General features: G+C 38.7%; 1 protein-coding gene and 2 pseudogenes across 1 annotated transcript; 1 reads left to right on the forward strand and 2 right to left on the reverse strand.

Moving 5' to 3' along the window:
• Window positions 1-18,543: 18,543 nt before the first annotated feature.
• On the reverse strand, window positions 18,544-19,634 carry LOC111911748 (WD repeat-containing protein WDS homolog; annotated as a pseudogene).
• Window positions 19,635-19,777: 143 nt separating this feature from the next.
• Window positions 19,778-20,648, reverse strand: LOC111911749 (protein GIGANTEA-like; annotated as a pseudogene).
• Window positions 20,649-23,705: 3,057 nt separating this feature from the next.
• LOC111911750 (palmitoyl-monogalactosyldiacylglycerol delta-7 desaturase, chloroplastic-like) lies at window positions 23,706-47,787 on the forward strand. Its single transcript, XM_023907495.1, has 5 exons — window positions 23,706-23,859; window positions 23,931-24,094; window positions 47,046-47,186; window positions 47,383-47,489; window positions 47,574-47,787. The coding sequence occupies exons 1-5, from the start codon at window positions 23,706-23,708 to the stop codon at window positions 47,785-47,787; spliced, it is 780 nt and encodes a 259-aa protein (XP_023763263.1).
• Window positions 47,788-72,089: the final 24,302 nt, after the last annotated feature.

Below are 72,089 nucleotides of genomic sequence, written 5' to 3' on the forward strand. Positions count from 1 at the left end.
GTAAGCTACGGGGCCGACTCTTGCAAGAATCTCGAAAGGCCCTATGTACCTCGGATTAAGCTTCCCACGCTTGCCGAAGCGTATCAAGCCCTTCCAGGGTGAGACTTTGAGGAGGACTCGGTCTCCCACCTGAAATTCCAAAGGTTTCCTTCGTTTATCAGCGTAGCTCTTCTGTCGGTCTCTGGAGGCTTTCAATCGTTCACGGATCTGAATGATTTTCTCTGTTGTTTCCCGAATGATCTCCGGACCGGTGAGAGTACTGTCAGAAGTTTGCCCCCTGGCTAATTGGGTATCACCCACCTCAGCCCAGCACAGAGGGGATCTGCACTTACGGCCGTAGAGAGCTTCAAATGGAGCAGCCTTGATGCTCGTGTGATAACTGTTATTATAGGAAAACTTGACAAGGGGTAAATGAGTATCCCATGCCTTCCCAAAGTCAATCACGCAGGCTCGCAACATATCTTCTAGAGTTTGGATGGTCCTCTCACTCTGTCCGTCGGTCTGAGGATGGTAGGCTGTGCTCATGTCCAGCCTCGTTCCTAGGGAATGTTGTAGTGATTGCCAAAATCTTGAGGTGAACCTACTATCTCTATCGGAGATAATGGACATAGGTACACCATGTAGCCGTACGATTTCCCTAATGTATGTTCTCGTAAGCTTCTCCATCTTGTCGGTTTCTTTGATAGGTAGGAAGTGTGCAGACTTGGTCAATCTATCAACGATGACCCATATGGTGTCAAGTCCACCCGTTGACTTGGGCAACTTGGTTATGAAATCCATAGTGATCCGCTCCCACTTCCATTCCGGGATCTCTGGTTGCTGCAATAAACCAGAGGGCTTCTGGTACTCGACCTTAACCTTTGCGCAAGTAAGGCATTTACTTACGAAGGTAGCAATCTCTGCTTTCATATTAGGCCACCAGTATAGCTTCTTAAGATCCAGATACATCTTATCTGAACCTGGGTGGACGGAATACCGAGTGTTGTGCGCCTCGGTCATGACCAAGTCTCGGAAGCCACCATGTTTCGGTGTCCAGATCCGGTTCATGAAATATAAAGCTCCGTCACCCTTGGCTTCTAAATTCTTGTCCATTCCTCTAAGGGATTCACTTGACACATTTTCAGATTTCATGGCCTCAAGTTGAGCCGCCTGAATTTGCTTAGTCAGGTGTGAATGGATGGTTATCGATAATGACTTGACTTTGCGACCAGAATATTCCTTCCGACTTAGGGCGTCTGCTACTACGTTGGCTTTACCCGGATGATAACGAATATCGTATTCGTAATCACTGAGTAGCTCGACCCATCGTCGTTGTCTCATGTTGAGCTCCTTCTGATCGAAAATGTGTTGTAAACTCTTGTGGTCGGTAAAGATAGTGCTCTTCGTTCCATACAAGTAATGTCTCCAGATCTTCAGAGCAAACACTACTGCTCCTAGTTCAAGATCGTGGGTCGTGTAGTTAACCTCGTGTGTCTTCAATTGTCTTGAGGCGTAGGCGATGACCTTACCTCGCTGCATCAGAACACATCCGAGTCCTTGGTTTGATGCATCGCAATAAACTACGAAGTCTTCTATTCCTTCGGGAAGGGATAGTATTGGTGCGGTGCACAAGGCTCGTTTGAGCGTTTGGAACGCTCTTTCTTGTTTCTCTTCCCAGTCAAAGGCCACACCTTTCTGGGTTAGGGTTGTAAGAGGCTTCGCTATTCGTGAGGAGTTCTGAATGAACCTGCGGTAGTAGCCAGCGAGACCTAGAAATTGACGAATTTCTGTAGGAGTCTTCGGTGCTGACCAGTTCTCAATGGCCTTAATTTTGGATGGGTCCACGTGGATTCCCTCTTCGCTTACCACGTGTCCTAAGAATTCGACTCTTCGGATCCAAAATTCACATTTCGAGAACTTCGCATAAAGTTTCTCTTTTCGTAATGTCCCTAGAACTTGTCGCAGATGATCGCCATGTTCTTTCTTACTTCGGGAGTAGATTAGGATGTCGTCAATGAAAACGATGACGAACTGATCCAAGTAGGGTCGGCATACTCTATTCATCAGATCCATGAATACTGCGGGTGCATTGGTCAATCCGAATGGCATCACCACGAACTCGTAATGTCCGTAACGAGTTCGGAAGGCGGTCTTCGGCACATCCTCCTCTAGCACTCGTAACTGGTGATATCCGGATCTCAGATCAATCTTAGAAAAATAGTTCGCCCCTTGCAGTTGGTCGAATAGATCATCTAAGCGTGGCAGAGGGTAACGATTCTTGACCGTCAGTTTGTTGAGTTCTCTGTAGTCAATACACATACGGAAGGATCCGTCCTTCTTCTTAACAAACAAGACCGGTGCTCCCCAAGGTGAGAAACTTGGCCTTATAAAGCCCTTGCTGAGCAGTTCGTTAATTTGACCAGAGAGTTCTTGCATCTCGGCTGGTGCTAAACGGTAGGGCGACTTGGCTACTGGGGTAGCTCCTGGGACTAAGTCGATTTTGAACTCGACTTGTCGTTGCGGAGGTAATCCGGGTAGTTCTTCTGGGAAAATGTCAGGGAAGTCGCTCACTACTGGGAGGTTCTTTAGTTCTTTCGTTTCTAGGTTCGTGTCGACGACGTGAGCAAGGAATGCGTGGTATTCCTTACGCAGGTATTTCTGTGCTTGAATACTTGATATGATGCGAAGACTTGCACCGGGTTTGTCGCCATCGACTATAAGAGTTTCGTTAGACGGAAGGTTTAGACGGACTGCTTTCTCGAAGCACATGATGTCGGCACGATGAAGGCTTAACCAGTCCATGCCAATGATGACGTCGAAACTTTTTATTGAGACTGGCATGAGGTCGATTGGAAATGAATGGTTGTCTAGGGTTAGGGTACAACCTAAGTATATGCTACTCGTATTTTCAGTTTTTCCATTAGCCATTTCTACTGTAAATAGTTCTTTGAGTGCGTGCGGTGGTTGATTAAGCATGCGAGCAAATTTATGGTTTACGAAGCTTCGCTCCGCTCCACTATCGAATAGAATGCATGCATAGGAGTTATCGAGGAGGAACGTACCGGTTACTACTGTCGGGTCAGCAACTGCTTCCCCGTGGCCTATAGCCAGTACCCTCCCTGCTCCTCCAGCATTCCTCGCTTTGGGGCAGTCCCTCTTAAAGTGGCCTGCTTCGCCACATCCATAGCAGGTTGGGCTCGCGCCAGAGCCAGGGACTTGGTTGATAGGTTGTGCCGGGAACTTACAGAATCGGACGGTGTGTCCTTTCTTGTTGCAGTTAGAGCACTGCAATTCACGGCAGGGGCCGTTGTGGTGGTGGCTGCATTTGTTGCACTTGGGCGAACTTCCAGCATACCGACTAACCGGGGCAGTAGTAGCAGTAGGGGTCACTGCGGCATGAATTGCCACCAGTTGCTGCTTTTTGGCAGCCTGCTGCTTCTTCCTTTCATCCCAGAATTTCCGCTTAGTATCGGCGGTTTTGGAGGGTTCCGGGATGGCTAGGGTGGTTATGGTTGCAGGGGTTTTGACTCCATGGTCAATGAGTCGTTGTGCCAATCGTTTGGCACTGTCGAAGGTAGCGGGGTTTGACGCTAGCACATTCCCCTGATACGGAGGCACTAGTCCCCATATGTACCTCTCGATCTTCTTCCCCTCGGTGGGAACCATATTGGGGCAGAGGGCCACCAGCTCGCTGAATCGGGCAGTATAAGCGACCACATTGGTGCCCTTCATTGACAGGTTCCAGAGTTCCTGTTCCAGTTTCTGGATCTCGCCCCTCGGGCAGTATTCCTCAGTCATGAGGTCTTTCATTGTTTCCCAGCCCATGTCGTTGGCTACGACGAGAGTTAGCGCTTTGACGTGGCCGTTCCACCACGTTAGGGCTTTACCCTCAAAGGTGCATGCGGCATATTTCACCTTGCACGCAGCAGGGCATGAACAAATTTCGAAGACTGATTCAGTCTTCTCGAACCATTGTGAGAGAGCAATGACTCCGCCGGTGCCATAGAAAGGCTTCGGCTTGCAGTTTGTAAAATCCTTGTAAGAGCACTCCCTTGAGCGCACAGGGATTTCGACCGGAATAGATTCCACAGGGGTTCCACCTCTGCTGGCATCAGAAGAGTGATACTGAGCCATGGCAGTTGCCACTGCTGCAGCTACGACAGCATTCAGGGCTACAGTATCGATGACCGGAGGCGGAGGAGGTGGTGGAGGTGCAGGATTATTCCTATTCCTGGGAGACTTGCGAGGAGGCATCCTTCAGCTGAAAATTTAAAAAGATAAGAAAGATGGTAAGAATCAATTTGTAAGCAACGTGAGAGTGACACATGGACTAACTAAACATAGTCCAACAGTTGAAAGGGTGCTTGAAACCACAACAAGCATTATTAGTAGGAAAGCACAAGTGTATAGATTTTTCCCCAGATAGATAGATCTCAAAAATTTACTGGTATTACTGATGTAATAAGTTCAGGGAAAATCGACCTAACAGTAGGTCATACATCATACCATAAAGAAAAGTTTGACAGTCCTTAGATTTCAAATTTGAGTACGGAAGTTAGAAACATTTTACACACAAGCGCTACTTGGAGCACAGATGTTAAAGGCTATCCTTTAATTAAAAGACGGAGCTGTACTAGACATCAACCAACGGCGATGGGAAAATCCCGGGCGAGTACTGCGGTCGGATACTTGACGAAACACCTCTTGAAAGGGTCGATCCTGAGTCCTCTGACAAGCTCGAAGTTCCAATATTTCAGCTCGTGAGGCAGCCAACTGCTACAGCAGGGTTTTATTTGTCCTCCGGGTCCGTTCCATGTCTTCTTCAAGATGGCGGATGCTGACTGTGTTGACACCTGAGTCGGCATCAATCTCTATGACCCGGTCGACGGCTACTCCACCTTGCTCGACAATACGAGCTATTCTGCGGATAATGACAGGCAGAGCTCGGTCAGTAGAGCCACCATCGCTGACGTTGTAAAAGGTTCGGTCTCCAAAGTATGGTAAGGGTTGTCCCTGATCATTACTCCAGCGGTTCAGGTTGCTTGCCCATATGGGTGTAGGACCTGGAAACGCTGGTCGAGGGTTGTTGTTCGGGGCTTGACCTACAATCGGTAGGTTGTTGACTTCAGGCTCGGAGTCGGACCCATCTGAAAAGCCTTCTGCGAGGTGATCATCCAAAGGGATTGGATGATCAACTTCGGGCTCTTCATCGATCCACCCGGCATTGCCTTCATTGGGAAAGTACGGGTCGCCATGATGGATATCTAGCCATCAAGATCTACGCGAGAATAGAGGTATAAGAATATAGTATACGTGTAACTAGTAGCGCAAAATACTCCTATAGTATTTTAAGTTTAAATTCTATTGATCTTCTTGTGGTATTGTTGGTAAGTTTTTAGACTTGTTAACCTATCACAACCATTCTAAGGCATGTGCTAATCACTCCTAGGATCAGCATAGTTGATCAGGCTATGCCATTCCCAGGACTGACCATACATCCCCGAGCTCACTTGTGATATTTAACAATCGTAATACTTTTGTTCTTGTCATTGTGACACTTATTTTAGTATGAATGCAGACTAGTATACTTAGTTAAATATTTTATTATTTTAAGTATAGACTCTTGGTCAGAGTTTAATCCCTAATGGGTTTATAGTTTAGTATATCTTTTATGGGTTGATATACTCAATTCACTATAAACAATGCTTTGATACCAATCTGTCACACCCCAAAACCAAGAACGGCGGAAACGTTCTGGGGCGGAGGACGTCATGTAGGTAATTCACAACACAGTAAATGTAAATAGACAAACAACATCATCCATTGCATTATATAAATTTTTAATACATGCGTGTTCTGTACAATTTTAGACACCAAAAATATAACGTAAATCAAAATAACAAAATGATGAGTCTTAGTACACTCCATCTTCTCAAAAGCTGGCATCGGTACCTGTCTACTGATGACCTGAGAATACAAGTTATTTTGAAAGAGTTTATCAGCATTAAGCTGGTGAGTTCATAAGTATTTTAGTGTCAATGTTCATTGTCAAAAACGTTTGAACTTGTCCCAATGTATAAGTTTGTAAAAATGTAAATAAATGTTTAAAAGTATTTGCAAAAGTTTGAATCTCTCAGAAAATCCTATATTTTCTATAAAAGTAACCTTCTACCAAGGCTTAACTGTTTTGTAAACTCGTCTGTTGTAAAAGTGTGTGATTACCCAAGTATAACTATCATTTGATAAAATATAGTTTGTACATTAATGATTAAGTGAGATTATCACCAAAATATGTAATGGGTAAATCATTGTAGTACTGTAGTTTTGTATAATAAGAACTACTGTTGTACTAATTACTACTACCTTAAACCGGATTTATATTAAGGTATAATGTGATAATTGCACCATACTATCGACTGCTAACAACGACATAAAGAACGGTCGTAATAACGGAATGACGTTTGGCACCCGCAGACCTGCAGGTCCTGCTGTAGCTAGCAGCAAGGTGTAGGATAGTCAATCCAGTATAGATCTATACGCAAACTCAACGCTCTCCCTCCAAGATAATTCTGGCTACAACTCGGGCCATGACATTTAAGGCATGCTCCGATACAGTGGATCACATTTGTTATCGTATTCTTGCATGTGTGATGAAATGTTTCTTGTTCTAGTATAGTTGTATATATTCTCTTCCTAGTATAGACTCATGAATGAACTGACTCATTGATCTAGCAGTTGTAATAGTATGATTCTGTGTTACCCCGATGGTAACTTGTTAACAGTGCGTTTAGTACGTATGATTATGGAAGTACTTTTATGTCTATATATGTATATTTGATATATAATTAATATGGAAACGACCTTCGGATGGTCACCCGAAATCCTATCAGACCACATCCAAATCGAGGAAAAGGAAACAAGGTGGATAGCCTTCCTAAGCCCTTTAAACATTATTTATACGTCTATACATATATGGGCATGCAATTTGTAATATAAAAACATAAATAAGTGTTTATAAGACATTTGAAACATAAGTATATATTTTTTTAAAGAAAGATTGACTTGATGTCAATCTATAAAACAATTTGAAGGCGTAGATTTGATTAAAAACATATTAAGTATAAGGAACATTTGTTTAAATCACAGTTGCAGTGTAAATTCGAAAAGTAAATGGGTTTGGAAAAACATTTAGAAGTAAAACAGTTTGATAGATAGTTTGAATAGTGATAAAATCACTGGTTTCCCTAGTTATTAATCACATGTGATTAGAGCAATCATATGTGATTGAAACAATAACTATAAGTATTTAACTTGCATTCCCCCCCCCCCCCCCTTTGAAAGCATATAAACGCATTTAGAATATTTAACAGGTTGATTAAGGGGTATGAAACTCACTTGATTGATTGAAGAAAGCGAGATGGAAAACCGGGCAGAGTTTCGTCTCAGAAAACGGATTTTTCTCGGGATTCTCGGGAATCTCGGGAGTAAAGTCGACCCTCGGGACTTGAGCAAAAAGACCAGAGCTTCGGGTTTTAACGGGCACGGAAAACGAGACAAAGTTGTGAGAGAGAGGAGAGAAATGAGCAACATTTTCGGAAAGCCTCGCATCCTATTTATAGGAAGGCTGAACCGCCTCCGAACGCGGGGCGTACGCTCGTACGCAGCGCGTACGCGTACGTCATGCATGACCGAAGCCTCGACTGCCTCGGTTCGGATGGGACGGGTTGCTGGGTACGCGGGTCGGATGGGACGGCGGGTCGGACGGGACAGCGGGTCGGACGGGTCGGAGCTTCGGACGGGTCGGACGAGTTAGATTCTTCGGATAGCGCGACGTGGACGATCCGAGACCCTCGATCTCATTACGCGGGGCGTACGAAGGTACGCAGGGCGTACTTCGGTCCAATCCGATGTCCAATCCGATGACTCCCCTTCGGATATTACCGGGAATTTATAATTAAATTTATATTTATTATAAATAAACTTCAAAAATTCATATCTCCCTCATACGAACTCCGTTTTTGATGTTCTTTATATCCTCGCGAAGGTGAGACCATGATCTACGACTTTCGTTTAGATTCCGTTGGCTAATTCCGAAATTATTTTTATTATTTATTTATTAAAATGACGTGATTAAGGAATTTCTTCAAAATTTCATAATTTCCTCATCCGAAGTCAGATTTGGACGTTCTTTTTATGTACGCAAACCTTGATATGATTCCTACTACTTTATTTAATCCGAACAAGATTTTAGGAAGGTTACATTTTGACCTAAAGTTGATCGGTTTTACATTACATTGACTCAAAATATCGGGTTGTCACACAGTGCGTCAGTTTCGAGGAGGCGCTGTACGTTGGTGGAATACTTTGGGGAAGACTTTAAGCCCCAACAAACCCCTGGAACTGACATGGGCAGAATTTCTGGTACAATTCAAACGAAAGTACTGCTCAGCTCAAAACCTGCTCGAGCTAGAGAACCAGTTTCTAACCCTAAAGAAGGGGAGCATGTCAATCGATGAATACACGAACAACTTCACAGAAAAGATGGAATTTTCCTTGCGTCTTGTTCCGGATGAGCTGACGAAAATTGATAAGTACGCAAAGGAATTACCATGGGAGTACGCGGTGCCAGTGCGTCAGGCACCTACTTTGGAGGCAGCTATCTGGGCTGCCAAGTCTGTGGAGGATATGATTAAGGGAAGAGCTGCCAGCAAGGTCGAGGTTGGCGAGAAAAGGAAATTTGACGGATCCTCAAGTACCGGTAAGAAGGGTAGATTCTCGAAGTCTGGTTCGAGAGGAGGAGGATCAAAAGCGAAGTGGTGTGACAAGTGCAAGAAAAAGCACTCTGGGAAATGTGACGGAGGGGTCACTTGTTACAAATGCGGAAAGCCTGGGCACTATGCCAATGAATGCACGTTCACTAAGAAGGTTTGTTATGAGTGCAACGAGGAGGGGCACATTTCAAGGGATTGCCTGAAGAAGAAGGAGACGGGAAGACCCAACATACCACTGAAGCCGAAGGCGAGAGCCTTCTAGATGACGCTCGAGGCTGCAAAGGAGGCAGCAGACGTCGCTTCAGGTACCTTTCTTGTAAATGGTTTGCCTGCAAATATACTATTTGATTCCGGAGCCAACTACTCATTTGTGTTGCATAAATTTGGTGGGAAATTAGCATTGCCTGTAGAAAAACTAGATAATACCCTGATTGTAGAAGTTGCCAGTGGCAAATTCGTACCTGTTAGTAATCGTATTAGGAACATCGTCATTGACCTAAACGGAAAAAAATTCCACGAAGAGCTATTACCCATTGAGTTAAAAGGTTTCGAAATCGTTTTGGGTATGGATTGGCTTAGTGCCAACGATGCTGAGATTCAATGCCGAAAGAAGATAGTAAAGGTAAACCCACCCGGAAAAGAATCATTTATGGTGTACGGGGACAAACGCAGAGTGAATTCTGGAATCATCTCCCTGATGAAAGCCAGGAAATGTTTGTCAAAGGGATGTGCATCATACTTGGCATTCGTAATCGATGCCAAGAAGGAGAAGAAAGAGGTGCAGAATATACCGGTTGTGTGTGATTACTCGGAAGTCTTTCCCGAAGATCTTCCCAGATTACCACCTGATAGACAAGTGGAGTTTCGTATAGACTTGTTACCAGGAACGACACCGATAGCAAAAGCACCTTACCGATTAGCACCGACAGAGATGAAGGAGCTCATGACGCAACTTCAGGAGCTGTTGGACAACGGTTTTATTCGACCTAGTTCATCACCCTGGGGAGCTCCGGTGTTATTCGTGAAGAAGGACGGAAGTATGAGAATGTGTATAGACTACCGAGAGCTGAATAAGGCAACGGTGAAGAACAAGTATCCATTGCCGAGGATTGATGACCTATTTGATCAGCTGCAAGGTTCGAGCTACTTCTCAAAGATCGATCTTAGGTCAGGATATCATCAGCTAAAGGTGAGAAAGCAGGATATTGAGAAGACTGCATTCAGAACGAGATATGGACATTATGAGTTCTTGGTTATGTCATTTGGGCTAACCAATTCTCCTGCAGCATTCATGGATTTGATGAATAGGGTTTGTAAACCATTCCTCGATAAATCTGTGATAGTGTTCATCGACGACATTCTCATCTACTCGAAAAGCCAAGAGGAGCATGGCAAGCATCTACGGGAAGTATTAGAAGTGTTGAAGAAGGAGAAGCTTTTTGCAAAGTTCTCCAAATGCGACTTTTGGATACGGGAAGTCCAATTCTTGGGTCATGTTGTTAACCAGGAGGGAATAATGGTTGACCCCGCAAAGATCGAGGCTGTAATGAAGTGGGAACGTCCAAAGAGTCCCACGGAGATTCGAAGCTTTCTAGGATTAGCCGGATATTATCGACGATTTATCCAAGGCTTTTCTTCGATAGCTGCTCCATTAACAGCTTTGACTCATAAAGGAGCTACGTATACGTGGAGTGAGAAACACGATGAGGCATTCGAGAAGCTAAAGAAGAAGTTATGTGAAGCACCAATACTTTCTCTACCCGACGGAGTCGAAGATTTCGCGGTTTATAGTGACGCTTCTGGAGTCGGGTTGGGTTGTGTTCTGACCCAAAGAGAAAAGGTGATATCATACGCATCTCGACAATTGAAAGAGCACGAAAAGAACTACCCCACTCATGATCTGGAGTTGGCAGCGGTAGTTTTTGCCATAAAGATATGGAGGCATTACCTCTACGGCACGAAGTGCAAGCTCTTCACTGATCATAAGAGTCTCCAGTATCTCTTTAATCAGAAGGAGTTGAACATGAGGCAACGACGCTGGCTAGAACTTCTCAAGGACTACGACTGTGAGATACTTTACCACCTAGGTAAAGCAAATATTGTTGCTGATGCTCTCAGTCGGAAAGTCAATCTTGAAAGGAAAAGGCCAAGAGCGTTAAGAATTGAAGTCGTCTCGACGATTGTGGAAAGTATCAGGAAAGCTCAAGAAGAAGCTTTAGAGAAAAATGACCGAAAGGAAGAACGTTTGGGAAGAACGTTAGTGTTCGGTACAAACAGTCGAGGACTGAAGGTATTCCAAGATCGAATCTGGGTACCTAAGACGGGAGGAATAAGAGATCTTCTGATGGAAGAAGCACATAAGACCATGTACTCAATTCATCCCGGTAGCACTAAAATGTATAGGGACCTAAAACCCTACTACTGGTGGCCGACGATGAAGCTCGATGTTGCGAAGTATGTGGCCGAGTGCGTAACATGTGCGAGGGTTAAGGCACAACATCAGAAACCGTATGGGAGTTTAGAACCTTTACCTATACCCATGGGTAAATGGGAAGACATCACCATGGATTTTGTGACTAAACTGCCCAGGACGAAGAGCGGTCACGACATGATTTGGGTAGTCGTGGATCGTTTCACCAAGAGTGCACACTTCATAACAGCCAACGAGAAGTGGTCTATGGATAAGCTCGCAAATGCTTACGTGAAGGAAATTGTAAGACTTCACGGTGTTCCTCTTACGATTGTATCAGATCGTGATAGTCGTTTCACGTCAAGGTTTTGGAGGAGTCTACAAGAGGAGTTGGGTACAAAGTTATGTTTGAGTACTGCTTACCATCCGCAAACCGATGGCCAGAGCGAAAGAACGATTCAGACACTGGAAGATATGCTGAGAGCATGTACCCTCGAGTTCCAAGGGAATTGGGACGAGCACTTACCTCTGGTAGAATTCTCCTACAACAATAGTTTTCACTCGAGCATCAAGATGGCACCTTACCAAGCCTTGTATGGACTGAAGTGTTGTACGCCGTCTTGTTGGCTTGAAGCCGGAGAGAAGCAGTTTATGGGCCCCGAAATAGTCCATGAGACTACTGAGAAGTTGAACGTGATTAGGGAAAGAATGTCAGCAGCTCAGGATCGTCAGAAGAGCTATGCTGACAAGAAAAGACGACCGATAATCTTCGATGTTGGGGATTCCGTTTTGCTTAAAGTCTCACCGTGGAAGGGACTTATACGATTTGGAAAACGAGGAAAGTTGAGTCCAAGGTTTATTGGATCGTTCAAAGTTCTTTAGAAGATTGGGAACCAAGCTTACAAGCTGGAATTGCCCGAAGAACTCAATGGTATTCATAACACTTTCCATGTGTGTTATTTGAGGAAATTCACGGGAGATGTTCCCGACATAATTCCAATCTTAGAGTTAAGGATGGATGAGAATAAAAGGCTGATCGAAGAGCCTGAGTCAATTGTTGACCGTAAGACTAAGAAGTTACGACGCAAGATGGTCGACTTAGTGCTAGTCCGATGGAAACATTCGAATGGGCCGAATCTCACTTGGGAAACAGAGGATGACATGATGAGTCGCTATCCACATCTGTTTGCTGATGCATGATTCCGGGACGGAATCATCCTAAGGGGGAGAGAATTGTAACGCCCGGGTTTCAGGGCTAAGCATTTTTGTCAATGTAATAGTCTAGGTCAACTCTTGTAACTCTTTTTGAAGTAATAAAGATGAAATATTTGAGTACTATGTGAATTATGTGTGTTTACGTGTTTATTATTTAATTATAAATGTATAATTAATAGAGAATAAAAATAAGCGTCAAAATTAAAGTATGAGATAATCCCGATATCTCTTCATAAAGTTGTAGAATATGTCTCAAGGTTTCCGTACATATAAGGAACGCCGAAATCCGAGTTATAACGAAGAAGTTATGACCCGTCGAAGTTTCGCGACAAAACCGGCACGATACCGGGAAGCGTGAATAGTGAATTTATGATAGAGAAAGATTTAGCCTTAGCGATCTAAATGAAAGTCGTAGAATATGATAAACTAAGAACATCGATAAAAAGAACGCCCAAATCTGACTTCGTATGAAGAAGTTATGATTTTTCGAAGTTTCGGAATAGCAGTGTACACCCCGAAATTCGAATATTAGATCGAGCGGTTTTTAGCTGACACGACCTGAACGAGAATCGAAGATCTCGTTAAGAATAGTGTAACGAGAAAAAGATGGGTGAAAACGGATGTCAGATGAAGAAGTTATGAGGATTTAACGGACCAATCGTGTCCCGGCCAGTTAATAATATAAAATTTAAAATCGAGCCAAAATTAGCCGACGAAGTCTAAACGAAAGTCGTAGAGTACGTTCCCACCTTCACGTGGATATAAAGAACGTCAAAATCGGAATTCGTATGAGAAAGGTACGAATTCTTAAAGTTGAAGTATGAAAATGCGAAGTCTGGTGCAAGACTGGTGACGTGGCGCGTTGTGGGCCGTCCGATGAAGGTCTCAGATCTCGCTTCGGATCATGCCACGAAGCCTCGCCCTACGCCCCGCGTACGAGATCCGGAACACCGCGCGTAACCTCGGTCTGATCCATCCGACGAGTTGAAGACAGCTGGGTCCGAGCTGGAGTTCTTATCCGAGGAGTACGCCCAACGTACCCTCGGTACGCCCCGCGTAAGGTCCGAACTTTGGCCTATAAAAGCCAGCGAAGGCTGCCGACTTTCTTGCACATTTTTCACTTCTCTCTCTAATTACTTTCTCTCTCTAAGGTCCCAAACCACTCCTAAGCCCTAGGTAAAACCCTTAGCACCCTAGGGAAGCCCCGAGGCTCCCGGAGTCCCGAGAAAAAGGAGTTTTTCGGTTTCGAAACGCCGCTCCAATTAAGTCCCGGTTCTCGATAAAATTCGCTGTAAGTGTGCTACGCTTACGCAAATTTTAATATAGCTTTCAAATAATTATAGGAATGTTATTAGGTCCTTAAAATTATTATTTTGGATATTATTATGAGTATTATTAACGCTTAATAATACTCGGACTAATTAATTTGTCGCGGTTATCGTTAAACTAAACTCTAGTGGTATCGATACTAGGTTTTATCGAAGGAATATCGTTTTGAGAGTATCAAAGCGCTGTCCGAGTGCTGAGTCAGCACCTAATCAAGTGAGTGCATAGTTACTTCCAGCTTAAACATAGATATGAAGTATTTTATAAATTAAGTGCTATGTGTGCATATTATCTGATTACTTGCTATCTATGTTGGATGAACGTTGTTATACATGTTTTCAATGATTTAAACTGTATATGTATTTTATATCTACGAAAATGTTGGGGTAAAACATGGGTAGATGTAATAGGTGATGTGTGATAAAATAATGAGAGGCCTCGATGTTGATGTTGTTATTTCTGTCATCTAGCGGAGTATGGATGACGACCACGGACTCTTCTAGACAGTCCAGTGGAACACTAGCAGGCTCGCAACCTGTAGGTGTTTGTGAACGATGTGTTCACCGGTGTACTCCATCCCCCACATGGTTGCCTTTAGGACATTTATTGCTGAGGAATCCCCTTAGCAGTAGTGTCTGTCCCGATGATGATCCTTAGGCTAGGTCCCTTATGATAGGTGTTTAGGGACGTAAAGTGAGGATAACGGGAACGGGTAATCGGGTTATTGTTGATTGATGAAATTAATAAACTTATTTATTGTGGGTTGAAAACCCTATGTGCTCACCAGGCTCCCAAGCCTGACCCACTCAGTTTTATGTATTACAGGTAGTGGCGCATGAGCATAGGTGTGATGTTTTGGACGAGGGATTACGGATATAGGCCTGTAGATATGAAATAATGTAGTAAGGCTTATATTGTACTATTTATGCTTTTGATCTGTACGAACATGACATCCCGAGTCTTTTAATGAAATACATTTCTATGGAAATGCTTTTGATAAATCTTTATCATATTTTTGTTTTGGGACAAATTCAGCAACACTTTCATTTAAAATGTAACTCTGATTTTTAAACAAAGCATAAACAAACCGGTCTTTTCTGGCCATGATTTTGGGGATGTCACACCAAGCTACACCCTATGTAGGGGGAATTATGCACCACGTAACACTTTGATTGCCAAATTTCCGTTATGCTCTTAATACAGAAAGCTAAGCCCGCAAAATTTCAGATAAGGACCTTTATAATGTCTTAATGGATAGAGTTTCTAACTTTACCGGTTAAGACACTCCAATAAAGCAAAATATAAATCTTATGCACTAAGAAGACCAACAATGCTTTTACGGCTTGCATGACTTCATGAACAAGCACCAAAGCATAACTTTCCAAGTCCAACACGTCCCAAGAGTATTTCGTATAGCTTAAAGGGTGTTGGAGCTCTCTAAACTCCCAAAAGACAAGTTCAGGGGACCAAAAAGTAACAAAATGACCAATAACAAAATCTAAGAAATCAATGAGCAAGTTAGAATCTTTTTACTCAAAATAATCCAGAAATGAAGCAATGTTGTTGGATTTATACTTGAACCCTTCTTCTATACAATTTGCAACCAACTTGTTCTTCATAATTCAACCTTCTAATGGAGAAATACAGAAAACCCTCGATGCTATTTTGTGCCTTCCCCTTATTGATTTTTAGGAAGAGCTATTGTAGAAGAATGGTTTCAGCATCCAAATGCTGTCAACAAGGTAGTGGCATTTGTGATGATCTGTCAGGCAAACAGAGTGCTCCCTGACTACTTTGTCTTCAAGTTCTTCTTTAGATTCAATGGTATAGGTGACAAATACACATTCTGTACTTAACGTGGGGGGTCATATCTTGGTTCCTGATGGCAAGAATCTAGAAAATTGGCAATAGAACTGGTTGTGGGTCAATCAGGATCGGGTTGGTTGCGGGCGATACCGGATGAACAATTTCTTCGACGCCACTACTAAGCTATATCCTCACAACTAGGCCACAACTGATCATTTGAATACCATTCAGGCCGTGCCTGAGGAATACTTAAAGGTTTTGCTTACTGATGGTGGGTAGTTCTGCTTTCTTTTCTAGTATCCTACCTTCTCCATCCTCCCCTTTTTCTAAGAAGAGAAAAAGGGGGGGGGGGGGGTTGTGCTTGAGAATGGTGATTTTTTAATGTATTCTTGGTTTTCTTTCGCTTTTGCAGGTGTTGAGTCCTCTCTTTCTATGGATGAGGTCCTGCAAAAGCGGTATCGGTGGAAGCTGGAGCACTGGGAGGTTAATCTCATTGAAATGCTTCTTCTGCCCTTCCGGCCTGATCGGCTCGCCAGAACTCTTCCTCCAGTGACACTGTCTGTGGAGGGGTCATCAAAAACTATTGGAGAGTGACCCCTAGTTTTTCGACCCATCAAGACGGTTTATCCACCTTCTGTTGCTTGTTCTGGACATAGGTAGTGGAGGACACACTACTAGAAAAACAGCCTTTTAAGACGCTCATTGCGCGTCGTAAAAGGCTCAGACGACGCACAAATGCGCGTCAAGGAAGGCCCTATCATAAAGAGAGACGACGTGCATTTACGACACTCATTTACGACGCACAATTACGACACGCGTTTACGACACGCAATGCGTATCAAAGAAGGCCCTGTCATAAAGGAAGACGACACGCATTTGCGTGTCGTAACCTTACAACGCGTGTGTTAATGACACGCAATGCGTATCAAGAAAGCCCTTGTCAAGAAAGGCCATGTCATAAATGAAGATGACACACATTTTTGCGTATCGTAATTTTATATGTTTAAAAAAAATATTATTTATAGATTTACTAATTTTCAAATTAAATTTGTATTTAATGTCTCATAATAAATAAAATATCATATACAAAAATACAATCCATTGCATAAAATTTAATGTCATACAAATAATCGTTCCATGGAAAGATAAAACAAATCAATAAAAGTTGTAATGGAAATTTACAAACTAATTAGATAAAAGAAATATGAAAAACTTGAAATCCCTAAGATTAATAGTTCTAACAGAAGCTTCACGTGAGATACATATAGTTGGACCAGTAAGCAAAGATGTTCCCGAATCCACAATAGCAGCACAAGAACACGTACACGATACCTATTTTCATGATCAACACATTAGTATTCAGAAAGGCTTCAAGCATCATCAATCTATGTTATAAAATATTAAAATTTAATACACATGTAGTAACATACCTTAAGAAAGAGAAAGAGTAATGATCATTGACAGGCACATGTTCTGATTCTGAATGAGTTGGAGTTGAAGTTTAAGTTGAATTTAGTGCTCGTTTCGTATCTTCCTAAAACAAGTAATAAGTGTAATGAGCAGAAAAAAATAGGGTCGGGATGAAGCAAAATTCATGAGTGAATTAATATAACTTAAAATATAGAAGAGATTATTGAGTTGAAACTGAGAAGACTGGTGATAACACAAGGCTCATATAAGATTAATGGTGAAGGAGACATAAAGATGAGTGTTAGCATCACCACCCAAGTTGCCCATTCCTCCATCATCCTTTGTTTTCCAGAACGTGTTGCATACATAACAACACCCAAAGCCAATCGCATAAAAAACTTTTATTCAGTTGGATTAGATAAACAAACAACCCGATTGTTGTTGATGTTATTTCCTGTCAGCATATCGTAGAGTACTGAGTGTATGTTCACATGATCCAACATTTGTTGTTGATCTCAACATCGATTCAATAGTAGAATCTCTATAGAAAAAATAATATAGAGTTAACAAAATAAAAAAAATACTTTTATAGAACTTAAAAGTTTTTTCTTTACCTGATTATGGAAATAATTAGCTGCAAAATATTGGTGCGTAGAACGTATTCCATTCCATGGGTTAATATTATTAACGTTCACCAAAAAGATTAAAAGTAAATTACCAAAAAGATTGTGTTTACCATGAAGTAAAAGGTTAAAAGTTACTTACCCAGCTGCATATGCGATAAGGAGAATTAATGATTCACCAAAAAGATTGTGTTCACCATGAAGTAATTGACCATCTTTTTGTAGATATGATACCATGTCTGCTATGTCCTGTTATCATAAAATTCAAAATAAAAAAATATAAAATATTATAATCACAAATATTATCAGACAGGGGAGTTGAATTAATGAATTACCTTCATGTGGGGTAAAAGATGGGTGTCAGTAGTTTTGGGTTTTGGCCAACCGTATAAAGGTTGTGCAAATATGTAATCTTGCATGTCTAGAACTACTAGTTGCAGGATCCTGTATAAAAAAAAGGCATGGTAAATAAGTAAATATTTAAAAAAGTATGTCAAATTGGAATTTTTTTAAGAAAAAGTGACAAGTACACCTTCCATTATCGCCATCTAATGATTATAAAAAACCAAAAATGAGCATATTTTCCCCTTTCTGGCCATACTATTGGGTAGCTGCAGGGTAGTCTCCGGATGTGAATTTTGGTGAGTCTTGCATGGTTAAACCATAGTCACTTTTCCCTTCTAACATAGAAGGTCCAGCTCCTTTGCTACTTGTAGCTGGAACCTGAAAAGATGACATTAAAATTTACTGAAGCATAATCTAATTCAACATTCTTAACTAATAATTTGATTCTGAAACATTTTAATTTAGGTTGAATGTTTTGGATTCGAGTTTGTCATATCCATCTAATATAATGAAGAGGTGTGGATTCAATATAGGAGTAGCCCTTCTGGTCATCCACGAACTACTGCATCTAAATCAATTAAGTACGTGAGAAGAGAACAAGAACCAAAATAAGTCAACAACACATTCAGAAAGGAAAAAGATGTTCTGACTTGATAATAATTACAAGTTATGATTACATATCTCATATGAGCCCCTTCAGATGCGTCTTTTGTGAGGGATTTGGTCCCCATATGCGAATGGTTTGATCATCACTAGATGATGCTAGCATTTGATGTCTCCTAGGATTCGAGGTCACATAGTTTACAGTCATTGAATGACCAGAAAGCACCTCAATTGGATCACAACCACTTCAATTCCAAATATACACCTGCTCTCATAATTATAAGAGAATAAACTTAAGGATAATGAGCTGATGAAAGTTAGGGATAGTTAGGTAAATTCACAAGTATTTATATATACATGTGAATTTTCGCTGCCACTGGAAATAAAGGTGCTATTGACCCCACCAAAGCAAGAACGAATGACATATTCATGTTGCCTATGGCCCTTATATCTCAAAGGCTTTTCCCATAACCCTTCAACATCCCACACATGAATCTCTTGGCTATTAAGATTAAAAATCAAATAGTTGATGTCACCAGAAACCGAAAGAGCTGTAATCGGATGTTCTTCAAAGATAACTCTTTCAGCATTTGTAGCCACGTTTAGTATCTGAATATCTTTATCTGAAAAAATAGTAATCAGATATTCACCATTTGGAGTAATAGCAATATCTAACACCTTTGGCATCTATGTTCTTCTCCATGCTTTAATCTCATTGCCTTCACAATCCCACATGCAGATGCCTTTTTTAGGGTCTGAACTCCAACACACGAGTCTCTTTGAGTCTGGAAACCAAGCACACGAGCTAACAAGGAAGTTGTTATCACCAAATGTGTGCTTACATGTACCTGTTTCCACATCCCAAAGCCTAAAGACTTCTGAGTTCCCACATGTCAACACCATTGTGTCATCGAGGCTCCAGATTACAAAAGAAACCGGGTTTTGATAACTGGATAATCTATGTTTCAAACCTAACTTCCCATCTTCTTGTACCTATACCAAAACTTTCAAGAATATGATTTGGAAAAAAAAATCATGCTTTTTCTATGGATTGTAACTTTGTAAGAAGTAAACATAACATGTTACTTGGACATATAAGTAATAAGTTATGCATATAATAAAAGCACCCACCTCCAAAATGATCATTAAATTTAGATTTCCCTAGATATAAGTCAAGATTCAAGAAATTCATGAAAGTTTGATTTCCCTCAAGACATATGTATATATATATGTCTTACCTGAAATGGCAGCTGGAGACACTGAAGCCACCATAGCAGCAACTACTCTCACTATGGTTTCCCAACAGAAGACGGTTTTAAAGAAAAATTGCCTCCAGAATCGCAAGTATACGTCGCGTATGACTCACTACAGAATCAATACTACTCTGGAATCCATTTCCGATTCCGATTCCGATTCCATTCCCGTTCATGGATTTAACTTCGTGACTCGGTTTTTTACCATGTTTAAGATTCGAACGGTTACTTGCTCGTGAAATCAACGGAAAGAGATGAAGCTCGCATACGAGTGCACAAATCGCAGCGAGAACGTAGTAGTCGAACGCAACGTCAGGTCCTTGTTTGTTTGTTCTTTTCCGCGTTGATGATTCCGATTCCGGTTCCGGTTCCGGACCGGAATAGGAATGCTTCTTTCCGACGTGAATTTGTGCTTTGTGACTAACACAGACGGTTAATACAATGAAAAGTAATCGAGAAGATAGCTCGACCATGGCGCTGCATTCAAGAAACAAAGAATGGATCATCGTGCGAAGCTCGGCGACAGCAAGATTTTTGGAGGCAGAGCCGAAAACAAATTGTGTTTTTCTTGTTTGTTGGGATGTTGACTCAGCGGGAAATGTTCTTTGGAGAATTGCTTCGACTGTTGCAACGAATATTTTCATGAGACATGCTTCTGATGGGCTTCCGCGAGGGAGATATTCTAGAACATTAAGGAGAGGTATGTAGACGTTCCATGATAAGATAGGTGGTTGTAGAGGTGTTGCAACGATTATTTCTGGAAGATCGATTATGGAAGAACTTAAAGGAATTAATCTGTATGCAACTTCCTATATTGTGCATATTCTCCATTCAACTTCGGGTCCATGTGCACATAGCATTGAAGCTATCCCTTGGGCTGTGGCTTTAATCGTTGCTTTAGCCACTGGCATTTGTCTATGAAATTATACAAATAGAAATTTAGTGACTATTTTGGAATGCCATATAAGAATTTGATGAAAACATATCCATGACAAAATCAAATCAATATAGATTTTGGGTTGACTAAAATCATTATGAAAACATATCCATGACAAATATTGGCAAGGTACCAGTAAGAAACTGCATGAGAGTCGCCACCTGTATCATTCTTTACGAAATGCTGAAAGAGGAACACCATGTTTTATAGAGTCATCTATATAGCATCTTATATCTTCTTACTGTAACAGTTCATAGCAGTTAATAAACCATGCATGTTTCAATCTCAACCCTGAAAGGAAAAGATATGGTAATTAGTTAAACTAAAATGAAAATAAATGACATATACAATTGATCATAAATGTAGCACAACTTATCCATGTGATGCTACAATAGGTAATTTCCCCTCTACAACCTGCAATAAGGTTTCAAAAGCAAACTTGGTTATGAACAAAAGAAATTTATGACAATTTTAATAGTGAAGATGAAAATATAATGTACCTAGTTCCACCAAAAGTAAAGATTCCCAGTGTTACCATCAACTAGCCCTCTCCATGGTTTGGAGAGAGTAGGATCCTCTGGTGATAGCGTGGACCAACAGAAATTTTAGTTGCAGCAGCAGCCAATTCAGCAAAGCAATTTCAAATATCTGGTAAAAAACATACAAGTTACTATTGCAACAGGCAGAGGAAGCTTAACTTGCAAAATTTTACAAATAACAGCTGAATATGGATGTAAATAACAATATAACCCATGCATTTGAATGAATGAGAACAAACCCAACAACCTTGTTGCTGTTGATTTAACATTCTATCAAGGCTTATGAAACCACTGTAAAACTACATAGAAACGGTGGTTCGTCATTAATATATAAAACCCTAAAAATTCTGTCACTTATGATACATGGCATTAAAAATGAAAGCCTAATTAGTTTTGATAAAGTCAGCAACGCATGCTATGATATGCCTCTTAGGAAACCATAAAAAGCCCCAATTCCAAGCTAATGGTCTATACCATAAGCATAGAGCTAACAAAATGGCTTCCTTGATTTTTGGTTTAAAATGCAATAAAATATTCCTCAAAAGTGTTCACAGCTAAAGCATCGGGATTATTGAGAAAAAATTATCTGCATACGCAACCAAGATAACCATACACGCATGCAATACACAATCGGGAGGCGTTCATTTATAAGCTCATGGGTTCGAGATTTGCAAGCACACTGGAGCATCGGGATCATTGAGAAAAAATTATCAGCATAAAAAGACCCAATTCCAAGCTAATGGTTGATTCAACTTTTCTCTTCTCTTTCTCTCTGCCAAAACATGATCTTGTGTCTGAATCGGATTTTTGGAAATTATTGGAATCTTTGTGGCACCAACAGCTTCATATCCAAGTGAATCATCAATCTGGAGCATCTCGTTTTTAAGTTTTACATCTCCAAAAGATATGGTGAAAGTGTTGGATAAGGGAACAACGAAGTCTCTTGGTGATAGTCGCAGTCTCCTCATGAAACTAGACATCGGAGGTGTCGCGCTCTGTAGGAGAAGAGGGACTCCACCGGCTGGGTGTCACTGGAAAGCATCAGAAAGGAGGGGATCCACCGGCTGGTTGTCGCTGGAAAGCGTTGGATGGCGAGGCGGGGTTGGACGGAGGTCAAAGGTGGGAGGCGTCGGCACCGAGAGAAACGTCGGAGGTGGGAGAAGTTGTCGACGTCGAGAACTGAGAAGAAGAGAAAGGGTTTTGTCGATGTGAGAAAGATAGAAAGGGAAATTAAAGAGAGAACATGCAGTAGAGGAAGGGGGCCGGGGCAGTTTTTTGACAAGAAGCCCTAGCTATTACAAAGAGGAAGGCGGGGCTTTTAAGTTTTTGGGATTATATTTTTCCCTCGGGATAGAACGCGCGCGTGCTATTAAAATTTATAAAGCGACAGTCTTAGACGACACACATTTTATTATAAATGCCCTCCGTCTTTTTTTAGACACTAATTTCATGGCACGTGAAAATGCATGTCAAAAATCCTTTAAATATTAAGAGAGATGACATTATTTTTAGGGCTCTCACAAATGCGCGTCCTCAATCAACGAGTGTCATTGTTTGCGCGTCATTAAAGGATTGTTTTCTAGTAGTGGCAGTAAGGATGGCATTATTTCTAACGTCCGGCGAGCCATGGCTAAGAGGAAAGTCATTCTTGTCATGGGGGAGATCTCTATCGATGTCTTTAACATCGAGATGTGAGTTCAATCGAGGCACAATTTTACTCGTTTGTTGAACTCAATCTCCTCCATGCTAGAGGCAATTGTTGTGATCCCTGATGACGACACAGAACACTCCAAAGGGAGTCAAGGGGCGATTAAGTAGCCCATTGTTCCTGTCCAATCTATTCCATAGTCTTTTTTGATCTTTCTCCACCTAAAGATCTGGGGGGGGGGGGGTAGAGTTGCATCAAACCTCGACCAATGGAGGAGCTCCTGTTGGGGGTGATTTCAGATCTAATGTGGTTGTTCCTTCTTGGATTTGTAGAATGATTCCCACCTATCTGTCCGCACCAATGCTAAAGAGTTTGTTCGCCATGCATTTCTACCTGCTTCCGTTACTGATATGGAGGCCATGGGCAGCCCTGTATTGGCTCATAACATGTCATATGTCACTGCCCAAGCGATGTTTTATCTGGTCGCTGGTGCCCATCGCATCAAACTGCTTAACGAGATGGAAGTTGCCCATATGGGTTGTGGTGCTCGAGAGGTCGAACTGAAACGCCAAATTGATGAGCTCGAGAAGGATGTTCGTGACTTCGAAAAGAGGTGTGTCCTGCTTGCTTTAGAGAAAACTGCTGCTAAAGAAATTCAATCTTCCCTGGAAGTGAAAGTGGACTCCTTGACCCAAGATAACGAGGGACCGATGATTCAAAATGAGAGTTTGGAGTGGGATGTATGTGTTTGCGATAAGCTCCTCGAGGAGGCTCGAGCTGAGGGATAGGTTGTACATCATGACTGGGACTGGCTCTTATAGATGGGAGTTATAGTGCATCATGGATAAGCTAATTGAGCATCTGGAGTTCAACAATGCTGTTAGTCAGATCCGACATGCTGCATTTGTTATTGGTGAGGAGTTCAGCCACAACGAGATGAATGCGGAGTTGGATTCCGGTGCTAATGACTGCAATGCCATTGAATCCCAGTCCAGTCACACTAATACTGTCAATGATACGCTATTTGCTTTCACCACTATGTATCATGCTTCTCTTTGGATTTAGGGCATTTGGATATGGCAGGGATGCAGCAGCTTTGTGCTCTAGAAGATGTTGGCAAAACTCATGACGACATGCTAATTGAAAGGACTGATGGAAGTGGTGGTGACAATGGTAGTGGTGGCGTTGGTATGGTGGTGGGAGGCGATGGTAGAGGCCCTCTTGGCCTTGTTTGTAATAAATTTGCAACTTTTGCTAATATGAATGGTGTTTGCTTATGCCCATTGTTGTTGCTTTTGCTTGCGATCTTTTGGATCTTGTGTGCATGGTTTTTTTTTTCCGAACCTATTTTATCATTTCTTTTCATTATTTAATCGTAGGATTGCAATGTAGTGTTGGGCGATTGCATACGTGAGCACTAAACATTGGTGTAGACCGTTCCGATACATTTGGGTATAAGGTGGCTTGTTCTTAGGCTTATGAATACACTAAGTATTTTAATAAGATGACCATTTGAATATACTGAGTCTTTTAATAAAATGACTAGTCTTAGCCTTGTAAATACACCGAGTTTTTCAATAAGACGACTATTCTTAGCCTTGTAAATGTTGGATTAGTGTCTAAGTCCATAACTATTTTGGTATGTACTTGACCCGATGGTGCATGGTCGTTTTGGGTTGCCTTCACCAAAGCAACTTGATAGGATGAATTATGGAGAGAGAAGATTAATTATGATTTATTAATATATTATGAGAATAATATATTAAAGGAAAAATCATATTGTTTAATTAATATTAGTCAAGAATTAATTGATAATTAATTTTGTGGCTAAAAGTGATTAATTAAACTTAAGGGACTGGAACTGTAATTATAAGATAATTGCATTTGGGCTATGGATTACTTTGGAATAATAGGTTGGACGAATTCTATGGGGAAACCCATTAGAAATCGTCCAAGGGATATTCTAAAATGGTCCATGGGCTGCTTAGGGCTTAAGAAGTCAAATTAGGGTTTCCTAGTTGAAAACCCTAATAGCCTACATGTATATATAGTACCCTTAAGCCCCAAAAACATGGCTAAGAGTTTTAGTAGGGTTTCTAGACGTTTTGGGAGACTCCTCTCTCCTTATTCTTCATCCTCTTGCTCTTGGTGTTTGTAAGCCATTAGAGGAGTGGCACTTGTGACTCTAAGCTTTCTAAAGTCATTACAAGGAGGACTTGAGATTGTTATTGCCACATAACAATCAAAGGTAATTCTCTAAACCCTAATTTTGTTTTATAATATGTTAGATCTAAGATTGTAAGTCTTGGATACATTGCATGTATAATAGAGAAACCTAGATCCAAGCAATAGGGTTTTCATGAGCACATAGGATGTTCTTATGGCCAAAACCCATCAGTGGTATCAGAGCCTGGATTGGTTTCTATTGTATGTGATTCTATGTTGAATTATTAACAAAAAATCGAATTCTGACCTTCTGTTCGAACTGACTCGGCGAGTCACTACATGGACTCGGCGAGTCACTACAGGGACTCGGTGAGTCACTACATGGACTCGGCGAGTCTGCCCTACTCAGCGAGTTCGAATGTGTGACTCGGCGAGTCGGAGCATCAGACAGAGGAAATTTCGGATTTTATTGTTTTTTTGCTTAAGGATAATACGATTTTTAATGTTTCTAAAAGATTATCCTTGCCAAAACAGAAGATAATTACCAATTGATTAGATAATAACTTCCTTATATGATTAAAGATTGATTATTTGTATTAATTGGGTGACTTATCTTGCAACAAATTGAAATTAGGTCAAATATAGATAATGACAAAATTAATTGTTTAATTTCTATTATTTGTTATTTGATCCTTGTGTTGTGAAAAAATTTCATTTGTGCCCATGTAAGTTTTATGGTTTAAATTTGAACTTAAAAGTTTTGTTTTGAAATTTAAATAGTTGAAACCCTAATGTTTTGAAATGTTTCAAAACTTGCCCTCAAGTTTTGGAATTTAAAAGTTGATTAAAAGTTTAATTTAGAAATGTTAAATTCTAAAACCCTAGTATTGTTTTGAAAAATTCAAATCACACCCTTATGGTTTTATTAATTAATTAAAGTGTATAATTATTAAATTTGACCACCTGGTATTTTAAAATTGTAAAATACACCCTATTTCACGAAGTTGGTCTATAAGGGGTGTTTAAGGAAATTGCCTATAAAATGGAGATTCAATGGGTATCCACTCTTACCCACCACACTCTTGACTAGTGGAGGGTCGTTAATCGAATGGGTAGGATAGGACAGAAACTTTCCATTATAAGTATAATGAAGTACAAAAGTAACTAAATTCTTTTACAAATTCCCAATCTTAGTTACTTTAGGCAAAAGCGAATTGATGCAATTCCATGAAATTACACTTTGTGCCCTTGCGAAGACGTTAGTGGAGCGTGTGTGGTTAACTGGCACACTAAATGGTTCTAAGCAAAGGTAGCAAAAGGTGACTCAGTGTTTGTCATAGTTCGGTGAAGCGTGTGTGGTTAACCGACACATCAAATAGATGACTGTAACATGTGGGGGCACCATGTAAGTCTGCATGGTTATTCACACCCTCTTTGTGATCCTTGGTATCCCAGTCACAAACTAGAGGGGCATATCGAGATTTAAACATGCCATTGAAAAGTTCAATGAATCTCAAAAGATCTAGGAATTTTCAATAGATTTAAAACTTAATTTTCTTTTTCATTTTTCATGGTGGAAATTAGTGAATCGTCATTCACTTACCTTCAAATATTGTGCAACTAGATTACGACATCCCTTTTCGAGGTTGTAGAGTATTGTGTTGGGTCCTAGCCTTAATATCTCATTTGGGTGATTTATTAAGGACTCAATCAATCAACTAACTTGAATTAATTTTTCTCCCGTTTTGTAGATGTCAAAGTATGACAACTATGGTATTCCCAAATCCCATGGAACAAGCTTTTACATGAAGATGATATTCCACGATTCGATTGAGGAACACGAGATCATGCTTCACTTCCTCCGCCTCCTCCTATTATTCTCCCTAATCCACAAGTTCAAAATATTGAAAAGTTCAAACTCACTCAAGCTCTTTTGGCAAGTAAACATGAAGAAGGAAAGTCAGTGTGTGCACACATTCTAGAGATGAAGTTACACATTGATAGGTTAAGAATGTTGGGATCTGTTGTCTGTGAAGAGCTGGCTGTTAACTGGGTTCTTCAGTCACTTCCTAACTCATATAGTGAGTTCGTAAGAGAGTACTATATGATGAACCACGACGTAACCCTCATTGATCTCACCTACATGCTTATTGCTGCTGAATCAACAATGCTTTGGCGCACTGGAAAAGCAAAGGTTATTGGTGGATCTGCCTTCCAGACCTCTGTGGATATAGGCAATGAAAGGCATGCCATGATCGAAGGGTTTGATCATAAGATAAATGAAAAGTCTGAAGTAGTTCCATGCACTGTTCCAAAAGAGTCAATTTGCTTTTATTGCCAAGACAAGGGGCATTGGAGACGAAGCTGCCCTATTTACCAAAGAGATCTAAGAGATGGGAGAGTCAAAACGTATGGCTCTGCTTTAGGTAAAATCCAATAACTAACTCTCTTAAGTTCCTATTCTAGATTCTTGATACATGATGTGATAAGATTACAATTGATGTTTTGTAGGATCGAAGAAAGGAAAGGAAACTTAAGGGAAGAAGTAAGCAAAATCTAATCGTGAAGAAATGGATTTCGATCGCATTGCTTGAAGATTGGATTCTTGAGCTACTACTTAGAGTTAGAATAAATTGTTAAGAAGTATGTATTAACATAGTTTTTCAATGAATTGCATTGTAAGGACAAATTTTTCCGCAATAAAATAGATTTTGATTTCATATTTATCCTTGCAATGGCGTGTATGAAAAATTGATGTTTGAATGTTTCTGTTATTAGCAATAATGGATTTGTTTCTTAATTATGTTATTTGTGGAAATGTCAAAAATTTACCAAATAGGGAAAGTTTCTCATCGCCCAAGTTTCAATTGGACAGAAACTTAGAATCATACAACTTGGTTGCATGATGAATGAGAAATTTCATATTTGAAAATTAGACTAATTCGTTGACAAAGTGTCAAGTCAAGGACTAGGAGATCAAGTACACAAAGTTGTGTGTTGATCAAGTCCACCACAAGAGTAACAAAGATATTCGTCATGATTTACTAAGGTTAAGTAAATATGATTATACTTATAAGATTAAGTGTAATTCTGAGTCGATGGCACCCTAGGCGTAAATTGCACCATATGGTTGATGTCAAGATAACAGAACTATCTGAGTTCGAGGGAGGAATAGATCCAGAGAGATACTTTGAGTGGAAAAGGAAAATTGAAATAATGTTCAAGGTCAAGGAGTTAGATGGTGAAAAGTCTTGCAAGTATGTCATCCTGAAGTTGAGTGTAACATCCTGGGTGTTCAGGAATTTTCAAATCCTTCTTTTGTTTTTTAAGTATGTCATTTTGGACCATGGATTATAAAGATGTAGCCCTAAGAAGCCTAAGTGGCAAACCGGTAATTTTAGGAGCTGGAATTTTACACTAGCGTACATGTGAGTATGCTAAGCGTACTAGGGCACACCCTAGTACGTTGGGCATACACATATGTACCCTTGGCGTACTAATGTGTGGGTGAAACCCTAATTTTTAGGGTTTGAGTAGAATTTAAACACCTTTATGGTTCATTTAACCTCATCCTTTCAGCCTCCATGACTTTGAGTCATTCTTAGAAAACCCTAACCCACATAAGAGAGTGTTTTGAGCTTAAAGTGTGTTATTTGTGTGCTTAAAGTAGAAGGGAGTGCATCAATGAGTCCAGTAGAGAAAAACAAGCTTGTGGATCTTGGGTCTTCATCTTCTTGGGAAGCTTCAGAAGGTAAAAAGTTTTAGGTTGTCCTTTCAGACCCTAGGAAGGGTTCTAAGCCATAAAAACAAAGTCCCTTTAGCTAGTTTAGCCCCATGCTTCTTGTCGAAGGTCTTAATAGATTAAGACCATATATTAAGAAATTTTTGAATGTCTAAAGTCCTAAAGTTGGAGACTTTATGATTCTGAGGTGCACTTGGACCATAGATATGAAGTTTGGGCTTAAAAGTTTAAGCCATTAAGCAATTATTGAGGTTTTGGACTCTGCGAGGGTACGCCCCATGTAGAAGGGTGTATGCCACACATACTCGGTCAGCATCCCCATATTTCAGTCAATGTGAGGCTCGCGTATGCCCTGCGTATCTTTGGGGTACACCCAATGTGCGCCATCTGTTGGGCTTCGAGTTTTGGGTAATCTTTTGGTCTTAAATGATTGGGACCTTAATGAGCTATCTGAGTAGGTGTGTTTATGGATACTTAGAGAAATGGAACTTAGGATAAGCCCCATTGAGGAGTTTGGGCCTAATTTAGAAAATTAGGCCAATTAGGGGCCTTGAGTAATTTTGGGCCTTTTGGATCACGGATTGGGCTTGGGTCTTGGCCCAATCAAGTAAAGGGTAGAGTGGACATTTACCCTAAGCATGTACTATTAGTCAAGGACATTAATCCACTTATTAATTATATGTTTATTTTGTTGTGATATTTCGCAATTTTCTTGAGCCAGCAGCAAGAGATTTTCTGTGTGATATGGTAGTGTGAGGTGAGTTTTCCTCATAGTACTTGTGGGTCAAAGGCACCAATGTTGGCCCAGTGGATTGATATCCTGTTATGCACGCTATTGCACAGTTATGCTTAGTGATCTGTTATACCGACATCGATCCTAATATATAGGATAATATTATGCTTAATGATTTGTTAGATCAATATCTTGGTATATAGGATAATGTTATGCGTAGTGATCTATTTGATCTATTTGACTAGCTGTAGACTATTTTATGATTATTTATTATATGTGCATATGTTTGGTCGTTAGGTGAGGCTTCATTGCTTTGTGCATAAGCTAACAGGCCAGGGCATACAAACCTGATCGTTGAATAGGCCCGAGAGTATTCTACCCCAGGGATGATTGGACACATACTATGTTGGCATTCCAACCCGATGGTTGAGGGGCCTGGGGTATTCCAACCAGATGGTTGACTAGGCCCGTAGTATGTTAGCATTCCAACCCGATGGTTATGGGGCCTGGGCTATTCCATCCTCAGGATGATTGGACCCAGAGTATGCTGTTTTATATATGTGTTACTGTGTGCGTCTTTGTATTTTGGGGAGTTCACTAACCTTTGGGCATACAGTTTTGGATTCTATTTCAGGTACCTCAGGGGATCGCCGGAAGGAGTAGGTGTGATCGCTCCTCTTATTGTGTTTTATGATTTTGGGAAAAATCTTACGATATAAATGTTTTGAAAACTACAATGTAAACAATTATGCTTTTTGGTTGGTTTGAAAAAGTTTATATTTTTTTGCTTTTTTATGGATGTTACAAGTTGGTATCAGAGCCTTGGTTTGACTGGATTGGAAGAACACTCGTGTGAATCCAGTCTCAAACTAAGGAAAAAGACTTTTAGAATGATTTTTCAAATGGTTTCCAAAAAATAAGGAGGATGCGAGGTGTACAATCAATCAGAGCCAGTAAGTGTTCCCAAATTATTACAAAAGTTATTTGAGATTATGTTATGATATGATTAGAACATCATGCTGGTGATAGGATAGGGATCGTTAGGAATCGTATGATTGAGTTGTCTGATATTTGATGCCTTATCTTAGGTAGAGCACCCCATTGTGTAACAACCCGAAATTTCATTTCATTGCTTGTACCCCTTTTCACGACTCGTTTCGATCGTCCAATCGCCGTTTCCGATTTCGTTTCCGAATTCCGTCAATTAATTAAGTCATTAATGTAGATTTTATTTTATGACTTAATGAGTGTCCTAATACCCTTAGAACTCATTCTAACACCTCGTATTAGTGATCGGAATATTTCTAGAATCAACCATATCGGGTAACGGCAACTTAATCGGGTGCGACCAAAAGCCCCGTTTAACGTCGGTATCTGGTAGAATTCCACCTTGTCCCAAACTTAGGACCTACTTAAACATGTTCAAGCTATCATTTGAAGCTTTTTTTCTCTCTCTCTCTCTCTACTCTCTCTCTAACCTCTCTCCTAAATCCAAGTTTAAGGGTCCAAATCTCAAGTTTAAGGCTTCTAATCTCCAAGGTACCTTCCCTAGCTTGTTTGGTAACCTCTTTAGCCTTCAAATTCGAGTTTAATCTATGGAATAGGACCATTATCATGTGTTTACGGCCCTAGAACTATCCTAGGCCGTAAACTCATATAAATGAGGTTTTGGTGCAACAAAACCCTTCCAAACCACAATTAGACTTTAGATATGGCTAAATAACTTCATGGAATGGACTTAGAACAATTTGGACGTGAATTTTGACGGATTATAATGAGTTTACGGCCTAGGAGGGTGCCTAGGATGTAAACACTAAATTAAATGGGTTTTAAGCCCTTAAACCCTTCCTAGACTCAAACAAGGCTTAGATATGGATTATAGAGTGAAGATATTGGCCTTAGAACATTTCAAACATAATTTTTGGGGAGTAAAAAGGAGTTTACGGCCAAGGTTCATGCTTGGGCCGTAAACCCCTCAAAAAATGGAGAGTAAACTCATTTTAACATGTCCAAATGCCTTCAAACTTAACCAATAGCCTTGTGGTAAATCCTAGAACCATCTAAAAATAGTTTGGAAGTCTTAAACACATCAAAATGCAACACATGAGAGTTTACGGCCATAGATCATGCCCTTAGGCCGTAAACTCCCAAATATGGGTTAAAAGATGCCATTAAATCATAACAAGGCTAGGAAATATCATTAGAATCACATGTGATTGATTAAAGGACCAAAACATTAAGGATTCTATGTATGGGGGAGTTTACGGCCGTAAACTCCATGTTTACAGCCGTAAACTCCAATAAATGGTCCCTATGTGTGTTATAATCCATTCCAAAGTCAAAACCCAAACCTAGAAATTATCCCCTAAGTGTTTCAAGCCAATTTGCACCATAAACCACCCCACCATGAGTTTACGGCCGTAAACTCATGGGGAATGGGTGTTTTAAACCAAAAACTCTTGTATGAGTTTATTCATGGGGAGTAAACTCAAGTTCCAAGTCCCTAGTGCCATTACACGTCCTTAAACGCCACCCGGGTCCCTCCAAACACTTGTAATGGGGTGTTTCCGCGACTACAAGTATTTGTCCCTAACAAATAATTAATCTAAGTCCTAATTAGATACAAATGTGTATCTTTACATTATACTTAGGAACCTCGTGCATTTGCAAGCCCTAGACCAACGTTTAGCATCCAAAATCGTCACGTTTCTTGTCTGGTGAGTTCATACCCCTACGCTTTTTCAACTATTTTCACTGTTTTCAGGGGGGAATACAAGCAAAAGTACAAGGAAATCTTGTACTCCAACTTATCATCTTCTGTTCAATTGATTTCATTCTGTATGTTCTAATATAAATAATTGTGTTTATTAAATAGTTCGAATTACGAAGTTAGCTTTCAAACTAATCATAGATTTCTTGATAAAATGTTACAATCTAAACTATGTTTCATAATCTACGAATAATTCATACTAATCATCAAACAGAAAGAATAACGAAACTATAACTAGGAACAGAACGGATAACGAAACTATAACTAGGAACAGAACGAATACGAATACGAATACGAATAGTAATAGGAGTAGGATTAGGGAAACGAATACGACTACGAATATGAATACGAATACGAATACGAATACGAATACGATTAGTAATAGGAGTAGGATTAGGGAAACGAATACGAATACGAATACGAATACGAATACGATTAGTAATAGGAGTAGGATTAGGGAAACGAATACGACTACGAATACGAATACGAACATGAATAAGTATAAGAATATGTTAAGAATAAGAACACGAATACGAAGATATGTATCTAAGTATACTTCAAGATAACACCATTAGGATATCAGAATACCTAGTTAATACAATAAGTATGAATGGAAATCAATCAGTATATCGAATTCAATAACTAAAATTACTTTTAGGAAAGTATGGGACTTTCCTGGGGAAACGTTAGATAACTAGAAAGGTGTAACAAACTAGATAACTATATGTCATTCACAATTAGTAATAGACAATCAGGAAAGTATGGGACTTTTCTGGGATCATAGTTAAACATAACCAAAACCGTGTAACCTAACAATCAACCAACCATTTCTTTTAAGAAAATATGGGATTTTCTTGGATAACAAACTTTTTGGTAAATCAAAGGAAACTCAAACATTTTCACAAAACAAACATCTTATGAACTCACCAGCTTTATGCTGATTTTCAAACTGCTTGTATTCTTAGGTCAACATTAGACAGGTACCTAGCGATCCTTTTGGAGAAGACGGAGCGTACATAAGACTCGTCTCTATTTTATTCATATATACTATGTATTATGAATGTACAACTTTACTTTTGAACAAATGTAAACTTTAATATGTAATGTAATGGTTGTTTACTTTACTTACTATGTGCATTGGATTTGATACTTAACTTGGAGTCAACCCCGGAAACGTTTCCGCCTTTGGTTTTCGAGGTGTGACACGTTGGTTGTTTTGTGACTCTTTCGTGTGTGAAGTAGCTATTAAATGAATGCGTTAAGTCACATCTTGAATGGGTTAAGTGGTCTTAGGGTGGGCGATTTGGTCCTATTGCGCAACTCTTGTTTGAGTCCAATTATTGTGGGATTGAATCTTTTAGCCTAATGTTTTTAAGTCATGTAGTATGTGATAGTGTTCATACAATAGTTATCTAGCACCAATGGAAGGTTATGTGGCAGTTGGTGGTAGGATGAGTTATGTGGGGTCAACTGGCCAGTTGAGATACATGTAAGTTTCCTCTAGGAAGTGCGGATAGAGAGTATGAGTATGCTAGAGTGAAGTATATTTTTTGGGTTGTTGTGATGATCCTCTGGGACAACTATGGGTAGGTATGGAAGGTAGCATGGGCCCGTACTATTTAAAGCACAAGACCGGTACGCATAAAGGAAAAGTCACAACCCCTAGGGCTTGGTTGGGAGTTGGTTCCCATGATATGTTATGCATAGTATCCGATATCTCCCTGGTGTATTTTCAAAATGGTGACTATAAGATGAGTTGAGATTAGATCCGAATTGGGATCATGAACCGCTAGGTAGATTGAATCAGATGAGTTGGACGCCAGGAGTAGAGAGATTCTCCATGATGAAGTTGTGGCCATCGTCCAGGATCAGATACCAGAGTTATTTGGGTCTATAAAGACCACGAGGATGGAGTTATTTGATGACAGATACACAACCATTGCTGCCACTACTGCTATTGTAGCCTCCACAGCTTTGGTAGTTGTAGGTGTTGGACCGGGTTGGGTTTTTCAGTATCATGGCTTCGACAATGCGAAGCCCTCGACTTTCGATGGGGGTGCAGGAGCCGATCATTGCAATGAGGTGGTTATCTGATGTGGAGGGGTGTTTCTTCACTTGTATGTGCCCTGCCGACCAGAAGGTCAAGTGTGCTCTGAACCTTCTAAGGACTCGAGCGAAGGATTGGTGGAGGCTTGCTACTGGTTCATTGTCTAAGGAGCAAAGAGCTTCCATGGCTTGGGAGCAGCTCTCTGAGATATTCCGCTCCTGTTATGTGCCGCTGGTGGAGCGTGAAAGACTGGTTTAGGAGTACTTGGATTTGAGGCAGGGTTCAGAGATGGTGACAGAGAACACCAAGATGTTCACCTAGAGGGCTATGTTTTCCCTGAGTTTGCTACATATAAGCAGACTCAGATGACCCGTTACTTGAGCATGCTCAAGACGGAGATCAGACAGTTTGTTTCCACCCAGCACTATGGTACCTTGTTGGAGATGCAGGAGCCCGCGAGGCGGCATCATTTTGAGATCAATTTACAGACGAGGGAGAAGAGACCAGCCCTGGTGCAATCGCAACTTGCATCGAAGCAGTTTCAGGCCACCGATTCGAGGTCGGGGAGTCAGATGGGCCAGATTTGTAGGGAGTACGGTAAGGTTCATGATGGAGTTTTTCGATCTTCTTCGGGATGCCACAAATGTGGAAAGCAGGGCCATATTATGAGGGACTGTCGACAACAAACCCCAACTTTTGGAATCAAACTTTGCTACCATTGTGATTAGGTGGGCCATATAAAGGCCTAATGTCCCTTGCTTGTTGCCAAGACGGTACAGGTTCCAGCACTGGCTACCATGAGGATAACTGAAGAAAGTCAGTGCAGGGAGGATCCCCTGAGGGCTCGAGGTCGTGCTTTCCAGCTTACTGTCGAGGAGGCCTGAGCCGCTCCAGATGTTGTGACTGGTATGTTTTTATCCATTATTCTTCTGATTATGTTTTATGTTATGCTTATCTGTGTAACTCTATTAGGTACATTCCTTGTGAACTCTTTGCCTTCTCTAGTTGGTTTGACTCGGGTGCAAGTCGGTCTTTTGTGTCTCGATTATTTAGTAGGGAGTTTCATATCCCCATTAGGGAGTTATAGTGTCCGTTGTGAGTCTATATCGCCAATGAATACGGAGTTTCAGCATCTTTAATATATCAAGGTTGTGTGCTATAGATCTTCGGGGTGTCTTATCTGGTCGACTTGATTCCTATTCTCATGAGGGGTGTTTATGAGATAATAGGCATGGATAGGCTAAGTGGCTTCAGTATTATGATCTATTGAGAGGGCCAGCATGTGGTAGTTCGAACCCTAAGTGGGTGGGGGGGGGACTGGTTATCTATGGAGTGGGCACCAGGATGGGTTTTTGGATTTGTTCTGCAGCCAGGGCTCGACAATATATTCAACATGGGTGCGTAGGCTATTTGGCTTGCGTCGTACATACGTGGGTTGTGTCGTACATACGTGGGTTGTGGCATTGTTGTCTTGGCACATAAACAGGAAATGCATCGCTTAACTCCAAAAGGATGTAGTTTTGGAATTATTTGATCTTAGGACAGTTGATGAGTGTGAATTTTATCTCTTGGGCATGATGACAAAATCACCTTTCACTTGATCATGTGAAAGAGGTGAAGGTTTATTGTACCTACACCAAACAGATGTGTGTTGCCCATTTAGATCCACCACAAAGGATACTAATCAATATTACGTGACATTTATAGATAATTATATCAGATATTGTTATATCTACTTAATCAAACATAAATCAAAAACTTTTGAAAAGTTCAAAGAGTTTAAGCACGAAGGTAAGAATCAATTAGGCAGGAAGATAAAGATTCTCATATCTGACAGAGGTGGTGAGTATCTTAGTATCGAGTTCTACGACTATCTCAAGGAATGTGGAATCTTTTCACAAATGAATCCTTCCAGAACACTATAATCTAATGGTGTGGATGAGATGTGTAATCAAACCTTGCTAGATATGGTTCTTTCCATAATGAGTCGAGGTGCTCTTCCTATTCATTTTTTTGGGTATGCCTTAGAGATAGTCACCCATATTGTGAATCGTGTTCCAACGAAGAAGGTTGAGAAAATAACTTAAGAGATATGTATAGGGAAGGCTCCCTAGCTCACATATATCAAGGTTTGGGGTTGTGAAGCACACTTAAGACGAGGGACGCATGAAATACTTGAACCCAGAGTGGAGAAGTATTTTTTCATTGGCTATCCACAAAAATCCTTTAGATACTTGTTCTATAGACTTAGTGAGAACGTGGGCTTCATAGCTTGAATAAGAGTCTTTCGCGAGGGAGATCTCATATTTAAAGAGAACAGTGGGATGCTATTGATCTTGAATAAATTCAAGAGTCATCTAATCAAGGAACCTCAAACAACACTAGCACTCAACATAAAAAAGAAATTCTAGTTGAGCCAGTTGACAACTCAGTACCCCTTTGCCGTTCCAGATAGGTTAGCATGCCACCAGTGTTCGATGGTTTCCATATTACATCAGATGGTGACATGTTTATCAGTGAAAGAACTCTGGTGAATTTGGATGAGACAACTAACTACAAGGAATAAATAAGAGGCGTTAAATCTAATAAATGGAAGGAGGCAATGGACAGTGAGATTCAGTCCATGTACATTAACATGGTGTGGAACTTGGTTGATCATTTACTTGGTCGATAGACAGTCGAGAGTAAGTGGATCTTTGAGAAGAACACCAACATAGATGACAAGGTACACACCTAAAATGCTAGACTGCTTTTAAAAGGCTTTACTAAAATCCAAAGGATTGACTATGACGAGACCTTTTGACCAGTAGCTATGATAAAGTCTATCATAATTATGCAAGTTATAGCTGCATTTCGTGATTATGAAATGTGGCAGATGGATGTTAAAACCACTTTCCTTAATGGAAAATTATCTGAGGATGACTGCATGAGTTACCTAGAGGGTTTTCTACATGCCAAGTTTCTTGATATGGTGTGTAAGCTTGAGAAATCCATTTATGTATTGAAACAAGCATCTCGCCGTTGGAATCTTTGATTCCATAAGAATGTCAAAGAGTTTGGGTTCTCGATAAGTGAAGATGATTTCTGTGTATATGCCAAAGCTAGTGGGGGTGTAGTAACTTCCCTACTCTTGTATGTTGATGACACACTCCTTATAGGAAACGACAATCTGACTTTCTAAAAAGTTAAGTCTTGGCTTAGGAAATCTTTTGCTATGAAGAATCATCTTATTGCTATAGAAAGAATCGGCTTATTGCTATATTCTAGGAATAAGTATTCATTGATATAGAAAGAATCGTCTTATTGCCCTAAGAAAAAGACATTAAAATACTGAAGCATTTTCGTATGGAATTCAAATAAAGGGAATTGCCTATTCATAGTAATATCAAATTGAGTAAGACTTAAAGTCCAAGTACTGATGAAGAGATAGCTGACATGAGTCGAGACCCATATGCTTTGGTATTAGGATCGATCATGTATCCAACAACCTATACTTGCCCTGATGTGTCTTATGCTTTAAGCATAGTTAGTCGATTTCAAGGAAATCCTGTCAGAGCCCATTGGATTGTAGTGAATAATATTCTTAGGTATCTGTGAAGAACAAAATACATCTTCCTAGTTCTTGGTGGCAGTGATATGTTAAGAGTGACTGGTTACAGTGACGCCATCATTCAAACAGACTGAGATAACTTTTGTTCGGAGTGTGGCTGGGTATTCTTGTTGAATGGAGGAGCGCTTACTTGGAAGGGTTCCAAGCACGACATGTTGGCTGATTCAACCTATGAGTTGGAGTACATGTTAAAATTGTTGTAGTGCATGATTTAAACAAATAAATATATAAATCAAACTGCTATTTTGCACTAACAGGTAGTACTGGTAAGCAGGGTTAGATCCTCAGGGACTCATCCTAAAGTCTATGCCTCTTTGCGTAAGACATGAAATAAATTATGACAAGTGAATAAAACATAAAAAAGAGGAGGGGGGGGGGGGTTATTTCTAAAATATTAAACCAATAAAAATCAAAAACGAAAAAAGAATAACCAAATTTAAAGGTTCTGAAAATTCAAATAATAGAAAACAATTTCAATTTCGTGGTGACTCCCCTGATCATATAATTAACCTTCAACACAATATTTGGTTGTGCACTTGTTTAAATTTGTACTGAAGTTCATTAACAAGCTCTAATAACCTCTATTACAAAAATTATTTAATCAAAATAAATTCTTTAAATTAAACCTAACTTTCTACCAAATTAGCCAAACAAGCTCATGATTAACAAAGAAAAGTTGCATTAAACACAATGTAATTTGCCAATAAGGTACAATACCCCTCATAAGCTCAGAGGAGTACAATTTTTTTTGATTAATTCATATTAAAGTTAACCCTAAACGCAGAATTATAGCATTATTTGTTACTTTTTACCAATTAATCTAGAGAATTACGAATCTAAACAATTAGATGACTAGAATGATTCACAAACAATCTATGTGGCCAACAGAAATTGAAATCAAAATCACACATTCAATTAATCATAGAATTGATCAAACTAAATAGTAATCCCGGTCAAACATCATGCCTAATGATTAACCATATGAAAAGGTTACGTCTTTGCGAAAGTGAAATCTGAGTTTTTAGCCTGACATGGCTTAAAGAGAATTAAAAACAATAGAAATAGAGTCTAAATGATAAATCTTACTAAACAACGAAGAGAAATTGAATTGTGTCCTAGTCTGCGTTATTCACTTGAACGTCTTTGAAAATCGCATTAGAATCGTCAGGAATAGCTAATTAGGGTTACTAGACAAATATGTGGCTCTACTTATGCGTCCAACTATAAAAACGTCATGCATGCGATCACATAAGGACAACCTACGATCACATGTATTATCGAAAATGCATCACGAGCCTTTTAAATGAAGTACGATACCATTTTGAGACATTTTGGCCAAGTTGGGATCACAGGTTATGTTGTTGCGTTTGCATAAAGTGGGTTTTCTCATCCTTGTGAATATTTAGCACGAATAATCTCCAAAGCGAAGCTGTGACCAAACATGCGATCGCATGTTCATAGCTCTCATCACATAGGGACAACTTGCAATCACAAGCCTTCATTTTCGTGTCTTTTTGATCGTCGCTCCTCCTTACAAGTAGTTCTTAATCATTCATTGGCATCCTTCCTTAGTCTAGACTCCAACTAAGCTCCAAAGCATATATTAACGCATCCCGAACCCGCGTAATCATCATGTGCTCCAAATTACCCTGAAAATTTTAACAAATGTGAGCAGTACGACCACTCTCCAAAATAATGATGAAACACACAATACATAATAATAATCAGGAGTTAGTTAGCATTTTATGAAAAAATACCAAAGAAATCATGCTAAAAGATGCATATAAAATTCATCTAACAAACCTCCCCAAACCTAGATCTTACTTTTCCTCGAGTAAGGAAAGGATAAAAGTGGTAATCAGAATAGAGAGCAAGGGTGGTAAAGGAATAACCTAGACACACTATGAACTGAAGTAAAAACCTAACTACAAGAACGACAGAAAATAATCAGAACAAGAAATAAAACATGCATGCAAAAACAAAAGGAAAGGAATAAAGAACAAAAATGATATCAAAAAGAGAAACAAACAACTAAAAATAAAAACATACATTTTTTATATATTTAATATTTTCTTATATTTTTTTCTCATATACGATCAGATTTACATCGAAAGGGGCTCCAATCACTAATACCTAAGCAACCATCCTGCTACATTCCATGTATCACAGACTCCCAAAGTGAGGAAGACCACGAAACGGTGTAACCTAATAGTCCAACCATAGTTTTATTTAAACTTTATACATTAATTAGCTTTATGAGTGAAAATAACACAGTCCGGATCTCATGTCTTTAAGTCTAGATGGTCAAGAATCAGAATCGACACATCCTTAAGAAATCGGCATGACCAAATCAGTTTTCACCAAAGTAGAAAAGGCCAACCCCCGTAGGATACTGAGCTTTATGCTTTCACTTTTTCGAGAGCCACAAGTATAATATCACATAGTTCTTCATTAGCCAAATTTGTCTTTGAAACGACTTCTAATTTGATTGAACTTGGATTTGTAGCTTCGTTTTGAGCTTGAATTCTTCAATATATTTTTGGGATTTCTTGAAATTTATTCAATTGAGCACTTGCATTTCTTTGATTTGGGTATTGGTTATGATGTTGTACCCTTTCTTCTTTCTTGATTGTGTAGATCTGATACTTAAGCTCTCTGTTACCGCAAGAGTAACGTGTGTCAACAAATAGGGCCATGTTCTGTGGGTTTAGAGTTGTCGACAAAGATTCTTTTTAAACATTCAAAAGAAAATCATCCTAAAGTTGTTATTACTCTCATAAAATGTATCAGTACCCCACTTTATTTATTTTCTAAGGTTGGGGCCTCGAATTACAGTGTTTGGGTCCCCTAGTTATGACATCTGATTCTACACTTCCAATAAAATAAGGTCGCTCGGGATTTTTTTTTATTTTTAATTATCAATATCCCATTTCATGGAGCTATCATATGTATGACATCATCTCACATATATATTTTTTATATATATTTTTAATTTTTTTATGCAAAAGCAAAATGCAACAAAACGGTAATATTTTTGTTTTGTTTTTTTAAGATAAAACTAGGAAGAAAATTAAAAAAAAAAATAAAGAAATAAATGAATTTTTTTTTTGCATTTTTTAAACTATTTTTGAAATCAAACTTTGTACACAATGATAACAAATCCCCTCCCCAAGCTGAAAATTAAGCATTGTCCTCAATGCTCAGGGAAGAGTGGAAAACGACTACTTTGGTGAGGATGGAAAGCAACAGAAGAACTCATCGTGAAAGTCGGTAAAGTCCTCACAATAACCTAAGACCTCATCACAATATCCGGAAACCTGCATGCTATAATGCTGATAATCGAGGCAGAGACCAGTCATAGTCTGCTGAAGAGCAGCAATATCCTGTCGGATGTCAGTCTACATAGGATCAGTTTGGGTATACGAGAGTGGTGTGGCATCAGAGTAATCAGGGTGCATAGTTGACGAAGATGGTCTTTCAGAATGAGGACACAAGGGGGGGGGGGGGTTGCTATGACCTACGTGGGTGAAGAGATGGTGGAATGTTTGATGGAAGAAGCCACAGAGTCTCGCTAATGGGGTCAACGACGGCGATGTCATCAGGACCAGTTACCTTGAAATAAATGAATTGTCCAAGCATCCAGACATTCCCACCCAGAGCGGGACGTAGCTTGTACATGACCCTAACTCCTAAGGTTCTGCAGGGTAAAGTGAAAGGAGTCACCCAAAAATAAGGTGTACTCTGGGGGAAACTGTTTCGCGAGGGCGCGAGCAATAACGATGATCAAACCACCACAACATATGACACCACCGGTGTGAAGGCTTATAACTTTGTGGGAATCATTTGATGATTACATCACCAAAATGAGGAAGGTACGATCCGGTGACCACGCATCATAAAATGAAAAGCTTGGCTTTGCCGGCTTTGGTGGTCTCAACATGTGCGTAAATAATGTTGCAAATAATTTTCAAAGAAATTTTTAGAACTAGATGGACAATGCTGATCTGAATGGATTGGGACAACTCGTAATAGTCCAATCCTGTAATGGAATGCCAAAAATCGCGCACGTCGAAACCAAGGGTAAGCTGAGATAAGTTGGTGATGGGTGTACGGAAAACAGTGGGACACCTATGAAACAGACTATGACAAGACCCTTAATGATCTTATCTATTTGCTAAGATCAACTTCCTAAAATTTATGGACATTGACAATGATGACATTGGATATCTAGTAAAGCTCTCTCTTCTCAGTGGAAAGGGATTGGCCATAGTCAACTCGGTTGACCAAATGGTAAAGAGAAAAGCTAAGTCTGGATAGTCTCGTGTACCATTATCAAAGGGTCCATATGTTTATATCGCCAAAGAAAGGGGCATTGGTTGCAAAGCTGCCAGATTTACCTAAGGATGTTAAAGTCAATAAGTTTGACTCTACTTCAGGTAAAGTCCACTATCTAACTCTGTTAAGTTTCTATTCTGAGATTCTTGATACATGATGTGACTGGGTCACATGGAGATGTTTTAAGAATCAAAGAAAAAGTGAAGAAACTTAAAGAAAGAATATGCTGAATCTGATCGCGTAGATGGATTTCTATCGCGTAGTTTGAAGATCGGATTCCTGAGCTACTTCTTGGGAGTTATGAGATATTGCCTAGGAATAGATAACAACAAGTTTTCATATGGATTGTAAGGATAAGTTTTCCGCAAAGTTTTAAAATAAAAGAAAAATTTTTGATTTTATTTATTTTAAAAATATCCTTACAATGGCATTTGAGGAAAAATTGTTGCTTATATGATTCCATTAAGAGCAAGAGTGGAAATATGAAATTGATTCTTTCATTTGTGGTAATGTCTAGATTTACCAAATAAGGAAATATTCTCATCACCCAAGTTTCAATTGGACCGGAACTTGGAATCATGCAAGTTGTAAAGCATGATGGATGAGAACTTTAATGTTTTGGAAAATTAAGACTAATTACTTGTTCACATGGATGTGTGAGTCAAGTAAAGGACTAAGGGATCGAGTACACATTCTTGTGCACTGATTAAGTCCACCACAAAAGATTGATAAGACTATTCGTCATGATTTACTTAAGTTCAATAAATATGATTATACTTACAAGCTTAAGTGTAACTCTGAGACATTGGAAAAGGTTCCAATGTATGGCAGAGCGAATAAGAAGAATCAACTTAGGCAGAAGGATAAAAGTTTCTCAAATCTAAAAAGATGGGAGAGTACTTTAGTATCAGTTTTGTGATCATCTTAATGATTAAGAAACCATAGCACAAATAGTTCTCTAAGGAAGTCTTAGTGCATTCTTATGACTAAGAAGAGGGATCTTGAATTGTTGAAATGGTTAAATCAAGAAGATGAGTCATACTGCAAGTCTTAGAGTCATACTCCAAGATTGTAATTTGAGTGACATGTCTTAAAGAAGGTATAAAACACTTGTCAAATGTAAGAGTAAAAGTTTTCTACTCTTGTACATTTGAAATTGGTAAGTTGTGATGTTTTGGATAAAACAAAGACCAACTTAGGCCAATTGTGTGAAGTGTTTGTCTTGATTAGAATCCACACTATCTCTTGGATATTTGACAGGGGAGTCTTATATGTCAAGAGGACAGTGGGAGTCTTAAAGGTCTTGAAAGTCTCAAGAACTAATCAAGAATAAAACCTGAAGTTCTTCACTAGCACACGACTTGAGGTTTATAACCTATCATGTTGACATATTCTGTGCCCATTCCAGTTAAAGTTGGCTTTGCATATGAGTTCTTAGAGTTCTCAATTGGTTGCACAACAACTTAGAAGCAATGGCAGGCCCTTGAGCTGCCAGGTGGCAAGAAATTAAGATTGAGTTCAATCCATATGGTTTTGGATTTGTCATTATCTGTGTCTTGTGATTATGGTTTTGACAAAATCATATGGGTAGGAACTCATACACCAAATAAATCTAAGTGTCATAAGGTTTCTCTCCGATTCATGAAAATGATGGTGAGGAAACACTTTCACTAAGTAGATTTTATCTAGATAGCAATTGTGATATTTGCATTCTCAAAGTCGTTAGTGGAGCGTGTGTGGTTTACCGGCACACTAACCTGGACTTGTGAGAAGTGGCAAAAAGGTCTAACCATTATGATTACGGCATACCTCTTCATAATTGTTTAGACACACAAGTGTGCTATCTAAGGGAAGGTGTATGATTTTGATAAAGTTTTATCAAAACAATCTAGTATCAGAAATCTGAACTTTGGTAAGAAAGTCAATGAAGTGTTGATTTCTAGAAGTCCAGGTGATTTTTGAGAACATGTCAAAGCTAGTGGGAGCATAAGTGTTATGCTAATAATCATCATGCTAGTGGGAGCACGATAATTATGATAAGTATTGCAAGCTAGCAATGTTAATTATAGAAAACAAAAGTTTCAATTTGGAAAGAGTTGTTATGCTATAATTAAGGGAGAGGAAATTATACTTCATCTCAAATCTATAAGCTTAGATCGTGAGGTTTTAATCATTTAGTCAAGGATATATATGAATTTCATGTTGGAATGGCTCAACATAAGGAAATTTTGTATATGAGTCCATTATTTGCGTTCTAAAATTCGATTATGATTACGGCATCCCTTTTCATAATCTGAATTATGAGAACTTGGCAAATTGAAATGGAAATGTTATAGAAAAAGACTGGTTTAGTCTTTATGTGAGACATCATGAATCGATTCCCATATACTTTGGATATAGGATCGATTACATGTGCTATATTCATCATTTCTAAAATTTTCCAAATGCCTGGGGCATTAAGAAGGGAAAAGGTTTAGAACTGGATATGACTAAAAGGATTAAACAATTGTCGAGGACAATCTAAGGTTTACCAAAGATTGGTTGCTCAAGGACAGTTGGAAGTATAGTGATAATTCTGGAAGGACCATATTGACATAATCTGTAAGGAGGCAAATCTTGTTCAGAAGTGATAGTCAAAATGGAATCTGGAAATGTTTCAAAGTTAGAATTTTTCAATCTGTTTAAGATTAGGAAACTTAATGCAAGAAGGATGTTCCCAAGGAGCTGATCTCCTTTGGAATGGTCTGTAATGGTTGTTGTCAAGTCCTTCTGACTTTGTGCATAATCATTACAAGAGGTTCAATGCATATAAGTTTAGAATCTAACAGATTTCAGTAAATGGCATGAATTTGGAATTCTTGCATTTGCAGTAAGGATTTGGGAGTGTGAAAAGAGAATCATTGAAGTTATGTTCAATTGATCTAGTTCACAAAGTAAAGATCATAGACAAACATAGTATGCATACTTGGTGTGTGGCATGACTAGTGTTTAGAAAAACATAGTGTACATGCTTGGAGCATGGGACAACTATTGTTTTAAATTCAAGAATAGAGTTGATAGCTGAAACAGTATACAATGAATAATGTGTAATCATATGGTGATAAATAAAAGGTGTTTTATTTATGTTCAAAGGGTTGATACCGTATTGGATTCAATTATTATTGTGTTTCATTTTGCATGTTTTGACTTCCCGAATAAACTGGGTTATTCTTCCGGAATGACTAAGTTATTCAAACCATCCACAGTCGGTCATATGTTGGAAGTAGATATGAATTAAGACTGTCATGGGTTGGCTTGTAGAGGTCTAAGGTGTTGGACAAAGTGCTACAACACTCATGAGTGCTCATAAGTTCTGAGTATTGGATTCAACCCGCGCTCATTGGAATGACTTCATGGATTTTATCACGAGTGATCATGAGACGATAATATCTTATATTCTTCAAACCTAGAGATATGAGTTGTTACTATGAGTTGATAGTACATTGATTGCACGAAAACGCATTTGGTAACTCGGTGCTATAAAACGTGCCTTTGTGTATGATTCAACAAGTAGTAGAACAAGCCATATGAGTCGAAGTTTATCCATTCCTTTTACCTTCGGGATAAAAGCGATATCTGTGGGCCCCTCGATGATTTGATGATGACAAATGGAAGTGCTCGGCCGGGCCAGGACTGATTTGATTTGTTCAATAAGTCAGTCGTCATAAATCGGAAATCGGGAAACAACAAATGGACAGAGAGAATGATTATAATCCATGTCTCAGTCCATATGATATCTAGAATGGAGGAATATATGATCCCTTATCTAATGGACAAGTCACTGACAAAGCTCAGAGTTCATCTACAAGGTCAGAGTTCGACAGAAGCTTTTGAGAGCTACGATTGCCGGTTGGTTCCTGAAGTCATACGCAATAATAGTTTTACACTTATCCAAGTGGGAGACTGTTGGATTAATGTCTAAGTCCATAACTATAATTGGTAAGACTTGACCCGACCCGGCATGGTCCATTTGGGTTGCATACCATCATGCACTTGGATAGACTATAATGAGAGAAATAAGACACTTATGGTTATTAATATACTATAAGTTCTAGTATATTAATAATAAGAATAATAAGATTATTTAATTAGTATTGATCAAGAAGTAATCTAGGATTAATTAAGTGATCAAAAGAAGACTAATTAAATATATGGGTTGATTATGTAAATCATCCATACTTGTATAGTGGGCTAATGCTCCATGGATAATCAAGTTGGGTTAAAACCCATAGGATGCTCCATGGTGTATTTGAACCCATGGATCCAAGGAAATGGAAAGCCATGACAATTAAGGGTTTACCCTAATTGTAACACTATATAAAGATCACATTCTTGGGAAAAATCAGCCACTAGAGAGAGTGAGAAAGGGCTAGCCGATTTTCATGAAGTATAGAATTCTCTCAAGTTATTCCAAGTGTATTTGGTGTTGTGTGAACCATTTGAGGTGTCACACTTGGGGCATTAGGCACTCAAGCTTCATGAAGACTTTCTACACCAAAGAGGTATGTATTCTATCTTGCTATAGTCATTGTTTTGTATGCTAGATTAGGATAATACCTTGGAAGTTCTTATTTGCATGTATAATAGAGAAAACATAGATCCCAGGTATTTAGGGTTGCATGTACACTTAGGAGTGTTAGAATGCTCAAAACCCAACACTTTGTATGTCTATATTATAAAAAAAAACAAGTTACATTTTTTAAATTATGTATCTTTAAGTTGATTATATGTTTTGCAGTTTCAAGAAACGAATAATGTAGACGATTTAAAGAATCAAGTATTTTATAGGTTTATTCAAAGAACCTACGTATTGCATGTATTCGCACAAGTGTTTCTAATATACACTTATGGTGGATTTCCCTATGTTGTTTGGGTTGTGGTAAGACTTTTCACGATCTATAATAAGTAAACGTGTTTAGTTCCATTTCCATAAACTATTTTCATGTTTTTAGTTGGCAATTTTAATCATAATCTATAATAAAGACAATGCTCTACCATGTGACATTTTCAGTTGGCCCATTTTATCAATTACCATATCTCATGATGAATTTATTGGATGATGAGCATATATGTAGGGTGTGATGACGACATGGTCTTACCATGTGACATTTCTAGTGAACTCGGCTTGTCATGTATGGGGTACTCAAAAATGGGACACCGGTGATCTTTCCAAGAATAATTGGTACACATTTGAAGTTTAACCTATGAATTTATATATACATAAATTCATTTAGAAATACTTAATATTTGGTATGCATATCTCCAGGTGGGTGGCATTACTTACTTTTGGAGAAGGATGGCATAACAATCATCATGCATTTGAATATTCAGCTCGACATGGGTTAGAATTGTGGCAAATTGACCTTTGTTGGTATATAATAAGGTTTCTTGAAGCACTCGGATTAGCTACCAATGTGAAGTTGCCAACTGAAGCACACAAACTAAAAAAATCATTCTCCTCTCATAACAAGTTCAAGTGATTGACCGATAAATATTTCAACAATAATGATCAGATCAGTTTACTTTTACATGCCAATGTGTTTGTTTATGAGTATAATATCATCAAATAACTATTACAACAAGAATGTTATATGAAAAATAACTCATAATAATATTGTGTGATTTTATTTGTGCATGTATGGGTACATGTTTTAAATCATAAAGCTCTATATAAGTGGGAGACCATTAACAATGTTTGTATTTCTTAAGCAATTAATAAAGTGTTATATTTAGTACATTGTGTTTGAATAAACCTTGAATTCTAATCTGCAGATCATATTTCCTCTATTTGTTACTTGAAATGTTTTAAACCATAAAGCTCTATATAAGTGGGAGACCATTAATAATGTTTGTATTTCTTAAGCAATTAATAAAGTGTTATATTGAGTACACTGTGTTTGAATAAACTTTAAATTCTAAGATGTAGATCATATTTCCTCTATCTCTTAATTGAAATTCACAAAAATACTTATATTGCTAGTTTGTTTTCAAAATTATTCTTCAAGATCTATATATGCAACATGTAACACCCCATTTTCACATTCCAATAGAATTCGTTTTAAACTGTTGTTTATAAAATTTGAAATTGAAATATATTACTTTTTTAGCAAAAGTAATCATTATAAACACGTTGAAAATGTGAATATGGTTTTCGTAGATATATTGACCGCTTGAATCTGACTTTATATGAAAAGGCTATGATTCTTCAAAGTTTTGTGTCTAGCCCTATATGGCAAAGTGTGTCATCAAATATGAATCATAGAGAGATTGCTTATTAGACTAAATAATCTAAACCAAAGTCACAGTAATTGTCAAAGCAAGAGCATGTATATAGAGAATGTCCAAATCTGACTTTGTATAAAGTGTTCTGAGGTTATAATCTCGAGTTATTCAAGTTATTACGGGCATTTGACAAGCCTCTAAGGAACCTGAGGGTCCGGAGAAATATAATTGCTCGGTATCAAAGTTCTGCTAGCGCAAGTCCCTGGTTTTCTAGGAATTCTCTTTAAGTTAGGCTACATTTACTACGTATTAAGTGTATCTTTTATTTATAATCATAGTCATTGTTAAGGATTTGAAAATAAGACTTATTAGCAATTTCAGTTATAATACCGATTGATCTACTTATGGGACATATGTATGGAATGGTCACATTGGCTTGGTTGTTAGATTTCAAATAAAATATGTGCCAAAATGGTCTTGCCTCCTCACTTTCCTACCTGGTTGATTATTATTTGATAAAACTCTTCATATTCATTAGGATTAGTGAAAGATTTAGCTTTCATTACCGGACTATTATAAATATTGACATATTATAGTATTATAGGTTAATTCTTGTTACGCATGTTACCCGCCAGTTGGATCGCAAGTAGGATTATCCAGATAGCTGCCAATCATCTAAATAACTGTCTATATGAGTTATTTCACTATACATTATTCTATTATATATATATATATATATATATATATATATATATATATATATATATATACAAATAAGACTTGTTAGCAATTTCAGTTATAATACCGATTGATCTACTTATGGGACATATGTATGGAATGGTCACATTGGCTTGGTTGTTAGATTTCGAAAAAACTATGTTCCAAAATGGTCTTGCCTCCTCACTTTCCTGGCTGGTTGATTAATATTTGATAAAACTCTTGATATTCATTAGGATTAGTGAAAGATTTAGATTTCATTACCAGACTATTATAAATATTGACAAATTATAGTATTATAGGTTAATTCTTGTTACGCATGTTACCCGCTAGTTGTACCGCAAGTAGGATTACCCAGATAGCTGCCAATCATCTAAATAATTGTCTATATGAGTTATTTCACTTTACATTATACTATTATATATATATATATATATATATATATATATCCATGTATGTTAAGAAAGAGAGCTATTAGAGTAGAGTTAGTAGTATATTCTTTATATGCATAAGTAAATATGTGCATGTATTAGTGAAGTCTAAAGTGCAGCCTCTATATGCGTAATTGATGTAATATGAGATTTAGTTAGGGGATGATTGAAGAACGACAAAGTGGTCGGGAGCCTATAGGCCCGTGTGTTAATGAAATGACGTATATGTTGTAAGTAAATATGGAACCATCTTAATGAAATGGTGTGTAGGTCGTAAGTATATATAGACTCGTGTTAACAAAATGGAGTGTAGCCCTAAGTACACATAGACCCATGTTAAAGAAATGGTGTGTAGACCATAAGTACACATAGACTCATATTAATGAAGTGACATGTAGGCCATAAGTGTACATATTATTGTCCAATCATGAGTCATTAGTTGTATATAAATGTTTTTAGGGAACTTACTAAGCTTCGTGCTTAACCAATTCAATATAAATGTTTTTTAGGTACTTCATTGATTCGTGAGAAGGGCAAGGATCAATTGTAGACATGCGCATTCGCAACATGTTTCTGCATAATGTAATTATACTCTGATATATTTTAATAATTAAAAATGAAAATTTTTGGTTGAAAATTGGGACATTACAAGTTAGTATCAGAGCCCTAGTCTGATAGAATTGGTTGAACATTCGTGTGATTCCAAACTCAAACTGAGGATCAAAATATCATAAAAAAACTTTTAAGAAAAAGAACATTATTTAAGAGAAAATAATATGATGGGTACATTAATCCATAGCTCAAAGGGAAAATGATTCCCAAAATATCCATATTTGTTATGTTGTTGATATATGAAATGTTAGAAATGGATGCTAGTATGTAGGCCAGTGATCTTTTCAGGAATCGTTGTTTAGAATTTTTCGATACGTAAGATACCTTATAGCCTAGAAATTTGGTTGTTAATTGTTTATTAGAACCTATTTTGATATCAGTTAGTTGTTTTAAAAGTACGTAAGGTTGCATGCTCCTAGAATTAAATAGTTTTAGATTGCTTGATTTGTCGCTATTGCACAACTCTTGTATAAGTCTAACCGTCGTAGTGTTAGATCTTTCAGTCTGATAAGATTGAAACTCTATAGATCGAATAGATTCAAACAGGTATAAGCAAAAAAAAAACACAGAATATAAATCAATAATGTGTCTAATGATTAAAAGTCATAGCCTTAGAAGTGCTCGATCAACAACTGTTATTGTAGAGGCTATCTAGAGTTTACAATAACACGATTAATTTTAATACAACCCATGCACGTACCTTATATCGCTAAACCCTAATAATGAGTGGAGAGACCCAACTCGGTTACACAATAGACTATACAAAAAGCTTAATGACGCAACACATTAAAAACCCAACAATCTCCCATTTCCATCAATTGAGGCTGGAGGCTCTTCACTGTTGTGTTTTCTTCGTAGTCGTGAAGAGCTTGGGCATTACGCTGAGAAGTGTGTTGTGGAATGCTATATACCAGTGAATTATGTCTGAAAAGTTCTTTTTCATAGCATCATCATTCAACTTGCACTGACTTGTTATCTCCAAAATAAATTACAAACAAAGTGTAGAGAACAAGTGTTTGTCAGGTAGTACAAAGAGACATCTCTGGAAATCACCACAAGCCTCTGAACCACGATGAAACATTAAGGTCCAGTTATCCTTTTCAATCTTCCCCCATCTTCATTTTGTTTATGTATTTCGCCTTGCCTTGGGGAAGAACAATTGGTTTTCTCTTCACTACAGAAGCAATCTTGATATCCAGTTTCGCTACCTCATAGACATACGAGACTAGCATTCGCTTGATATGGTCTACAAGAGGCTCATACTTCTTCTCTTTTTTCAACAAGAGATGCAGCAGTGTGATCCAGTCGTAGGGGTTGAGGCATGGAAGATCTGCGAGAGTGAATTCGAAAATTGCACTCATCGAACCTCGAGGAGTGTTGAACTTTACATTGAAAGAATTTTCAGTTTGAACCAGTACTATGACCTTCACAGTCGTTATCTTCTGTGCACTCCATGTTTGGTATTGTGGCTTTGCATATTCTAGATAAAACTCCATCAACATCTTGTCAACATTCGTGTCAAAATCAGGAGTGTTCGCAACTGTCACAAAGCTGCGAAACAAAAATGCCTTTGGAGTGATTGGCAAGTCCAATTGCGAATCTTGAGTATTCTATAGATCAACGGAAGTGAATGGCTCCGGCCAGTGAATGTTGGGGTTGTCCACAGCTTCACTCAATATTCACTCTAAGTTCCATAGAGGAAATAAATTTTTTTGGCGTTGCAGTGTGACATGAGCTTCGTGTTCAACTCGTTCTTTCTCTTTAGCATCTCTCTATGCGAGCGTTTTCATCCAGAACTTGATGAAGAGCCTTTCGTTTCAGCTTGTTGGCTTCACTTTTTCTTCTTCATCACTTTCAACCAGCTTCTCTTTCCCTTTCAAATCCGAAGCTTCATTAACCTTCGGTTCATTTGATGTTTTATGTATTTCTGTTTTGAATGACTTTGGGATTGGTTCTTTCATAGAATAAACTTTCCTTGCCTCTCCCCCTTGTTTTGGAAGTGCGGTGGACTCCAAAATTCCTTATAGCATGTTTAACATAGGGAAAGCAGGCCGAAGCTTGTTTGCCTGATGCCTCTTGATAGTGATATGAATCAGTGGATAGCAAGACTCTACGATGTTGGATAACAAAGAGTTGATATCAGCAACATAGCTTTGCATGACTGCCTTCTTAAACTTACCCTCATCGATTTGCATGTTCACTTGATTAAGCTTAACAGAGAGGACCTTCACCTTGTCTGTCTTGATAGTCAGTTCGTTTACGATCTTATTCTCCATAGCCAAATCTGTATGTAACTTTTCAATTTGCGAATAGATTATGGCTTGGAAAATAGTGTTATCCTTTTGAAGGAAAGTGCGAACCTTTTCAAGAGCTTCCTTCACAATTTTGAGAGATGATCCAAGATTATCAATAAGTGTGTTCGCCTTTGCAGTATTGTTCTCGAAGGAAGTTTGAAATTTCAACATAAAAGTTTGAGCCTCGGTAATTAGTTTCGGTCGATTCCTTGCACATGGCTGTAGAATCAGTAACTACTTTATTTGCCTTGTCCAGATTCACATTCTTCTCTCTTGTCATGGTCTTGAAAAAGGCTTCAACTGTTGCTTTAGAATAAATATCGCTGGAGGAAGCTTTAAAAGTCGCTAGTAGGAAATCTAGCTTTTCGTTTATCTCTTTTAATTTCCCTTGAGTGACAGGGGGTTCAGTGTCTCTGTCGACCTAGACAGTGAATGGGCTGAATGGAAAAGTGGCAAAATCTTCTTCATCACCTCCAAAAATGGTATCGTTATCATCCCGACGAAGAGGTGATCTGGGTGGAGTGGAGTGACCAAGAGTTACACCTGAAGCTCATGTCCTTGCATCAGATGCATTGACAGTCACTGGAGGTTCACAGTGATAGTAGTAGTGGTAGCAATGGATTCAGTGAATAATGGGGAGGATTGGGCAACAGAGGTTTGAGGTTATGAAACACCCATGGTAGGACAGGGTGCAATGGAAATTAGAGTTGTAGTGGTGATAGGTGGTGAGGTGGAGTGAGGCCTTGGAAAAAATCATCTGATATCGAAACAGATGTTGGCATAGAAAACTATACTTCAGGGTTCGCTATTGGTAATTCTGAGACTGGAGGTGGCTGCAAAGACTCAATGGCGTCATCTTCTTCAATATGAACTTTCTCACCAGTACGAAGGCCAGAAATGGTATCAAAGTGCGAACCCTCATCTGCATTGGGTGTAGGCGTCCTTTTCTTGCGAGCAACCTTCTTGACCTTTTTCTTTTTCGGTGTTTTGATTAGTTCAGAAGGACCGGCTATTAAAGCTCACTTTTGTCCTCCCTTATTGGGTTTGTTGGCTTCTTTGATGATCAATCGCATCTCAGCAGTTAATGGATGAAAGCCTGAGACTGGAATTTTTCTATATGATTCGAGGATCTTGCTTGTGGCAGGTACATCGTGAAACATGGCTTTTGGAATTGAGCCAACAAATGAGAACTTGGAATTGTCATTTAGAATGATGTTTGTTGTGTGAAAAGTCAAAATAGCAGCCATTAGATAGTCTTGCATTACTGGAACATGAAGTTTCACAATTGCCCGATGAACTATGATTATCCACAAGTGAGCACAAGAAATTTAATTGTGTCATGTTGTAGAATGAGTACTTTGGGCAAATTGAGCCCAAAAAATTGCACCAAAATCAAGGTTTAGTCCAGTATAGACCCCGTACATCAAGGTCATAAACAATTTGCTTGCACAATCGGAGCTTGTCACATGCTCAGAAAAAGTCTTAAAAACCAGGGTAAAAAGTCCATTCCATTGTGGAGGTAGATTGGGTTTTCTAAATTTGGAGACGACAGTTAGGGTTTCCTTGTAACCCATTTGGTAAAACATCTCCAAGATGGCTGAGTTAGAGAGGGATTCAGGATCAATCATATCATATGGTTGAGCAAGTCCTAGCAGGGATTAAAATCGAGACTTGGTAATGGAGGTTTTCCTGTCATGAACTTCGAAGGTGAATCATGATCTTTAGTTACCTCAAAAACCTAGCTGGTTCCCATTGATCCCAAATTTAGTTATCCTTCTGTAGGACAAACCAAAAAATATTCGTTTCGATCCAAGAAAAAACCAATGCTTAATAGGAAGGATATTGTAGATCCCAAAATAGAAGCTCGAAATGCTCACAAAAAGGAAGTTAAGTCTAGACAAAACACCAAATTCCTTGAGAACTCAAAAATGAGTGTGTGACAACCCGGAATATCTATTTGTACGAACCCTGCATTCAATTAAAGTTAGATTCATTTCTGTTAACTTTTGACTCCATTTAGAGTCTGTTTGGGTGACTTAATATTAATTGTTGAAGCGAACAAATAACAGGAAGTATTTTTCTTGGATTATGGTGTAACAATAAAACATTAAACACCTTAATATGGTGTTTACGGCCAAACTTGGCGAGTTTGGGCCGCAAACTCCATTTGGCTGTGAACTCATGCTTAAAGCATGAGTTTACTCCTTTCCTCCCTCACTTCTCACTTCCAAGCTCAAGAACACCCAACATTCTCTCTCAAGTATCATAACGTCTTCCTTCCAATCATCCAAAAATGTAAGTGTTTCTTCTCTTGATTTGTTGTTATAATACTTCATCTAGTAGTTATACATGATTCTATCCATGAAATCTTCTCTTTTTCTTAGATCTTCAAGTGTTCTTCAAATCACCAAGAACACACGCTAGTGTTCTTTGACCTTAAAAACTCTTACAAGCTTCCTATAAGTAAGTACACTCCTTTTAACTAGTTATATAAATAGATTACTTGTTAAACCATTGGAAAACACTAAGAATGCCCAAGAACATATGGGTTTACGGCCAACGCAATCTCCTTGGGCCGTAAACACCATAAGGTGGTGCATATGTGCCACCACTACTTCCTAAGGCTTGGATATTGGACTAGAACCCTTCATAATTGAGCTATAGACCTTAAAATACAAAATGGTAGGAGTTACCATGGGTTTACGGACGTAAACCCACTAGGGCCGTAAACTCTAAGCCGTAAACTCCATGGGAGTTGGTCCTTGGGCCGTAAACTCTAAAGCAATGCCTTACACCCCTTTAATACAACCCTATGATCTTATAACACTTGACTCAAAGTGTTTTCCATGTTCTGGGGTGTTCATAATTGCTTAATTGTGGTTATAATCATTAATTAGATGCATATATATGTCTTTATATGTTAAATAGGATCATTGTGTGTGTTCAAGTCTTCACTTGACACCTAGCACCTTGTCCAACACTTCAATCCAAACCACTCACTACAGGTGAGTTCATACCTCTTAATCAATCGTTTAAATGTTTTTAAATGCTTTTATGGGTGGGGGAGTAGAAGTTGGATATCATAGTTATTATATCAATCACATTTGATTAATAACTATCAAACCATGGATTTACTATGCTTTTAAACTGTTTAACAATCAAATTACTTCAAACTATTGACTTCTTCAACTCCTTACCAAACTCACTTTTGTATATAAAATCTTTCCTTTCACAACTTCTAAACATATATATTGTTGTTCAAAACCATGTCTATGTTGGATTAGTGTATAAGTCCATAACTATTTTGGTATGTACTTGACCCGATGGTGCATGGTCCTTTTGGGTTGCCTTCACCAAAGCAACTTGATAGGATGAATTATGGAGAGAAAGGATTAAATATGATTTATTAATATATATTATGAAAATAATATATTAAAGGAGAAATCATATTGTTTAATTAATATTAATCAAGAATTAATAAGAATTAAGTTTGTGGCTAAAAGAGATTAATTAAACTTAAGGGACTGGAATTGTAATTATAAGATAATTGCAATTGGGCTATGGATTACCTTATAATATGTCACACCCCGAAAACCAAAGCCGGAAACGTTTCCGGGGTTGACTCCACGTTGAGTATCAAATCCAATTTACATAGTAATCACAGTAAACAACCATTACATTACATATATATGAAAGTTTACATTTGGTTCAAAAGTAAATTGTACAAAAGTTATACATATATCATATGAACAAAAGAGACGAGTCTTCAGAGCATTCCGCCTTCACCAAAAGATATCGCCGGGTACCTGTCTAACTTGGACCTAAGAATACAAGCAGTTTGAAAATCAGCATAAAGCTGGTGAGTTCATAAGCGGTTTTGTTTTGTGAAAATGTATCGGTTTCCTTTAGTTTTCTGAAAAGATTTGATATCCAAGAAAATCCCATATTTTCTGATGTAAAGTAGTTAAGTTATCTTTCGTTACAGTTCTGTTACAAGTTATAAGTTAACCCCAGGAAAATCCCATATTTTCCTAAATGCAAGAATGATTGAATAACACAGAGTATAGTTTAATATACAAAACTATAATTTAGACGAACTGTATATAGAAAGTATTTTGAAAACCTTAGGACTAACATCCCGAACCAGTTTATAGATAATTCGATAAATACCATGGGATCACTATCCCGAAAATAGATATAAGATAGCTTGATAAACCATGAGATAACTATCCCGAAACTAGATATGTGATAGATTAATAAAATCATGGGATTATCATCCCGTATAAGATTTAGCTTCAAAACCATGGGATTACCATCCCGAACGAGATATAGACACAAGATCATGGGATTATCATCCCGAATGAGATATAGACATAAAACCATGGGATTACCATCCCGAACGAGATATAGATGCAAGACCATGGGATTACCATCCCGAACAAGATATAGATTCTAAACAAAATCCTAGCTGTGAATAAGTTTATATTAATACGTATTGTGAGTCGGGTAACCATGCTGATATGACAACGAGACCTCCTTGACGTTAGTCAGACGTCGAATGATATACAGAATTTGTCACCCCAGGCGTGCCCGCCTAACTGTAGCTAGCAGTTAAGGTGTGGGATTGTCAGTCCCGAATAGATCTATTCACAAATTCCTCACTCTCCCTCCAGGAGACTCTGGTTACACTTCCGGAGAGGATTTACTTGATCATCCATAAAAGGGTAGTGACTATCTCACAAGCTAGTATTAAACTTTTCACAGGATTCTCATACGATAACAGACATGCAAAGATTTTAAGACATGATACAGTGAAAATGGTTACATACTAAGAAATTATCTGGCAAAACATTCAAATGATACGGAGATAAACTGAATCAGACATAGTTTATCTAATAACTTAATACAGATATCAGTACATGATATAAAGAGAAACATAGAACCCCAAATTATTCCCATAATAATTTGATTAATTTGGTTATTTTCTTAACTAAAATCCATTTAGTTGAAATCGATAAATCATTCCTTATGCTCAACATAATACATAAGGAGTAAAAGAGTTTATAAGTTTTCCAGATATTATTTGAAATACATCAATGTTATAATTCGAAAACAGTTATAGTTTTGCTTGTATTCCCCCCCTGAAAACATTGAAAAACACGGAAAAAGGCGTAGGGGTATGAACTCACCGGACGAGAAATGTGACGATTTGGATGCTAAGAGTTGATCTGGGGTTTGTAAACACACGAGGTTCCTAATTATAATGTAAAGATACACATTTGTATCTAATTAGGACTTAGTTTATTCATATGATAGGGACACTTGCTTCAAGTCGCGAAAACACTCCGATACAAGCGTTTGGAGGGACCCGGGTGGCGTTTAAAGACGTGAAATGACACTAGGGACTTGGGACTTGAGTTTACTCCCCATGAGTAAACAAATATAAGAGTTTTTGGTCCAAAACACCCATTCCCCATGAGTCTACGGCCGTAAACTCATGGTAGGGTGGTTTATGGTGCAAATTTGGGTCATAAATGGATATGGACACTTAGAAATGCTTGGATTAATTTTTCTTAAGGCTTGGATTAAATTAAAAACATCATTTACAATACATAAGGGAGTTTACGGCCTAGACATGGGGTCTTTGGCCGTAAACTCTCAATTCTCCAAGATTTAGTGTTTTTAAGGTGTTAAAATCAATCACATGTGATTCTAAAAATTCCCACAAGCCTAGAAATGAGTTTTATGGGACATTTGAGGGGTGTTATGGAGTTTACGGCCTATGAGACCCCCCTCATGGCCGTAAACTCTTCTATAGGGTGCTACAAGGTGTCTCAAGGTCTAAAACTTGCATAGAAGGGCTTCTAAAATTCATCTAAAGGCTTTAGGGGTGTTTAGTTAGCATTCTAACACCATAAATTATGGAGTTTACGGCCCAAGAACAAGCCTTGGCCGTAAACTCTTAGAAATCCCACAAATGATGTATTTAAGGCCCTTAAACTATTTTTGGTTGGTCCTTTGATTTATTCCAAGGCCTTTGGTGGTGTTGGATGGCTTTCTAACAACTTAGAATTGAATTTATGCCAAGTTTTGGGGAGTTTACGGCCCAAGCACTCACCTTGGCCGTAAACTCATCTAAATCCCCCAAAAAACATGTTTCAAGTGTCCAAATGCTAAAACCAAGGTCCTATAATTCATATCTAAGCCATAGAAGTGATTTGGAAGGGTTTAAGGGCATGAAAAACCCCATTTACATGAGTTTACGGCCCAAGCTTATGCCTTGGCCATAAACTCCTTCAAATGACTCAAAATCAAAGTTTTAAATGTTCTAAGTCCATATCTTGAAGTCCCTTAGCCATATCTAAAGTCCAAATGAGTTTAGGAAGGAGTTTAAGGGCTTAAAACCCTTCAAAATGGTGTTTACGGCCTAGGCAGCCTCCTGGGCCGTAAACTCACATATGTAGTCCCATTTCATGATTAAATGTCAAATTTGGAAGCCAAACATGCTATAGATTAAGGCTAGGAAGGTACCTTAAGGATTTGAGGCCTTAAAATTGAGTTTTGGACACTTAATCTTTGGATTTAGGAGAGAGGTTAGAGAGAGAGTAGAGAGAGAAGGAAAAAGCTTCAAATGAGTGCTTAAACATGTTTATATAGTTTCTAAAACTTGGACAAGGTGGAATTCTACCCGATACCGACCTTAAACGATGCTTTGGGTCGCACCCGATTGAGTTTCCGTCACCCGACGAGGATATTTCTAAAACTTATGAAATATATGTTTTGGGCTAATTTCATGAGTTCCTAAATGATTTGGACCCTCATTGAATGATAATAAACATATTATTTTAGTTAACTAAACCCAAAAACGATATCGGGACATTTCGATCTCCGACGAGTTATACGGGTAGAATGGGTTTTCGGCGATGAACAACTTAGGGTTGTTACATTATCCCCCCGTTAGAGGGAATTTCGTCCCGAAATTCAAAGAATAAGATACAGGTCATGGATTGGAATGAAACACGAATGGATTTGTTCCTTCGGATCTTCACTTTCTCAAGTGGAATCAGGTCTCTACTGGGCGTTCTAGCGAATTCTCACTATCGGGACATGTCTTGGTTTCGCTTCTTGACTCTCTCTCAATCTACGATATCAATTTTCTCTCTCGTGGAAGTTCCAACCCTGAACGACTTCGGTTTCCTCAAAGGAATCACTAGGGTTTCGTTGGGCAGACGCTTCTAAGGATTCGAGACTTGATGGTCTAGATAGATATTACCAAGTTTTAAGGGCATCTGAAACTTGAAGGTTACAGAATCGATCTCTACGAAGATCTCGAAAGGTCTGATGTGAGACTAAACTAGACGCTCGAAAGAAACTCCCGAAAATCCTTCGGGATAGACATTTAGAGGAAAGAGCTGCTAACTTTCCGTTTCTCAATAATCACAGAAACGAGGGATGCGTGGTAATTCACATTGGGAAAACTTTTGAGTTCTAAGGCATAAAATGATACGAAAGTTTGATGCTGAAGATCACGAGAACAGGGTCGAGGAAAAATCTAAACGAGCGACTCTTTCGAAAGCAAAGATAACAATATAAATGAGACTCGGTCATTTCATGTTAAACATAGCATCAAAGTATTTTCATAGAAAGTTTTCCCCCTTTATAAATCGAATGGAACAGGATAGTCCTCCGGACTGAGGATTCAATCTATATGTACGAAGTTAATGTTCTCTATTTCACTAGTTAGTCGTCTCGACGATACACATTTCGATTACATACGAAGGATTGAGTTTAGAAATTGTTCGAATAGATAGATAACAGGTTTCCCTTTTGTACTAAAATCGAAAAGAGTTGCAAGTATAAGAATTATCAAAGAGAGATATACCTGCAGCAGCAGAGGGATTTGTGGTTGTAGCTGTCTTGGGACAATTCCTTTTGAAGTGCCCAGCTTCACCACAATTGTAGCAGGCCGGACTGATTCCTACTCCGGATGATTGGTTTGTTGGCTTGGCTTGTTTTCTACAGGTTCGCGCAAGATGGCCCTTATTGCCACAGTTGTCGCAGATCCTTTTGCGACATGGACCAGGAATGCGGTGGTGGTAGTTACACTTACTACACCAAGGAAGGGTACCAGTGTATCCACTGGCGGGAGTTTGGGCTGTGGAACCGACAACTGAAACAGCAACAGGGGCAGTAGCAGCATGGATTGCTACCGTATGCTGTTTCTTAGAAGACCCTTGCGTACTCTGGGCCTTCCGTTTGTTCCAGGATTTCTTTTTACTTCCGCCTCCACTAGTGACTGGCTCGGGGGTAGTAGCTTCCTCATCAGAGTTGTCTTCGTGATCTATCAGGATTTTTGCAAGACATTTGGCACTGTCATAAGTGTCCGGCTTCGCAGCCAAGACATTCCCTTTTGTTGGCTGGGTCAACCCCCAGATGAATCTCTCTATCTTTTTACTCTCCGGGGTAACCATTCCCAGACATAGTAACGCCAGATCATCAAATCTTGAGGTATAAGCAGCTATGTCGGAACCCTTCATCTTAAGGTTCCAAAGTTCATGTTCTAGTTTCTGAAGTTCGCCCCGAGGGCAATACTCTGCGAGAAGAAGCTCCTTCATAGCTTCCCAACCCATAGCATTGGCTACAGGTAAAGTTAAGGATTTGACTCGGCCATTCCACCAAGTCAGGGCTTTGTCTAGGAAGGTGCAGGCAGCAAACTTGACTCTATCAGACTCCGAACAGCCACATATTTCAAAGATTGATTCGATTCTCTCGAACCATCGGGTTAAGGCAATGACACCCCCTGTGCCATCGAAGAATGTCGGTTTTGCGTTCATGAAGTCTTTATAAGAACCCCCTTTTTGGTGTCCTTGGCTATCATCTGGGTTTTGGGTTTCACCTCCCGAACCCCTAGAGTTCAGTTGAGGTAAGAGAGCTGATATGGTAGCGGAAATGGTTGCCTGAAGTCTTTCCAAATCAATCTGAATAGGAGGTGGTGGCGGAGGAGGATTGTTGTTGTTCGTTGAAATGGGTCTCTTTCTTGGAGGCATCTTGATCTAAAAAGATCAGGAAAAAGAGGATCCTAAGTCCTCTGAATTGAATCAAGAGATATGGGATAGGAGATATCTCATCAAGGCAAATATAGCATCATACTAAGCGATAAAGCAGAGAGGAGTTATCAAGATAGAACATTTTATCGCTAAAGGAATAATCAAGGAATAACGCGTATACAGGAATTTCTATAAAGGATCGGCTCGAGAAATACTCCCATAGTATTTCATGGTTCGCTGCAGCGACGATTTGTTGTTTGGGATATTGGGTAAGTTTTAGGTATGCCGCATGCCACAGTCACTCCCAAGCACATGTTGGCCGTGTCTCGAATGAATATAGTTGGCCAGGCTATATTGACCCTAGACACGACTACATAACTGCCCAGGTTTAACCGCAGTGTACAACACCCATTTACTTATGTTTTGTTCTACTTGTAGTTACGGGTTTCGACGGCTCGGCATACTTAAATACTTTTGAAAATACTTATATTTCGTAGGATACTTTTTAGTTCAGAGCACTTAGGCCCCTTAATGTTTATAGTTTTATACCATGTAAGGTTTGGTATACTCTGTTCACTATAAACAAGGGCTCTGATACCAATCTGTCACACCCCGAAAACCAAAGGTGGAAACGTTTCCGGGGTTGACTCCACGTTGAGTATCAAATCCAATGTACATAGTAATCACAGTAAACAACCATTACATTACATATATATGAAAGTTTACATTTGGTTCAAAAGTAAATTGTACAAAAGTTATACATATATCATATGAACAAAAGAGACGAGTCTTCAGAGCATTCCGCCTTCACCAAAAGATATCGCCGGGTACCTGTCTAACTTGGACCTGAGAATACAAGCAGTTTGAAAATCAGCATAAAGCTGGTGAGTTCATAAGCGGTTTTGTTTTGTGAAAATGTATCGGTTTCCTTTAGTTTTCTGAAAAGATTTGATATCCAAGAAAATCCCATATTTTCTTATGTAAAGTAGTTAAGTTATCTTTCGTTATAGTTCTGTTACAAGTTATAAGTTAACCCCAGGAAAATCCCATATTTTCCTAAATGCAAGAATGATTGAATAACACAGAGTATAGTTTAATATACAAAACTATAATTTAGACGAACTGTATATAGAAAGTATTTTGAAAACCTTGGGACTAACATCCCGAACCAGTTTATAGATAATTCGATAAATACCATGGGATCATTATCCCGAAAATAGATATAAGATAGCTTGATAAACCATGAGATAACTATCCCGAAACTAGATATATGATAGATTGATAAAATCATGGGATTATCATCCCGTATAAGATTTAGCTTCAAAACCATGGGATTACCAACCTGAACGAGATATAGACACAAGATCATGGGATTATCATCCCGAATGAGATATAGACATAAAACCATGGGATTACCATCCCGAACGAGATATAGATACAAGACCATGGGATTACCATCCCGAACAAGATATAGATTCTAAACAAAATCCTAGCTGTGAATAAGTTTATATTAATACGTATTGTGAGTCGGGTAACCATGCTGATATGACAACGAGACCTCCTTGACGTTAGTCAGACGTCGAATGATATACAAAATTTGTCACCCCAGGCGTGCCCGCCTAACTGTAGCTAGCAGTTAAGGTGTGGGATTGTCAGTCCCGAATAGATCTATTCACAAATTCCTCACTCTCCCTCCAGGAGACTCTGGTTACACTTCCGGAGAGGATTTACTTGATCATCCATAAAAGGGTAGTGACTATCTCACAAGCTAGTATTAAACTTTTCACAGGATTCTCATACGATAACAGACATGCAAAGATTTTAAGACATGATACAGTGAAAATGGTTACATACTAAGAAATTATCTGGCAAAACATTCAAATGATACGGAGATAAACTGAATCAGACATAGTTTATCTAATAACTTAATACAGATATCAGTACATGATATAAAGAGAAACATAGAACCCCAAATTATTCCCATAATAATTTGATTAATTTGGTTAGTTTCTTAACTAAAATCCATTTAGTTGAAATCGATAAATCATTCCTTATGCTCAACATAATACATAAGGAGTAAAAGAGTTTATAAGTTTGCCAGATATTATTTGAAATACATCAATGTTATAATTCAAAAACAGTTATAGTTTTGCTTGTATTCCCCCCCCCCCCCCCCGCTGAAAACATTGAAAAACACGGAAAAAGGCGTAGGGGTATGAACTCACCGGATGAGAAATGTGACGATTTGGATGCTAAGAGTTGATCCGGGGCTTGTAAACACACGAGGTTCCTAATTATAATGTAAAGATACACATTTTTATCTAATTAGGACTTAGTTTATTCATATGATAGGGACACTTGCTTCAAGTCGCGAAAACACTCCGATACAAGCGTTTGGAGGGACCCGGGTGGCGTTTAAAGACGTGAAATGACACTAGGGACTTGGGACTTGAGTTTACTCCCCATGAGGAAACTAATATAAGAGTTTTTGGTCCAAAACACCCATTCCCCATGAGTTTACGGCCGTAAACTCATGGTAGGGTGGTTTATGGTGCAAATTTGGGTCATAAATGGATATGGACACTTAGAAATGCTTGGATTAATTTTTCTTAAGGCTTGGATTGAATTAAAAACATCATTTACAATACATAAGGGAGTTTACGGCCTAGACATGGGGTCTGTGGCCGTAAACTCTCAATTCTCCAAGATTTAGTGTTTTTAAGGTGTTAAAATCAATCACATGTGATTCTAAAAATTCCCACAAGCCTAGAAATGAGTTTTATGGGACATTTGAGGGGTGTTATGGAGTTTACGGCCTATGAGACCCCCCTCATGGCCGTAAACTCTTCTATAGGGTGCTACAAGGTGTTTCAAGGTCTAAAACTTGCATAGAAGGGCTTCTAAAATTCATCTAAAGGCTTTAGGGGTGTTTAGTTAGCATTCTAACACCATAAATTATGGAGTTTACGGCCCAAGAACAAGCCTTGGCCGTAAACTCTTAGAAATCCCACAAATGATGTATTTAAGGCCCTTAAACTATTTTTGGTTGGTCCTTTGATTTATTCCAAGGCCTTTGGTGGTGTTGGATGGCTTTCTAACAGCTTAGAATTGAATTTATGCCAAGTTTTGGGGAGTTTACGGCCCAAGCACTCACCTTGGCCGTAAACTCATCTAAATCCCCCAAAAAACATGTTTCAAGTGTCCAAATGCTAAAACCAAGGTCCTATAATTCATATCTAAGCCATAGAAGTGATTTGGAAGGGTTTAAGGGCATGAAAAACCCCATTTACATGAGTTTACGGCCCAAGCTTATGCCTTGGCCATAAACTCCTTCAAATGACTCAAAATCAAAGTTTTAAATGTTCTAAGTCCATATCTTGAAGTCCCTTAGCCATATCTAAAGTCCAAATGAGTTTAGGAAGTTGTTTAAGGGCTTAAAACCCTTCAAAATGGTGTTTACGGCCTAGGCAGCGTCCTGGGCCGTAAACTCACATATGTAGTCCCATTTCATGATTAAATGTCAAATTTGGAAGCCAAACATGCTATAGATTAAGGCTAGGAAGGTACCTTAAGGATTTGAGGCCTTAAAATTGAGTTTTGGACACTTAATCTTTGGATTTAGGAGAGAGGTTAGAGAGAGAGAGTAGAGAGAGAAGGAAAAAGCTTCAAATGAGTGCTTAAACATGTTTATATAGTTCCTAAAACTTGGACACGGTGGAATGCTACCCGATACCGACCTTAAACGATGCTTTGGGTCGCACCCGACTGAGTTTCCGTCACCCGACGAGGATATTTCTAAAACTTATGAAATATATGTTTTGGGCTAATTTCATGAGTTCCTAAATGATTTGGACCCTCATTGAATGATAATAAACATATTATTTTAGTTAACTAAACCCAAAAACGATATCGGGACATTTCGGTCTCCGACGAGTTATACGGGTAGAATGGGTTTTCGGCGATGAACAACTTAGGGTTGTTACATAATATAAGGTTGGACGAATTCTATGGGGAAACCCATTAGAAATTGTCCAAGGCATATTAAAAAGGGGTTCATGGGTTGCTTAGGGCCTAAGCATCCAAATTAGGGTTTCCTTATTAGATAACCCTAATAGCCTCACTATTTAAAGAGCCCTTAAGCCCCAAAAACGTGGTGAACTTGTTCTCTAGGGTTTCCACACGTTTTGGGGAGCCTCCTTCTCTTCTCTTCTTCATCCTCTTGCTCTTGGTGTTTGTGAACCATTAGAGGAGTGACATTTGTGACTCTAAGCTTTCTAAAGTCAATACAAGAAGGTATTGAGATTGTTATTACTACATAACAATCAAGGTATAATCTAAACCCTAATTCATATGTTATATTGATTATCATATACTAGATCTAGGGTTTATAGTCTCGGATGAATTGCATGTACAATAGAGAAACCTAGATCCAAGCATTAGGGTTTGTATGAGCACATAAGATGTTCTTATAGCTAAAACCCATCAGTGGTATCAGAGCCTTGATTGGTTTCTATTGTATTGATGGCTAGTGTGTTTGTTCAAGTTGCAAAAACGTTTTTTGAGCTCCCAACCTGATGAACTCGGTGAGTACCACAGTGTACTCGGCGAGTAGGCCTCTACTAGGCAAGTCAAGTGTGGTACTCGGCGAGTTCGAGCGTCAGTTGGAGCTATTTTTGGGATTTCTTGCTGTTTTACTCATGGATACTTGCCTTATCTATTTTAGATCATTAAAATCCGATTTTATACATATTTATGAGTATATCCTTGATTAAACAAAAGATAATTACCAATTAATTAGATAATAACTTCCTTATATGATAAAGTTTGATTATTTGTATTAATTGGGTAACTTACTTAGCAAGAAATTAAAATTAGGTCAAATATAGATAATGATAAAATAAATTGTTTAATTTATATTATTTGTTATTTAATCCTTGTGTTATGAAAAGTTTCAATTTTTTCCATTAAGGTTTTATAGTTTAAATTTGAACTCAAAAGTTTTGTTTTGTAATTTAAATAGTTGAAACCCTAATGTTTTGAAAAGGGTTTCAAAACTTGCCCTCAAGTTTTGGAATTTAAATTTTGATTGAAAAGTTTGATTTTGAAATATTTAAATTCTAAACCCTAATGTTTTGAAATGTTTGAAAACTTGCCCTCAAGTTTTGGAATTTAAAAGTTTATTAAAAGTTTAATTTAGGAATGTTAAATTTTGAAACCCTAGTATTGTTTTGAAAAGTTCAAATCACACCCTTATGGTTTTATTAATTAATTGAAGTGTATAATTAAAAGAGATTTAGTAAATCCATAAACTTTTGGTGTACAATTTAATTAAATTAAAAGTATAATTATTAAATTAGACCACCTAGTATTTTAAAAGTGTAAAATACACCCTATACTATATATAACATTAAAAGTCTAACATTATATATATATATATATATATATATATATATATATATATATATATATATATATATATATATATATATAAGTAAAAGTCAGTCTTACCGTTAGTAGGCCTCATTCACGAAGCTGGTCTATAAGGGGTGTTTAAGGAATTTGCCTATAAAATGGCGATTGAATGGGTATCCACTCTTACCCACCGCAGTCTTGACTAGTGGAGGGTCGTTAGCCGAACGGGTAGTATAGGACAAAAACTTTCCATTATAAGTATAATGAAGTACAAAAGTAACTAAATGTTTTACAAATTCCCAATCTTAGTTACTTTAGGAAAAAGTGAATTGATGCAATTCCATGAAATTACACTTTGTGCCCTTGCAAAGACGTTAGTGGAGCGTGTGTGGTTAACCGGCACACTAAATGGTTCTAAGCAAAGGTAGCAAAGGGTGACTCAATTTTTGTCATAGTTCAATGGAGCATGTGTGGTTTACCGGCACATCGAATAGGTGACTATAACATGTGGGGGCACCATGTAGATTTGCATGGTTATTCACACCCGCTTTGTGATCCTCGGCATCCCAGTCACAAACTAGAGGGGCATATTGAGATTTAAACATGCCATTGAAAAGGTTCAATGAATCTCAATGGATCTAGGAGTTTTCAATACATTTAAGACTTAATCTGTTTTTCGTTTTTCATGGTGGAAAATTAGTGAATCTCAATCACTTACCTTCAAATGTTCTGCAATTTGGGTTACGGCATCCCTCTCCCGAGTTGTGGAATATTGTGTTGGGTCCTAACCTTAATATCTCATCTGGGTGATTTATTAAGGACTCAATCGATCAACTAACTTGAATTTATTTTCTCCCGTTTTGTAGATGTCAAAGTATGACAATCATGGTCTTCCAAAATTTCAAGGAAAAGGTGTTCCTGCTGAAATTAAGCTATTCCGCTATTCGAGTAAAGAATAAAAGTGGACTAGTTTGATTTCACTTCCTCCTCCTCCTCCTCCAATTATTCTCCTTAACCCACAAGATCGAAGAATTGAAAGGTTCAATGTCACTAAAGCCCTATTGGAAATGAAACATGAAGATGGTAAACCCGTGTGTGCCCACATTCTAGGAATGAAATCACACATCGATAGGTTGATTATGTTGGGTGCGTCATTCCCTGATAAGTTGGCTGTAGACTGGGTTCTGCAGTCACTCCCTGAATCATATAATGAGTTCAAAAGAAAGTATTATATGATGGATCATCACGCAAACGTCATTGACCTAACTTACATGCTCATTGCTGCTGAATCAGAAATCATTTGGCAAACCAATGGAGCATATTTGTTGGGAAAGTCAACCAACCATGCTTCCGAGGACGTTCTAGGAGAACCCACCTGCGTTTGCTGCCAAGAGAAAGGGCGTTGGATACAAGTCTGCCCTAAGAGCCTGAAGAGTCCAGAAGATGGTAGAGTCAAAGAGTATGGTTGTGCTTCAGGTAAAATCCACTATCTAACTCCATTAAGTTCCTATTCATTGATTCTTAATACATAATGTGGTAAGATTGCATTTGAATGTTTTGCAGGATCAGTGAAAAGAGAGGAAGCCTGATGGAAAAGCAAGCTGAGTCTAATCACAAAGAAATGGATCTCGATCGCATGGACTTGAAGATTAGATTTTGAGCTTAGAAAGTTATGATAGAGTTGTTAGGAATATTTGATTACATAGTCTTTCAGTTGATTTTGCACTGTAAGGACAAATGTTTTCCGCTGCTTTTATGAATAAAATAAATTTTGTTTGACGTATTTATTTATTTATTTATTTCCTTGCAATGAAATCGTTATGAAAAATTGATGTTTGCATATTTCTACAACGAATGGATGTGATTCTTAATTATGTTATTTATGGAAAGGTAAAAAATTTACCAAATAGGGAAAGTTTCTCATCACCCAAGTTTCAATTGGACAGAAACTTGGAATGATGCAACTTGGTTGCACGATGAATGAGAAATTCCATATTTGGAAATTATACTAATTCGCTGACAAAGTGTCAAGTGAAGGACTAGGAGATCGAGTACACAAAGTTGTGTGTTGATCAAGTCCACCATAAGAGTAAGAAAGATATTCGTCATGATTTACCAAAGTTTAGTAAATATGATTATACTTATAAGATTAAGTGCAATTCTGAATTGATTGAAAGAGTTTAAATCAATAGCAGAACGAATAAGAAGAATCAAGTAGGCAGAAAGATAAAAGTTTCTCTATTCTAAGAAGAAGGGAGAGTACCTTTTATTATGTTTTATGATAGGTCTTAATGATTAAGAACCATATCTCAATTGATTCTCTAAGTGAGTCTTAGTATGTCTAAGAAGAGGAATCGAGAATTGAAGAAATGGTTAAATCAAGAAGCCAATCATACTTCGTTTCCAACACAAGTATTAGAGTTAAGATTGTGACATTGAGTGACAAGTATTAGGAAGGTTGATAACATTCATCAAATGTGGAAAGTTGTGATGTCTTGAATAAGACAAAAACCAACTAGGACCAATTTTATGAAGTGTTTTGTCTTGATAAAAACTACACTAACTCTTGAATATTCGTTTGTCAAGAAATGTTCATGATAGGATAAAATAACAAACGTGAAGATCGATTAGAGCTATGAAACAGGTATTATGATGAACTCAAAACAATAAATAAAACAAGAGTGGATCAGAATATGTCGAATGATTAGATCAAACAATCCTCAGCAGAGCTCGACTAAGAACTTCCGCTGTAGAGGATTTAGGGTTACAAGAACGATAATAATAAACTTCTGAATAATATTGCTCTGATCGTTCTATTCTATCGTTAACCTAAGATGCATGCAAGCACCTATATTTATATTCAACCCTACTAAACTCATGGATGGACAGGCCCACACCGGAGATACAAAAATGGACTAGCTAACGAGCCCAATAGATGCAACACTTAATACAAAACACGACCCAAAAATCTCCCCCTTTGCGTCAAATTGGAGCGAGACTACTTCTTCTTCGGGCCAGCAACGGGAGCCTTCTTTACAGTATCAAACAGACGTGTGATAAGAGCGAGAATAGTATGTCTGAACCGAATGTACCATTGTATCATGTCATCGAAGTACTTGACATCATCCACTGAGTTCTGCTTGCATCTGTGGATGATCCCCAAAACATGCTCTAAGCAAGCAGTGGTGTAGAGGTGTTTGTCAGCCAAAGCGAAAAGACATTTCTGTCCTTCGTTCCTGGTGAACATGACCGAATTCCTTCTCGAGTCAATTTTACCCATCTGCATTTGGTTGAGATCACTGGCAGAGCCAACAAGAGATATATTTGGTTTCTTCTTAAATACGCTTGCAATCTCCTGATCCATCAGTGCAACTTCCATGATGTAGCACACGAGCATCCTCTTGAGATGGTCGATAATCGGACCGTATTCAGCTTCGTTGGTGAGAAGGATGTTGTGCAAGATAATCCAATCATGGGGATTAAGGTTTGGAAGATCTGCAATGGAAATAGCATGTTCGGTTTTGGCAGATCCCCGAAGTACCTTGAACCGAATGTTGATGAAGTTCCCTTCACTATACGGCTTCAAGACCCGAACGTTGATAATTTTCTGAGTGCTCCAAGTCTGATACTGAGGTTGAGCAGCCTTCAGATAGAAATTTATTAAGTCCCGATCAACCTGTGGATGAGGATGAGGGAACTCTGCAATGTTGGAGAACGCATGAAAGATGAACGCCTTTCGGGTCAGTGGCATGTCAAACTGAGAGTCGACAGTGTTGGAACAATCAAGAGAGATTACAGGTTCCAGCCACAAGATACTCGGTGTGTCAATGGCTTCTTTTATCATCCTCTCGAGAGTCCAGGCAGGAAAAAGAGTTTTCCTACTCTCAAGAAGGTCGTGGGCTTCCTTTTGTTTACGTTCGGCTTCTTCAGCCTCTCTTGCCACACGAGCACTGATATCAGCCTCATTGCGTCGACTTCTACGCTTCAACAAGTCGGCGATTGTTTCTTTGTCTTCTTCTTCTTCTTCCTCAGCAATCTTTTTGCCTTTGTCTTTCATACCAGAACCGGAGGCTTGGTCTACTGGAGGAGGTTCGGTAGTGTGAGTAGCTGTGGAAGTAGGAGGTGGTTGAGACATAGTTTCCTTCTCTCCCCCTTGTTTCGGAATGGACACGAAATCAAGTAGCCCTTCGAGTTTGCTGAGCAGGGAAAGGGCGGGAGACAGCTTCTCTGCAAGGTCACGCCTCATAGTATAGTTAAGGATAGGATCATGTGCTTCGAGGATGTTGGAGATGGCAGAGTGGACATCCGAAACACACGATTTTATCACCTCCCTTTCGGACCGAAGAGAGTCAATCTCCTGTTGAGAGTTGGAGAGTTGAACACTCTTGACCTTTAGAGCAGTGGTCTTCTTTGCAAGAACATCCATAAGAGAGTTCTCAGCAGCCAAATCTTCTTGTAGCTTCGAGAGACGCTCGTCAATGATTGTGCAAAAAGCTGAGCTGTCGTCTGAAAGCATTTGACGAAAAGAAGCGAAGGACTTCAACTCAGTGGAGACTGACGTTGCTAGCTGGTGAACAATGGGTTCCAACGTAGTCTTGGCAGCATTTGCACTCTCCTGTAAAGACTTTAACAGAGAAGAGGCATCAGAAATAGTTTATCGACTTTTGCGGTCGCTGCCTGATAGGCTTTTGTTGAAGCATCTATGGCGGAGGTTGCAGAAGCAATGGAATCTTGCTGAGCTTTAGAGAAGGCGTCAACAATATTCTGAACTGCATCTTCAGAAAGGGATGACTGAGAAGTGGAAGAGGAGGCGATGAGCAAGTCAATCTTGTCATGGAGCTCCTTGAGATTTCGTTTTGTGACAGGAGCGTCGTCATCGTCATCACTCTGTACTTGAAACGGACTATAGTAGACCGAGTCAAACGTCATATCTTCCCCGCCTAGGAATGGTTCGTCTCCCTCTGAAGCATGACCAGGAGAAGGTGGTGGAGGTGAAGCTGGTGGTGTAGTAGTATGGGTAGGTTCGGGTTGGGTTGTTTCGGGTGTT

Source organism: Lactuca sativa, chromosome 5 (assembly GCF_002870075.4).
Source record: "Lactuca sativa cultivar Salinas chromosome 5, Lsat_Salinas_v11, whole genome shotgun sequence".
NCBI lineage: Eukaryota > Viridiplantae > Streptophyta > Magnoliopsida > Asterales > Asteraceae > Lactuca > Lactuca sativa.

Coding starts and splice junctions, on each gene's coding strand:
- LOC111911750 (XM_023907495.1), top strand. CDS start 23,706: ATGGATAAGCTAATTGAGCATCTGGAGTTCAACAATGCTGTTAGTCAG. Junction 47,187..47,382: donor CCTATGTTGTTTGGGTTGTG/GTAAGACTTTTC, acceptor GCATATATGTAG/GGTGTGATGACGACATGGTC. Junction 47,490..47,573: donor GATCTTTCCAAGAATAATTG/GTACACATTTGA, acceptor GCATATCTCCAG/GTGGGTGGCATTACTTACTT.